Source organism: Neoarius graeffei, chromosome 4 (assembly GCF_027579695.1).
Source record: "Neoarius graeffei isolate fNeoGra1 chromosome 4, fNeoGra1.pri, whole genome shotgun sequence".
In the NCBI taxonomy this organism is placed as follows: domain Eukaryota; kingdom Metazoa; phylum Chordata; class Actinopteri; order Siluriformes; family Ariidae; genus Neoarius; species Neoarius graeffei.
The window spans coordinates 11693788-11765876 of NC_083572.1; the positions used below are offsets into that span (position 1 = coordinate 11693788).

At 44.3% G+C, this 72089-nt stretch overlaps 1 protein-coding gene across 2 annotated transcripts; it reads right to left on the bottom strand.

Moving 5' to 3' along the window:
* Positions 1 to 13625: 13625 nt before the first annotated feature.
* Positions 13626 to 43498, bottom strand: LOC132884836 (protein CutA homolog). 2 transcript variants are annotated; one of them, XM_060918820.1, is made up of 7 exons: positions 43419 to 43442; positions 33179 to 33244; positions 29318 to 29466; positions 16540 to 16599; positions 16312 to 16357; positions 16170 to 16219; positions 13626 to 13947 (listed from the first exon to the last, which is right to left on the bottom strand). In XM_060918820.1, the coding sequence occupies exons 2-7, from the start codon at positions 33239 to 33241 to the stop codon at positions 13848 to 13850; spliced, it is 468 nt and encodes a 155-aa protein (XP_060774803.1). In that variant the 5' UTR covers positions 33242 to 33244; positions 43419 to 43442; the 3' UTR covers positions 13626 to 13847. The 2 variants fall into 2 exon arrangements, with proteins under 2 accessions (XP_060774803.1, XP_060774804.1); XM_060918821.1 differs by lacking the exon at positions 33179 to 33244 and having other exon boundaries at positions 43419 to 43498.
* Positions 43499 to 72089: the final 28591 nt, after the last annotated feature.

The window sequence follows — 72089 nt, forward strand, 5'->3', positions numbered from 1 at the left end:
TCATGCCCAATGTAACACAACGGCTCCTTCAATAAGGTTCTGTAAATATGATGCTCATTGTCGTCGGCTGTTCATCGCTAGCAATGATGACTGCTTCATTAGGATGCACAGAAAAGCAGATGGGCTGCGAGGCCTTCTTTCTCCTTTCCTTATGAAGTGCCTTGCACAGTACGGATGTCGTGCCCCCATCGTGTTGTTTCTCTGGACCGCCAGACCTGATGTCAAGTGGTGCACAAAAGTGCCACAGATCTGACGGGTATGGAAGTTGCCCCACAGTGACAACTGACTTGCCAAGTGATGCCATCCATTGGCCATTTGAGTGGCTCTTCCGCATGCCAACTGGTGGTGTGCCATTGACCTTGTTGGGTTCATCTGCCACGCTGCACCGAAACGCACCCTGCTGCCAGCATCTCATTGGTGATGTACTATTTAACCCATAGCTGGAACCCAGGCAGGTGCTACCACTCTGGGTCAGAGCGGACCTGGGAGCAATGGTGATTAAGGGGTAACTCCACTTTCCCCAATACTCAAGTCCTCCCGGACCTAAGACTCACCACCGGTTGCAGTTTAAAGTCATAGCCAGGACTAAGAATGACAGTATAATGCATTATGGATAGAAATAGAGAATAGAATAGGATGCAAATGAGCCTTCGACACCCATGACCCTGTCGCCAGTTCACCAGGTTGTCCTTCCTTGGACCACTTTTGGTAGGCACTAACCACTGCATACCAGGAACACCTCACAAGATGTGCCATTTTGGAGATGCTCAGACCCAGTCATCTAGCAATCACAATTTGGCCCTTGTCAAAGTCACTCAGATCCTTACGCTTGCCTATTTTTCCTGCTTTCAACACATCAACTTCAAGAACTGATTGTTCCCGTCTTGCTGCATAATATATTCCACCCCTTGACAGGTGCGAATGTAATGAAATAATCAGTGTTATTCACTTCACCTGTCAGTGGCCATAATGTTATAGCTGATCAGTGTGTATAATTAACAGTTATTCCACAAAATCAAGTCGTACTTGAGCTGATAGCTGATGAAGCACGTTGCGCCGAGTTGGCTATAAGCCACGTACAAAGAAACTGAGTGAAATAACTGTTTTATTCTATCCACATTCCTGATCAAGTTCCATTACCCATTCTATTTCTTGATAAACTTCGGAACTAATCAGAACTAGAAATGAAATGAGAAAAACCTCGTTATAACTTCATAGTATCGGAAGATAATTGGCAGATAAAAAGACAAACAAAATTCACTTTGTGGTTCACCAAGGTTACTGATCCGATATCAAGTAAGTGGTGTTTATTTTCAGAAAATTTACCTTTGATTATCACAGCTTTTGTTCGGTTCTTCTGAAAGGTCAAATGAAAGGTTTTATAAGGCTGTTGGGTTTTTTTTTTAGCTTTTTGGCAGATATTTAGGCTAAGAATTCCAGCCATTCAACAAGAGTTGGAATGAGTACTTATGTTTTTCAATTAATAATTTTTTTAAATAAATTTCTGACATAGGGCAGCACAGTGGTGTAGTGGTTAGTGCTGTCGCCTCACAGCAAGAAGGTCCAGGTTCAAGCCCCATGGCCAGCGAGGGCCTTTCTGTGAAGAGTTTGCATGTTCTCCCCGTGTCCGCATGGGTTTCCTCCGGGCGCTCCGGTTTCCCCCACAGTCCAAAGACATGCAGGTTAGGTTAACTGGTGACTCTAAATTGACCGTAGGTGTGAATGTGAGTGTGAATGGTTGTCTGTGTCTATGTGTCAGCCCTGTGATGACCTGGCGACTTGTCCAGGGTGTACCCCGCCTTTTGCCCGTAGTCAGCTGGGATAGGCTCCAGCTTGCCTGCGACCCTGTAGAAGGATAAAGCGGCTAGAGATAATGAGATGAGATGAGAAATTTCTGACATAGGGCGGCACGGTGGTGTCATGGTTAGCACTGTCGCCTCACAGCAAGAAGGTCCGGGTTCGAGCCCCGTGGCCGGCGAGGGCCTTTCTGTGTGGAGTTTGCATGTTCTCCCCGTGTCCGCGTGGGTTTCCTCCGGGTGCTCCAGTTTCCCCCACAGTCCAAAGACATGCAGGTTAGGTTAACTGGTGACTCTAAATTGACCGTAGGTGTGAATGTGAGTGTGAATGGTTGTCTGTGTCTATGTGTCAGCCCTGTGATGACCTGGTGACTTGTCCAGGGTGTACCCTGCCTTTCGCCCGTAGTCAGCTGGGATAGGCTCCAGCTTGCCTGCGACCCTGTAGAACAGGATAAAGCGGCTAGAGATAATGAGATGAGATAAAGTTCACAGCACTGTATTTTGAACAAAACCCTGATGCTGCTCACAGCTTGATGATATGCTTGTAAGAGATGAGGTGAGTATAATTGATAACATGTATATATGCTATATTTACTGTATGGACATTGTATCAGAAAACAATTTTATTTATAAGCAGTAGCCACGTGTACCCATAGGGTACCTATTTTGTTTTTCTCTACTCAGGGTATATGAGCTGAGTAGCCAATCAGAGCGCACAAGTGCTCATATCCAGTGAATGTGGATAGAATATTTTAGATATAAAGTGTAACTGTCCTTTCAATAATTAAAAAAAGGAGTTGTTGGCAAATTATGAAAAAGCTGCCAAAAAGATAGAAAATCAGATTTGGCCCAGGACTGTGTTTTTCTGTCGATATCAACTCCATTTCAATTTTAAGAAACTACCACCCATGAATTTCACCAAATAGCATGGAAATGATTATATTCATTTGTAAAAGCCGATTATCGATGCTTTTCGCACAGTCAGTCTGCCTGAACACGTCCACAACCTTGTGACAGTGAATGTCTTTGATCAAGTTGCTGGGGAGCTACATATTTTCACAAAATGAACATTAGGCTGATTTATTCAGCTTGTAATCAGATACAGGCTGGCAAAATGTCAGTGATGCTCCTGTGCTGCAGGCAGAATGAAATCTTGAAATGCAGTTTTCCCCCTTTTCTTTTAGGCAGGTTTTAAAATGTGTATCTCGAGACGGTTTGTGTGCAGATGGCAAGTGAAACTAGCTGCCCTACATATTCAAATGCGCACTACACCAATATGAGGGTGAGCTGACTATTTTTGACCCTCTCTTGAAGCACATGACCGATATGCTGTCATTTGGCCCAGATGTATATCATTTGAATGGAATAGATTTCACCTCCCAATATGTCAATTCATTCCTGAAACATTTCATCTCATCTCATCTCATTATCTCTAGCCGCTTTATCCTGTTCTACAGGGTCGCAGGCAAGCTGGAGCCTATCCCAGCTGACTACGGGCGAAAGGCGGGGTACACCCTGGACAAGTCGCCAGGTCATCACAGGGCTGACACATAGACACAGACAACCATTCACACTCACATTCACACCTACGGTCAATTTAGAGTCACCAGTTAACCTAACCTGCATGTCTTTGGACTGTGAGGGAAACCAGAGCACCCGGAGGAAACCCACGCGGACACGGGGAGAACATGCAAACTCCGCACAGAAAGGCCCTCGCCGGCCACGGGGCTCGAACCCGGACCTTCTTGCTGTGAGGCGACAGCGCTAACCACTACACCACCGTGCCGCCCTCCTGTAACATCACGGGCGATTGCTCTAAGACAACGAGGGAGGCTCATCCTCCTCTAAAAATGACGAACATCGTGTAGGATGAATTGCGCTAGGCTTATGTTATAGCCGACCTTATAACATTGCTATTTCAGATCCAGAATCATAGAAATATATGTGCTCAACCCAACTACAGTGTGAAATCATTCCGTTATAACTTTCCCCAGTTCGCCTAATGTGTGCGTGAGTTTTTCCCCCTCGTGACAGCGCGATGCAGCGCAGCCTCAGTGGACTTCAATGGCATTTGGGAGCTATGCGCTTTTCAAGATCAAAATGCAAGACGATTATTGGACAAATACTGCGAAAACGCCCGCCCACCGGACTCCCAGCCTCAGTGGACTTCAATGGCATTTGGGAGCTATGCGCTTTTCAATATCAAAATGAAAGACTGTTATTGGACAAATACTGCGAAAACGCCCGCCCATGGACTCCGAGCCTCACAGTGGGAGGGACATGGCAGTTTCCGTGAGGAGACTGGTGATTGGTGAAAGCGGCCGGATATTTTTCTTTGATTGACAGCTCGTTTCAAATATAGGCAGGCAGCGGTGAATTTCAGTTCAGTCCCATGCGGATTCGCAAGTGCTGTGGTGTATTGTAAGAGATCAGCTTACATTTCGATTTCATTCATTACATACGGTTTCTACCAGCTTTTTTAGTTTGTATATATTTTCATTGTAAATAAAGTGTAAATATAGTGTTGTCAAGTTTGCTATCTTAGTTCCAGAAATTTCGTTTATTTGAGTGACTGAACTTGAACTTGAGGGGGCTAGTCAGCTAGCAAGAAAGCTGCGCACGGATGCCAAGCATTGCTGATTTAATTTTGGCGAAGCCATTTGCCAGTCTTCCTTTCGAGGAAAAAATTAAAATTAAAGAGCAGGGTAGACCAACGCCTCAAATTGACTTGGTGAAAAAGGTAGGGAATAATACTCGTTCCTTTCAGCTCTCCTGGTACGAGAAAGTGAATTGGCTAACAGCAAGTGACCCACATCAACAACAGTAAATAGGCTACTTTAGTAATATGTCATGGATGAACCAAAAATATAGAATCTATTTAAAAGGTTTATGCTGAGTATATTATATTGGAATATATATTTTTCTGGATATGAATTAAACACAGCTACAATTTGGAAAACATTTTTAAACAAAAACACAGCCGAGAACATTTCACACTACAGACCTGGATTAAAAGTGAAGGGTTATCAAAATTGTCAATAAAACATTCCTCAGTCAAAATAAGTAAAATATAAGGAAAGTGTCATTGAATGAAATGTGTGGCACCCAGCTCTATGTTTGGCTCCCCAAGGTCAGTGCTTGTGCCTATTCCAGAACACTCTGCTGTTACTGCTGAGGTTCCTGACAAAGAGCTGCTTTCAATAATGATCAATTTTTAAACAACATGCCACAATTTTAAAAAATAAAATGTTAAAATATACCTCTCCCCCCCAACACCACCATCATGTATATTGGACAGTAGGCTAATGGGCCAAAAGAACCTGTTATTTCACAGTTTGTGACGCTGCCAACAATCAGCCAGATCAGAGGCAAGAGTATGGGCAAAATTGATGTGTTTTTTCTTTTAAAATCTGAAAATATCGTAAACGACCAGCCTCCCCTGTTTGAAAGACTACCAGCCGCCTCTGTGTAAAATGTGTGACTTTTTTTTTTAAGAAAAAAGAGCGAATGTGAATAATGCAAAAGGACTAAAGATAAGATCTTCTGCTCGATGCATTATGACTTCTCACCACTGTTGGTTTCAGTCAAGGAGAGTGTGCATGCTGCTCTGTGCATGTTTGAGAAGAGAGTTTGAGTGAATGACTCTCTCTAGTGGCAGCACATGACATTAAAACTTCTCTGCTGTTTCGATGAGATGTAAAACATTTATGCAAACTGTTCCCTTTACACAAATAAAAAAAACATCTGCAGCAGAGCCTGGAGCTATTACACTCCGTCAGAAGCTCTAAAATATTCAAATATTAAATTATCCTGTATTCCTAGTGGACCAACAAGAAGTTATTCGATTCAAACTGTAATTATATGGAGGAAACATTCATTAGGAATGGATCTATTTTGAGATTAACCTCAGAGATTGAACATTGTTAGCAATTTTATGTCGCCGCTTTACCTGGTCAGAGTCACGGTGGAAATGGAGCTTGTTTTAATATGTTATTGGTTCTATACTAACACCTCACTCACAGGGACTTGTGTGCACAGAAAATGTATATTCTCCGGTGGACATTTCACTATATTACATGTAACTGTAAATGGATAAAAAAAAGTACAATGTATTGAAATTATACAGTTAGGTCCATAAATATTTGGACAGGGACAACATTTTTCTAATTTTGGTTCTGTACATTACCACAATGAATTTTGAACAAAACAATTCAGATGCAGTTGAAGTTCAGATTTTCAGCTTTAATTCAGTGGGTTGAACAAAATGATTGCATAAAAATGTGAGGAACTAAAGCATTTTTTAAACACAATCCCTTCATTTCAGGGGCTCAAAAGTAATTGGACAAATTAAATAATTGTAAATAAAATGTTCATTTCTAATACTTGGTTGAAAACCCTTTGTTGGCAATGACTGCCTGAAGTCTTGAACTCATGGACATCACCAGACGCTGTGTTTCCTCCTTTTTAATGCTCTGCCAGGCCTTTACTGCAGCGGTTTTCAGTTGCTGTTTGTTTGTGGGCCTTTCTGTCTGAAGTTTAGTCTTTAACAAGTGAAATGCATGCTCAATTGGGTTGAGATCAGGTGACTGACTTGGCCATTCAAGAATATTCCACTTCTTTGCTTTAATAAACTCCTGGGTTGCTTTGGCTTTATGTTTTGGGTCATTGTCCATCTGTATTATGAAACGCCAACCAATCAGTTTAGCTGCATTTGAGCACACAGTATGTCTCTGAATACCTCAGAATTCATCCGGCTGCTTCTGTCCTGTGTCACATCATCAATAAACACTAGTGACCCAGTGCCACTGGCAGCCATGCATGCCCGAGCCATCACACTGCCTCCGCCGTGTTTTACAGATGATGTGGTATGCTTTGGATCATGAGCTGTACCACGCCTTCGCCATACTTTTTTATTTCCATCATTCTGGTAGAGGTTGATCTTGGTTTCATCTGTCCAAAGAATGTTCTTCCAGAACTGTGCTGGCTTTTTTTAGATGTTTTTTAGCAAAGTCCAATCTAGCCTTTTTATTCTTGAGGCTTATGAGTGGCTTGCACCATGCAGTGAACCCTCTGTATTTACTTTCACACAGTCTTCTCTTTATGGTAGATTTGGATATTGATATGCCTACCTCCTGGAGAGTGTTGTTCACTTGGTTGGCTGTTGTGAAGGGGTTTCTCTTCACCATGAAAATTATTCTGTGATCATCCACCACTGTTGTCTTCTGTGGGCGTCCAGGTCTTTTTGCATTGATGAGTTCACCAGTGCCTTTCTTTCTTTCTTTCTCAGGATGTACCAAACTGTAGATTTTGCCACTCCTAATATTGTAGCAATTTCTCAGATGGGTTTTTTTCTGTTTTCGCAGCTTAAGGATGGCTTGTTTCACCTGCATGGAGAGCTCCTTTGACCGCATGTTTTCTTCACAGCAAAATCTTCCAAATGCAAGCACCACACCTCAAATCAACTCCAGGCCTTTTATCTGCTTAATTGAGAATGACATAACAAAGGAATTGCCCACACCTGCCCATGAAATAGCCTTTGAGTCAATTGTCCCTTTAAAAACAGGGTGGCACATGTTAAGGAGCTGAAACTCCTAAACCCTTCATCCAATTTTAATGTGGATACGCTCAAATGAAAGCTGAAAGTCTGGACTTTATGTCCATGTCCATTATATAACTATAACTTGAATATGTTTCAGTAAACAGGTAAAAAAACAAAACTTGTGTCAGTGTCCAAATATATATGGACCTAACTTTAATGCTGTACATTACATTACAGGCCTTTAGCAGACGCTCTTATCCAAAGCGACCTACAACATACCCAGAGCAGCCTGGGAAGCAGTTGGGGTTCAGCCATTCCTAAGAATCGAACCGGCAACCTTTTGGTCCCAAAGCTGCTTCAACCAAAAATGGCTTAAAAATAATGAAATGAAATGAATGAACATTTAAAAAATACAGTAAACAGCAGTAAGCCAGGCACGGTGGTGTAGTGGTTAGCGCTGTCGCCTCACAGCAAGAAGGTCTGGGTTCAAGCCCCGTGGCCGACGAGAGCCTTTCTGTGCGGAGTTTGCATGTTCTCCCCGTGTCCGCGTGGGTTTCCTCCGGGTGCTCCGGTTTCCCCCACAGTCCAAAGACATGCAGGTTAGGTTAACTGGTGACTCTAAATTGACCGTAGGTGTGAATATGAGTGTGAATGGTTGTCTGTGTCTATGTGTCAGCCCTGTGATGACCTGGCGACTTGTCCAGGGTGTACCCCGCCTTTCGCCCGTAGTCAGCTGGGATAGGCTCCAGCTTGCCTGCGACCCTGTAGAACAGGATAAAATGGCTAGAGATAATGAGATGAGATGAGCAGTAAGCCATAATAAATGAAACAAAGTCAATATTTGGTGTGAGACGATCCTTTGCTTTAAAAAAAATAAAAAAAAGTCGTCTCATGTACAACAAGTGTTGCCAGGTAAAACAAACCTCGCCTAGTAGCACTTATGATGAATATGAAGATATCGCAAAAAAAAAGGTACCCTATGGGTACATGTGGCTATTGCTTATAAATAAAATAGTTTTCTGATCCCATGTCCATACAGTAAATATAGCATATATATTTACTCTATGAAGCAGTAGCCACAAAAGTGAAGCATAATCCAAATGTGAACAATTTAAAAATCACAGAAGTAAAATATACCAAGTGTCTGTACTTTATATTATTCTACTCTTACCTCTTACAGTTTTCGAAACTGAAACCTCCGAACCGAGGCTGACATACACATGTTGTTGCCATGACCGAAACTCTTATTTCATGGAAATGGCCTGGCGCTAGAGCTCAGTGGAACGCACTTTCCCTCTGTAATAAGCATAAACATGTCTGAAAGCGATTTCTTTAGTCTAGTCCATTTATTTTGAATGGTGAACCAAATTGTATACACTCACCGGCCATTTTAAACAGAACACGTGTATGCATATGCACAGTGCACGATGATTACATTCTTACAGCACGATGACATAGTGGTTAGTGCCTCTATATGAGGCAGTAGACACAACAAAAATTATCTTGACCTTTTTGGTGACCTTGACCGGATGACCCTCAAAATGTTGGAGGTTCTATTTGAGATCAATGCCCATCTATCCTGAAAGTTTCATGAAGATTGAGCCAGATGTTTTCCTGTAATATCGTTAACAAAAAACAAAGAAACCCGACCAAAAACAATACCCCACCCCCTGGTGGACTCCGTCCCGGGCGAGATAATGAGCCGTAGGTTTTACTGAACATCTTGCAGAACCAGCCACAGTTCTTCTGGACACTTTGTCACACTTGCATCTTCGTTTTGCACCAAAACCCAGTGGCCTTCATTATGCTTTCTTTTTTAATCTGAAAAGCGCTCTCTTATGTAATATGCTGCTCAGAGACAAACATTCTTTTTTCTTTAACATTGGAATTTTGTGCTGGAAAACAAACGTTTGGAACTCTAAAATGTTTTTGCAATGACTCAATGTAGAAGTCGTAAAATAGAAATCTAGAAAAGTTTGTATGAAAAAAGGGGGCCTTTTGCACAGTACTCTGTGTGTACGGGTTAGGGTGACCAGACGTCCCAGTTTTACCGGGACAGTCCTGATTTGGGGTTGTGTGTCCCAAGTCCCGACAAAAGTCTGTTGGGACACGGATATGTCCCGGTTTTCGCCACTTGCGACGTTTGCGAATGAGCAGCGTGGGAATCATTAGCGGAGAAATGTCTGCATTTACTATTTTGATGAATTGACAGGAATCGCAAACTTTCCTGGTTACTGCCCCCTGGCCCTGTGGCATGGGTGTTTATTTAGCCACATTATTCCAGACAACAGAACGTGTTGCCATGCAACAATAAAATAAACATTAACTGGCGCGAATGTTCTTTGTCTAGCAGCTAGCAGCAGTAATGCCGCAGCAATTATGCCGAAAAGAAAATGTACCTTTTCCAAAGATTTACAGGGCACCTACCCCTTCCTCCGAGAGGTGCAGAACAATGCGCACGAAGCCTACTGCACACACTGTAAGTGTTTTGTTCTTGTACTGAGTTGGGTAGCCTATGCTGCAAATGCTGTGCGCTCCTGTGGGGGCTTTCCTCAGGCTGTCGCCCCTCTCCTCCTTTACTGCTGTTTTGTTTGAGTGTATATTCTCAAATCACTTGTCTCTTTTTTGTTTCTGTTTAACATACCATTCTGACAGTTTGGCCATATTGCTGTGTTGAACAGCTTGTTGCACCTTCCATTAAAGTGTTCACTTTTGTACACATCTTCTTGCTTTATTCATTCAGTTGTGGGGAATGGTTAGTAAGGTTGATTCTGACCTAGGCTATGTTGAGGTCACATATCTACTTTTTAAGTTCATGCTATAGTGCATACAATTTTAGAGATATAGCCTACATGTGCATATGCATTCTTCTTGGTGTTCTCACAAACAGGTGAAATAAATCAGTTTAAATTTGGCCTATGGACATAGCCTGGCCTATTCTCAGCCATTACAAAATCTGTTGTCTGACCATAATTTAACTGATCTGTATACCACTATGCTACTAGATAACGAAACGCCTGTTTGTTTTATTTCATGTGAGATGTTGATAAATGTGAGCTTCAACAAAATGATAAGAGCACCTCTCTGAGTGTCATGTTTACGTAAAAAAAAAAAAAAGGCGTGCGTGCACAAGCATGGTCGCACGCAAAAGTGTCCCAGTTTCAGACTAGGGAAATCTGGTCACCCTAGTATGGGTCATTCTAGAATTCGGGGTACATTTCGCATGTCCAACATAAACCTTTTGTTATTTTCCACAAAAGAAATCTTTATTGAACCAGTTTTGAACAATCATGCAAATTATGACAAACTTTCACCAATAGTGATGCTTGATGTACATTTTAGACCCAATTTATCCATAAACATTAAATGACTCCCACCCCTCCCCCCACATTATTGGCTGTCTTCGACTCCGGATTCATCCATTCAACTTCAATAAACATGAAGTGATTCAGTCTAACAATCTGTTTTTTGGGGGGTTATTTTATTAACTGTTATAAAATCAATTGCATTGGAAGTTTATTTTCTATATTATGTGAAATTTCAGTGGTAAATATATATATATATATATATATATATATATATATATATATATAAATTATCCATTCCAATGTTCTTTTACAATACACATGACACGTGCACCGAAAGATGTCACTTCCTCTGCCAGGAAACTTCAGAAAGGAAGTGAGGTATGTTATGTTTCTTTTCTCATTAATTTGAACAAAATGCTGTGGATACACCAACAGTCGATTAATTATTCATCAAATCTGTTATTGTCATATTGGAGTGAATCTCTCACTCATTTAAAAAAAAAAACAATAATACAGTTAAAATCCATAAAATTATGTTTTTATACACGCCGTGTGGCAGCTAATTTGAAGTTAGCATGTGGAGCTACAACACAAAATGGTGGAAAATATCAACTCTGTTATCAGATCCGTTAAAGCTAGACGGCCTTTCGATTTCATAAAATCGGTGAAATTAAGTTCCCTCTGAAATTTGGTCACTGTGATATATGCTTATTTCTGCAATGTCTAAAAAAATATATATCAGGCCATTCTGTGGCTGGGAAGTTATTTAATTTGAGGGGATTCCCAAGCAAATAATGTGCATGAAATCGCTCGTTTCGCACAATCAAGCAGACAGAGGAAGTCCGTGTGTGTGCGCATGCGCAGATTTACCTTTGAGCGTGCACTGACAGTTCCATCATTCTGTCGCTAAACGAATAGCTGATCACACCGAGGTGCTCGCTGACCGCCGATATTTATTAGTTTGGTCCTGCGTTTCCTTTCCTTCGCAACATACCGTCTTTTCTTCTCGTTACAGTAGTCGGTCTTTCACGTTTCATTCGCGTCCTCCATTTTCCTCTCCTGTTTTAAATTTGTATCCCACAATGCCTTGCGCGAACGGGGAAAGCCTACCACGTGATGCATGATGTAGTATCTTGAATTGCGTCAGGGTGAAACAGGAAAAAATAGTGGAGAATTTAAGGCCACATGGCTCTAAATTCATTAATTGTTCTTTTTTTTTTTAAACTAATAAAATTGGAAGTTTATGATTCGAATTCAGTAGCTTTCAGTCCACTAAACAAAAATAATTGGGTGTCGGGGAAAATTATTTTTATGACCTACGCTTGAAAAATCTGAAAAGCAGTCTACCTTTAATGGATTGCCCAGTTTAAGGATAACAGAGTTGACGATGAACAGAGTCAACACTTGAAATGTACCCGCAATTATAGAACGGACCATTATATTATACTCGCAGGTTACCTGGCGTTGCCAGGGTTTTGTAAAATTTGACTCCCATGTCAAATTTGGCAAGGATCCTTCGAGAAATGATGTTAACCCAAGACAAACAAAAAAACAAACATCCACCACCCAAGGGCCCAAATATGTAATTTTTAAATTCTGCCAAATTGTGGTGATCTCCTGCACCTTCATGCCAAGTTTTGTAAAGATCCGTTGAGAGTTTGTGTTGATAAATGTAACACAAAGGGCATTGAGGGAGCGGTGGGTGGATGTTGTGCCTCCCAGGGACCTCCCTAGGGCCCATACATGAATTTTGCTTATATCTCCAAAATTACAGTTCATCCCCAGACCTACTTGCCAAATTTGGTGAAAATCTGCCAAGAAATGGTGACATTAGCAAACAAACAAACTTTGCTGCTTATTATATAGGTAAGTTGGCAAATTCAATGATAAGATGAATAAAACACTTCCGGACATACGGTTCAAGGAAAATAATCAACTTTGGGGTGGCAACAGTAACAGCTTCACGTTGGGCTGCATCATTAAGCCAGTCACTGATTATTTTCCTGTCATTTCCTTTATACAGACAATATTTGACGTCACTATACCAGACACAAAATCTCATCTCATTATCTCTAGCCGCTTTATCCTGTTCTACAGGGTCGCAGGCAAGCTGGAGCCTATCCCTACGGGCGAAAGGCGGGGTACACCCTGGACAAGTCGCCAGGTCATCACAGGGCTGACACAGACAACCATTCACACTCACATTCACACCTACGGTCAATTTAGAGTCACCAGTTAACCTAACCTGCATGTCTTTGGACTGTGGGGGAAACCGGAGCACCCGGAGGAAACCCATGCGGACACGGGGAGAACATGCAAACTCCACACAGAAGGGCCCTCGCCGGCCACGGGGCTCGAACCCGGACCTTCTTGCTGTGAGGCGACAGCGGTAACCACTACACCACCGTGCCGCCGACACAAAATGCATTATTTTCAAAAAATTAGCATTACCTATTATAGTAACAGTTGCTTCGGGTATAGGCTGAATGCTTGCATCACTCTTTAGCACATCCAAATATTTTATTTCAAAACAAAACCTTTTCCACTCTAGTTTTTAATTTGCCAGTCCTGTCCTAAAATACATTTTACTTTTAAAAAATTGTTAATTTTACGTTTCCTGGTTAAGCGGGTGAATGTTGCTCATGCACTCTCAATATCTGGAACTTTAATTCATCGCTTGCAACATAGTTCATGTGTTTTTTCACTTGCAAGGCTTTCAATACAAATTCTTTGAAAATTATTACATCGACTGGATTGAATAATTTGTTTTTATCAACATTCGAGATGCACGATCGCTTCCTGTGTATCAAATTAGACTCATCAGCACTCAAGATTGTGCGGGAGCAGATTTGTGTTCTAACTTGCGAAAACCTTTTGGACATATCATAAATATGAGAGTTCATCTTTTGTATGTAAATTAAGTTGTTACAGAATATTGTATATATTATTCAACAGTAGTTGAGAAAAGCAATAACAGCAAGCGGCATCTTCGTCTTTTTTATTAAAGTGAAACTCAAGTTATTTCAAGTCAAAGCTGCACATTATTGGTGCTGCTGGTTGTTCTGCTCACATTTTTATATCAAAAAATAATAATAATAAAAATATGGAGATTGATTCTTCCTTCATGAACACACAGAAATAAGAAGCATTTTTTTCCAGGATCTTGTGGAGAATTTCTTTCATCCTGTCTGTGATTTTGCTCGTTTATTCAGGCACAATGTCTCCAATCCACTTCAGGTAGGGAGGGTTCCCCTGATCGATGGGCAAACTAATGACCTCGGCCACTTCGTACGGATGATTGGACCTGCAGCAGAAAATCATATGGGTGATCATCCGAGTCATTCATCGCATGTGATGCCTTACCTGTCCCTGAAGAAAACAATCCCATACGAACACTCAAGCATCGTTTCAGACTGTTTTCAGATGTTATTTCTGTTTACGTATTAAAACAAATAAATTGCTAATATAACTTTGTATCTGCATGTTTTTCTCTCTCCCATGACAATATATTTAAAAAGAAAATCAGCACTTTAGCCTGATCTAATTAAGACCTCTAACAGATTCAAAATATTCTGAATTTTTACTTTTTTTTTTTTTATTTTCATAACATACATTTTAATAGTTTTGATGATCAAATGTCCTCAGTGTCTGTTGATATCAGTAAAAAAAAAAAGGCGTGGCCTCTATAGACCCCTTTCACTGGCGTCACCCGAAACCGGAAGCAAACAGACCCTGCGCCATTTTGGAAGACCAACAAACTCGTGATTAGGGGAAAATAACAGCAGCGGTATGTGAACTCACGAGAATAAAGTGGAGTGGCAAACGACTTAAACAAACAAATCTGAGCTGTTTTATTTATGATTTATTGGCCCAACAGTAGACTTGAAAGAAACCTGTGTGAGACTTGGCAAAAAACTGTGGATATAATGGATAAGTCCGTGCATGATCTGTGAACACTTTGAGGTAAGCAAACGCAAGAAATTCAGATTTAAAACATGCTAAAGTGGCCCCAAGTTGATAACTGTATGAGGAGCAAGCCTCCCAGACTTCTCATCTCATCTCATTATCTCTAGCCGCTTTATCCTTCTACAGGGTCGCAGGCAAGCTGGAGCCTATCCCAGCTGACTACGGGCGAAAGGCGGGGTACACCCTGGACAAGTCGCCAGGTCATCACAGGGCTGACACATAGACACAGACAACCATTCACACTCACATTCACACCTACGCTCAATTTAGAGTCACCAGTTAACCTAACCTGCATGTCTTTGGACTGTGGGGGAAACCGGAGCACCCGGAGGAAACCCACGCGGACACGGGGAGAACATGCAAACTCCACACAGAAACCCAGACTTCTACAATTTAATAATAATAATATAGGATGGTTTGGGGCTTGCTCGCTGCTGCCAGGTTGGTTGTTGAGTAGCCTGACTTTTTTTTTTTTCTTGCGTGTGGTATCATTGTTGACGTGAGGTTGTTTTTTGAACATGCCAATGCGGACACGATTTCCCCTGATGAGTTATGACTTCAGACGCGATGCGTGTGTGGAGGTGTGGAGTCCGCGTGATATGTGCGCAAGATAGGCTTCTCATGTGTTTGGAGATCCGCGCTCCGAGACAAGCGCAAGCACCCCCCAAGGGAAAAAAAAGGGACCCCCCGAAAATATCAGCATAGTTCGAACACTGAGTGTAGGCACTGGGTGTAAACAACAAATAGTTTACAATGTCTGGGTAGCAAACAGATGGCAGAATTGGTGTCCGGTCCTCCTTATGTTTCCATTCTGCCTTGCTGCGAGTCTTATCATATGGGTCAAACCCATCAATCACAGCCAGTTTCTCCACATACCGTGCCCTTTCTGCAGCTGGTAATGTACTCACATAACCAGAATTATCATCCATCGTGTCACTTTACTCTCGCTCGTACTTTGTTTTATATTGTGAGTGCATGTACTTGGTCTTCCAATATGGCGCCTAACAAAATCTCGCGGCGCGGTGATGTCATGTGAAAGGGGCCTATACCTTTCAGTCCTGGTAAAAGAGGCGTGGCCTCTGCGTGTCAGTCAGTGTCCGTGAAGGAGGCGTGGCCTCTGTGTGTCAGAGAAGGAGTGGTCTCTGTGTGCCAGTCAAGGAGGTGTGGTCTCTGTGTGTCAGTAGACATCGAATTGGTCCTCGGTGCCCCCCAGAAAAAAATAAAATAAAATAAATAAATAAAAACCCACCCCAGACTGGGCCCCCTCCCCTTTTTTTTGCCCAGGAGTGAACAATGCCTCCTTCACTGACGCTGACTGACACACAGAGACCACGCCTCCTTCACTGACTGTGAAGGAAAAAAAGTTTAATTAATAATAATAATAATAATAATAATAACTGAATAATTTATGTGACATTATATTCAGAAAGTCTGAAATTTTTCTTACAATTGAAGACGCTCCTGGATGCAAAAACTGAAAACCACTGCACTGACTGTAATATCAAAACAGTAATATTTATCTTATTAAATCTACGTATGTGTTTGATGATTTTGGCTTACCGAACATATTCAGCGAGGGCAGAGATCTTTGTCGTCCTCGTCTTAATCATCTACCAAAGACATTTTGAAAAGTATACATCTATCAGACGACGGTGTGGCTTTCTTTTACCTGAAAATGGATTCGAGATTGAATTGAACTCACCAGCAGCACTTCACTGTCCTCTTCGATCTTTCCTTGCCATTCATATCTGTAGAGACAGAACACACGAGTCCATGAAACTCAGACGCAACCCAAAGCCCAGTGGGCAGAAGTGAGAAGTGTGTAGCGGTAGAAGTCTCTGTTCATTACACTCGATACAGAAGAGACACAGGAGGGTGGAGAAGCACTGATGTGTAAAAGTGGACTGTAATTTCGGGGACGGTTACTCACACTGATGTGATTTTGGGCACGATGTTCACGCAGGCTGCCAGTTTCTTCTCCACTATCCCTCTGCAACACGAATAAACAAGTATATATTTCACTGAAATTCGAGTTAAAGGACATGGGACATGAAACAAATGTACGCTATATCAGTTTCTTTCCATTAAAAATATGAAATAATTGCATCAACAAATACAAAATTATCTATTAAATTCAGCAAAATCGTTATATTCGTGATGATTATATGGCATTTCTGCTCGAGCTCCGATATGCATATTTTACAACCGGAAGAGCCGCTGTCACGTGATCATACGCCACAAAAACTTTCGGGTACAGCACAAGCGGGTAGATGAATATGGAGAAGTGTGAATCGTGATGATGACGAATGTGACAAAATAGTTTTTGTGTCTTGGATGACAAGAAAATTGTTTCGTTTTTAGAGTGTTTAACGTACATTGAACATCATGGTGTATTGCGACCTCCCAGTCAGTCAGACGCGCTGTCACTCCTGTTAGCAATGTAGCTAGGCTCAGCATGGCCAATGGTATTTTTTGGGGCTGTAGTTAGATGCGACCAAACTCTTCCACGTTTTTCCTGTTTACATAGGTTTATATGACCAGTGACTAGTGCTGTCAAAAATGTCGCGTTATTAACGCGTTAACTTGACTCAATTTTAACGGCGATAATTTTTTTTTATCGCGAGATTAACGCTCTGTGACATGATGCCACGCCCCGCACAGCCAGAGTCCTCTGCCCTCCCCCGAAGAGCCACGGTGCTCGGCTTAAGTTTCGTTTTCCCCATCGGCGGCTCCAGCCCCACTTTGCAGTGGCTGTGACAAGACGTGTTATGCTCTGTTATGTTATGTTATCATTTTGCCAATAGAGTGCTTCGAGATCAGTGCGAACCCGGCGGCGGCCATATTGGAAGTCAAACGTCGCTGTGTCAGTGCATTGTTGTTGCTCAGCGAAGCAAAATGCCGAATACGTGCGTCATTGTTGGCTGTAGTAGCCGGGGGGAAAAGGGTGGCAAAAGCTTCCACAGACTCCCTAAAGTCGTGACAAACCCGGGAATTGCAGCACAGGAGAAAAGCGAGCGGAGGAGACGACAGTGGCTGGCTGCCATTAACCGATCAAATTTAGGACTAGACTGTATCCGGATTTGTTCTGATCACTTTGTGACAGGTAGGTTAAATTGTCTTGAATTTCATAGTTACTAAAATAAATGTGATACAAACTATTATATTTTCTATGTACTTTCAGCAATGATTAATGGATATATTTGTCACATTAGGTAGCTTATGTCTACTGCAGTGCATTGTTGCATCAAATGGCATTTAAGATCTAGGCCTAGTAATGTTTATGTACACATGCTGTCAGTACAAGTTACATACTAGGCCTACATTTTATTCACTGACTAAAATAATTGATAATTATGCGGCAACAAGCTGGGGTCAGCTTTCCATTCCTTCTCACTAATGCCGCTTTTCCACTACAAACGCGGCTGAGTTGGGCTGAGCCGTGCCGTGCTGAGTCGAGCTGAGCGGGGCTGTTGGAGTTGCATTTCGACTACAACCGCGCTGAACCGTGCTGGCTGGAAGTGGGTGGACACATTGGGTGGAGTTAGCGAAAGTGGGTGGACGTCACGTGATGTCGTTAAGCAGCGCAAACAGTGACATCAGTGAGCTTTTAAGCGGTAGTCTCACGACCCGAATAGTAAACAATAAACATGGAGGACATGGAGTCGTTAGTGTTGCTGGTCTTGGTGCTGTGGCTTGTTGTCACCGACAACGCCAACAGATACTGGCAAGAGCGTATAGATGAGGCGAGGCGCATAAGGCTTCATAATTCTCGTAATTATTCTTCTTCCGGGTTTACGGTGTTTACAGATCCCAGCGTGCTCACGGGGCGTGTGGGCACGTGAGGACACTCCTCCTCACCAATCAGTGCACAGGGGAGTGTCTGCTCACGCCCCCAGCCTCACTCGGCTCGGTTTGGCTCGCTTCAGCCCCACTCCAAAACCGTGCGAGTTCTATTTCGTTTCTACTGACCGCCAGAGGCGGTGCTTTCAGCACATGGATATCCATCACACGAACGTGCAGGTCGAGTAATAGTAACAACAAAGTCACGTGTGACCTGGGTGACGTCACCCCGTGACCCCGGCATAAAAGACCGGTAAACCCAGGAAGTGACCTCTTACATCTTCTCGCGTTTGCAGGTTGCGAGTTGGGTTGAAATTTGGACAAAGCGCTGTGGTAGTTTCGTTACCCGTAGGGTTGGGGCTGTGCTTATGCACCCTCCAAGAAACTGCGCTAAGTCCACCAACTCTTGTCGTTATATTCGTATTGATTTATTACTCCGTAAGCTGAGCGCTCTCGCTCGGTGGAGTTAGCTGATTAGCCCCCCGGGGCGGTGTCCTCACCGCTGGAGGCCGGCTTGTTTTCGCTTCAGGTAAGCGGGTTTCATTTATTTAAATTAAAGCGGCGTTCCTCTCGCCGCTGTTTATCAGTTCTGCGGCGCTCGGCGCCTATCCTTGTTAATATTATTAACCACCTTGTTTCGTGTAGCCTCGCCACCGGCCTGTTCACAGGCCGGCTGTCTTGTGTGTTGTATTCGTATTGATTTATTACTCCGTTAAGCTGAGCGCTCTCGCTCGGTGGAGTTAGCTGATTAGTCCTCCGGGGCGGTGTCCTCACCGCTGGAGGCCGGCTTGTCTTCATTCAGGTAAGCGGTTTTCATTCATTTAATTTAAAGCGGTGTTTCTCGCCGCTGTTTATCAGTTCTGTGGCGCACTGCGCCTATCTTTGTTAATATTATTAACCGCCTTATTTTGTGTAGCCTTGTCTCCGGCCTGCTCACAGGCCGGCGGTCTTGTGTTGTATTGTTTGTTACTCCGTTAAGCTGAGCGCTCTCGCTCGGTGGAGTTAGCTGATTAGTCCTCCGGGGCGGTGTCCTCACCGCTGGAGGCCGGCTTGTCCTCATTCAGGTAAGCGGTTTTCATTTATTTAATTTAAAGCGGTGTTCCTCGCTGCTGTTTATCAGTTCTGTGGCGCACTGCGCCTATCTTTGTTAATATTATTAACCGCCTTATTTTGTGTAGCCTTGTCTCCGGCCTGCTCACAGGCCGGCGGTCTTGTGTGTTGTATTCGTATTGTTACTCCGTTAAGCTGAGCGCTCTCGCTCGGTGGAGTTAGCTGACTAGCCCTCCAGGGCGGTGTCCTCGCCGCTGGAGGCTGGCTTGTTGTCGCCCAGGTAAGCGGGTTTCATTCATCTAAATTAAAACGGTGTTTCTCGCCGCTGCTTATCAGTGCTGTGGCGCACGGCGCCTATCCTTGTTAATATTTCCGACCACGGGTGTGTTCGCCCGGTCGTTTTTCATTACCGCCTGATTGTTTATTTTGGGCTGCTTACTTGGGGTGTTCTCGCCCTATTTTTTAAGTTCCCTTCTGCCAGCCAGGCGTCATGGACCTCTTCTCTCGCTGCGCTGCATGTGCCTGAGCGTGGCTGCGCGGACCGCCAGGCTGGCTCGGCTGGATTCTCCGTCTGACATCCCCCGGGCCTCGGGGGGACAGGACACGGTGTCGGCTGCAGCAGCGGGGCCCAGCAAGCGCCGTGGGTTCCCCCACACGTCTTCGCTTTTAGGCGAAAAAGAAGCGCTCGGGCGATTTGGCTCAGAAGGTGGAGGCGATGTCCACCGAGCTGGAGGAGATGAAGGCCCTGCTGGCGAATCTTCAGCCTCCGCCACAGGGGGCAGTGTTCCCGCTGCAGGGCCCTGGCGGCAATGCAGGACACCCCTACCTATGGCCTCCTGCAGATGCCCAACATTGAGAAGCGGCTTTCATTCATTTAAATTAAAGCGGTGTTTCTCGCCGCTGTTTATCAGTTCTGTGGCGCACAGTGCCTATCCTTGTTAATATTATCAACCGCTTGTTTTGTGTAGCCTTGTCTCCGGCCTGCTCACGGGCCGGCTGTCTTGTGTGTTATATTCGTATTGTTTGTTACTCCGTTAAGCTGAGTGCTCTCGCTCGGTGGAGTTAACTGACTAGCCCTCCGAGGCGTGTCCTCGCTGCTGGAGGCCGGTTTGTTGTCGCTCAGGTAAGCGGTCTTCATTCATTTAAATTAAAGCGGTGTTTCTCGCCGCTGTTTATCAGTTCTGTAGCGCACGGCGCCATCCTTGTTAATATTCCCGACCACGGGTGTGTTCGCCCGGTCGTTTATTTTTTATTTCCGCCTGATAGTTTATTTTGGGCTACTTACTTGGAGCGTTCTCGCCCTATTTAAGTTCCCTTCTGCCAGCCAGGTGTCATGGACCCCCAGACGCTGGAGGGGACGAGCGCGGCATCACGGGAGCTGTGTGACGCGGCTCCAGGCCTTTGCCTACTCGTCGCGGGAACTGGGCCGGCTGATGTCGTATCTCACCCTCGGCCGCCAGCAGATATGGCGGGCACAGTCCCCTCTGGCCGAGCCTGACCGGCGTGTGCTGCACTCTCTCCCTGTTGTCCCCGGGGAGCTGTTTGGCGAAGCCACTCAGCAAGCCCTGGATCGGAGTGCCCAGGTCATCTAGGCGTAACAGCAGTTCGCTGGCCCCCGCCAGGCCCACCACCATGGCAATGCTGCCCAGTCCTTCAGGGGGCCCACACCGACTCTGTCTCGGCCACGCACCCGCCAGGAGACCAGACGGGTTGATGACTTTCGCCACCCCACCACCTCCCGGACCCGCGGTGCTGCCCCCTACACCCAGTCCACTCCTCGTCGCCCCCATGGTGACCGACGGGGGCGCTCTGGACGGCGCTGACATCAGCGCGCCGGCGGTCGGCCGCTTTTCCAGCGAACAGCTCCAAAGCTGGAGAGCGTTGACCCCTGGGTGCTGGTGACCCTCACCGAGGGTTACCGCATCCAGTTCTGCCGCCGTCCACCACGTTTCATGGGGTCAAACACCACCGTGAGCCATCCGGGGAAGTCCCTCGTCCCCCGGCAGGAAATCGCCACCCTCCTGGAGAAAGGAGCAGTCTCTCCCGTCGACAGGCAGAGACAGCAAGGTGGGTTCTACTCCAGGTATTTTCTGGTTCCGAAGGACGGCGGTATCCGCCCAATCCTCGACCTGAGGTCCCTCAATTCCCACTTGAGGACCATGAGATTCCGCATGCTGCGTACAGTGGATGTCTTACACCACATTCAGGCGGGCGACTGGTTTGTCACCTTCGACCTGAAAGACGCCTACTTCCATGCTCCCATTGTGCCACACCACAGGCAGTTCCTGCGGTTTGCCTTCGAGGGCCAGGCTTCGAGTTCAATGTTCTGCCCTTTGGGATATCGCTGGCACCCCGTGTGTTCACCGGATGTGCGGCAGCGGCATCGGCACTACTTCAGGCAAGGGGTTTACGTGTCCTGCCCTACCTGGACGACTGGCTTGTCTGTTCACGGTCAGCAGCTCAGGCCCGCACCAACATCGCGACTGTGCTCTCGCATGTCGTAGAGCTGGGGCTCAGGGTGAATTACAAGAAGAGCTCGCTGGTGCCCAGCCGGGAGACGACTTTCTTGGGCATGCACCTGGATTCGAGGTCGTTGATGGTAACTCCCTCCCAGACCAGAATCCACAACATCCGCCTACTGCTTGGCCGCTTCGGACGGGGTAGGTCACTCGCCCTGAAGACCTTTCAGCGCCTGCTGGGCATGCTTACGGCAGCCTCCTCTCTGGTCCCGCTGGGACTTCTGGACTTATGCCGCTTCAGAGGTGGTTCAACGGTCTCCACCTCCACCCGGTGCTGCACGGGCGCAGCACATCAACGTGCTGGAGCTACGGGCTGTGTTCCTCGGCCTACAGCACTTCCTCCTAGGCCTGACCGGCAGACACGTTCTGGTGCGGACGGACAACGCTACGGTAGTGTACTACATCAACCACCAGGGAGGCACAAAGTCCCTCCAGTGCTTGGAAGTGGCTGGCCAACTTCTGCGGTGGGCCCATCGACATCTCTTGAGCCTGTGTGCCATGTACTTGCCAGGCACTGCCAACAGGGCAGCAGATCTGCTGTCCCGCCAGGACCCCGATCCCGGGGAATAGAGACTCAACCCAGCGGTGGTTCTCGCCATCTGGGAACGTTTTGGCAGGGCAGAGGTGGACCTCTTTGCCTGCCAGGAGTCGACACACTGCCCTCTGTGGTTCAGCCTCCACGGCCCCAGTCCCCTGGGCCAGGATGCGCTGGCGCATGCTTGGCCGAGGCAACTGCTGTATGCCTCCCCCCCTCTGCTGCTGATCGTGCCAACCCTACACAGGGTTGCGATGGACCACCACGGGCTGCTGCTTGTCGCCCCCCCCGGTGGCCGGGCAGAGTGTGGTTCCCAAGTTGCTGCAACTTCTGAACGGCGACCCCTGGTGCCTGCCAGTGAGGACTGACCTGCTATCACAGCTGGGAGGGCAGATCTGGCACCCGGATCCAGCCCGTCTGCAGCTCTGGGTATGGCCGCTGAAGGGCCGGACCCCCTGCGAGGTCCTTGTGAGCCGGCAGTGGTCAATACCATTGCAAGCTCTCGGGCACCCCCCACCAATGCCCTCTATGCCAACAGATGGAGGCTTTTCTCCAACTGGTGCTTAACTCGGGGGGAGGAGCCTACATGCTGCCCCCTGCCGACCATTTGACTGTTCCGCCAGTCTCTGCTTTGATAAGGGTCTTACCCCTGCCACCATCAAGGTCTATGCAGCTACCATCTCTGCTCAGCATGCCAGATTTGGGGGAAGGGCCGTGGGGTCCCACGCCTTGGTGGCACGTTTCTTGAAGGGTGCTCTCCGGTTGAGACCCCCCCGACGGAGCCGGGTACCCACATGGGACCCTCATTGGTGCTGCAGGCTCTCTGCGACGCACCGTTCTGAGCCCCTGCTCACGGCAGACATTTCATGGCTCTTCCTGAAGACTGCTTTTCTTCTGGCCATTACATCGACGAGGCGCGTCGGGGAACTACACGCGCTGTCAGTCAGTGGGGAGTGCCTGCAGTGGCACTCCGGCGACGGTGGGGTCACCCTGTGGCCTAAACCCCTCTTTCCTCCCGAAGACCCTCTCTGCTACCTTCGTCAACCAGCCCCTTAGCCTTGCGGCGTTCGAGGCGGGCCATGGTGAGAGGTCGGAACTTTTGTGCCCAGTTCGCGCCCTCAGGGTGTACGTGTCGCGTACAGAGGGCTCCCGTAGGAGTGACGCCCTGTTTCTGTGCCACACAGGACCGCCGAGGGGTCTGGCGCTCTCTAAGCAGAGGCTATCCAAGTGGATAGTCGAGGCCATATTACATGCCTACAGGCACAGTGGCTTCCCGATTCCTCCGGCTGCCAGGGCGCACTCTGCACGGGGCGTGGTAGCCTCATGGGCATCACTGAAGGGCGTGCCCCTTTCAGACATATGCAGCGCAGCCTCCTGGGCTTCCAGCTGCACCTTCACCAGGTTTTACCGTCTTAATGTCGTCCCACATAATCCTGTGGCGACGGCTGTCATTCCAGGCCCGTCGCAGCAGCACTGGGTACGGGTAGGCACTCCTCATGACCTGGTTGGTATTAGTCATCCATGTGCTGAAAGCACCGCCTCTGGCGGTCAGTAGAAACGAAATAGAACGAGGGTTATGTATATAACCGCGGTTCTATGAGTTTCGGATGACCGCCAGAGCTTGGCAGTCACTCGGAGTGTACACGAGAAGATTTGCCAAGAGGTCACTTCCTGGGTTTACCGGTCTTTTATGCCGGGGTCACGGGGTGACGTCACCCAGGTCACACGTGACTTTGTTGTTACTATTACTCGACCTGCACGTTCGTGTGATGGATATCCATGTGCTGAAAGCACCGCCTCTGGCGGTCATCCGAAACTCATAGAACCGCGGTTATATACATAACCCTCGTTTTAGGGGCTAAGCAGGGCTGAAGCGAGCTGAGTCGTGCTGTTTTTTGGTAGTCGAAACGCGAGCCGTGTCGGGCTGAAGTGAGCTGAAAAAGGGTAGTGGAAAAGGGCCATAACAGTGTATGGATCTACATTCCCAATGAAACGTACCTTCTCAGCATAACGCTCCCGTGCCTGCTTATCCAAACTTTCACAGTAGTGCTCCATCACTTCAGATGTCTAAATTCTTAAAAAAATCAAAGCTTCTAAGCCCTCTAACGCGGAAACGAATCGGTGAATGTTTACTCTAGGACGTGTACTCTATGCGCGCTCTGGAGCGAGTGACTTCCAAGATGGCCGCGCCGACCGCATGGTTACTATTTTTAGCATCATCTCGGAGCACTCTATATTTTAGAGACCCCCCAACATTTCCCAAATCATGTTTTCAAGGGATCTCATGTCTGTTTCAGGGGATCTCGGATCCCCCGAGTACCCCCGTAGTTCGAACGGTGAGCAAGCCCATTCACTTTTTATGCTAAGAGAATTACAATGGTTTTTCATGTGACAAAAATGTGCGATTAAATTGCGATTAATCGCGAGTTAACTATGACAGTCGCGACATTAATCGCGATTAAATATTTTAATCGCTTGACAGCACTACCAGTGACATGAAACAAAGTTCAGTTACACAAATTGAAACGTGGCGATTTTCTATGCTATGGAAAGTCCGCACTATAATGACAGGCGTACTAACACCTTCTGCGCGCTTCGACAGCGCATTGATACCTTCACTCGGAGTTGTACCATTATTTTTTAGACAGGGCGGACGGACCAGGGCATTCGCTCGCCTGGCCGTGCCCGACGAGGAGCGCTCTCGGCCGGCTTGGGAGGCAGACGGCAGCCCCTCCTGGAAGTGTGGTTTTACCATGGGCCTCATGCGGTAAGGATTAGTATTATAATTTTGGGTGTATCAATTATTGATTATCATAATTCTGACTCGTTACGCCATTTTGAATGTTTTCATCTCGGACTCTGGAAGCATTGTATCTCAATCAATCAATCTCGAAAAATATCAGAAAAAAAAAAAAAAAAAAACTAGCTTGCAACGGACTTTAGCTAGATCTATGATGAACTTTCAATGTATGATACAAAAATAATACTTCTTTCAACAGATCGTTAGCCTTTGAGCAGAATTGTTTTTAACTTACCAGGAAGTGTTATCGAGCTGACCGCTTTCAGTTTCATGGGGACTGAATGAACTCTCACTCTCAGAATCATCTGACCCGTCAGAGTAAAGACAAGATCCATGTTCATGTGAATTTCCAGCTATCGGTTCGAATTGATAGGGTCTAACTTCACATCTCTGTGAAACATCGGGAATGTCACTGTCGATGGTGTCCATTTCGGTAACCTGTTTACATTAGATACCCAAGCGCTGGCTCCTTGGAAAGTTTTTGTGACGTCACGGGTCACGTGACCGCTTAGCTAATTAACGAATCATTGTTTTACGCTGATGTATAAAAAAGTTGAATAATGTGATTTTCACATTTTTGACGCCCTGCAGTGATTTAGATGGCATTTCTTATGTCCTTTATACATAATTATAGCCCATGTCCCATATCCTTTAAATATATCATTTACAGATACAGTGGGTACGGAAAGTATTCAGACCCCTTTAAATTTTTCACTCTTTCATTGCAGCCATTTGCTAAAATCAAAAAAGTTCATTTTATTTCTCATTAATGTACACTCAGCACCCCATCTTGACAGAAAAAAACAAATGTAGAAATTTTTGCAAATTTATTAAAAAAGAAAAACTGAAATAATCACATGGTCATAAGTATTCAGACCCTTTGCTCAGTATTGAGTAGAACCCTTTCGAGCTCGTACAGCCATGAGTCTTCTTGGGAATGATGCAACAAGTTTTTCACACCTGGATTTGGGGATCCTCTGCCATTCTTCCTTGCAGATCCTCTCCAGTTCCGTCAGGTTGGATGGTGAACGTTGGTGGACAGCCATTTTCAGGTCTCTCCAGAGATGCTCAATTGGGTTTAGGTCAGGGCTCTGGCTGGGCCAATCAAGAATGGTCACAGAGTTGTTCCGAAGCCACTCCTTTGTTATCTTAGCTGTGTACTTGGGGTCATTGTCTTGTTGGAAGGTCAACCTTCGGCCCAGTCTGAGGTCCTGAGCACTCTGGAAGAGGTTTTCTTCCAGGATATCTCTGTACTTGGCCGCATTCGTCTTTCCTTCAATTGCAACCAGTCGTCCTGTCCCTGCAGCTGAAAAACACCCCCATAGCATGATGCTGCCACCACCATGTTTCACTGTTGGGATTGTATTGGGCAGGTGATGAGCAGTGCCTGGTTTTCTCCACACATACCGCTTAGAATTAACGCCAAGAAGTTCAGTCTTCGTCTCATCAGACCAGAGAATCTTATTTCTCATAGTCTGGGAGTCCTTCATGTGTTTTTTGGCAAACTCTATGCGGGCTTTCATATGTCTTGCACTGAGGAGAGGCTTCCGTCGGGCCACTCTGCCATAAAGCCCCGACTGGTGGAGGGCTGCAGTGATCGTTGACTTTGTGGAACTTTCTCCCATCTCCCTACTGCATCTCTGGAGCTCAGCCACAGTGAGTTCTTCTTTACCACTCTCACCAAGGGTCTTCTCCCACGATTGCTCAGTTTGGCTGGACGGCCAGGTCTAGGAAGAGTTCTGGTCGTCCCAAACTTCTTCCATTTAAGGATTATGGAGGCCACTGTGCTCTTAGGAACCTTGAGTGCTGCAGAAATTCTTTTGTAACCTTGGCCAGATCTGTGCCTTGCCACAATTCTGTCTCTGAGCTCCTTGGGCAGTTCCTTCGACCTCATGATTCTCATTTGCTCTGACATGCACTATGAGCTGTAAGGTCTTAGACTACGTTCAGACTGCACCCTGAAACGACCCATATCCGATTTTTTTGCCCATATGCGACCTGTATCCGATTTGTTATTGACAATCTGAACGACACAGATCCGATTTTTTTCACATGCGACCCAGGCCGCTTGGATATGTGGTCCTAATTCTGATGCATATCCGTTATTTTCACATGCGACTGCAGTCTGACCGGACAGGTCGCATTCATGCGACCTACACGTCATCAACAAGAGGCAAACGTCACTATTCTGCGTTGGCTAATCCCGCCTCTTTGGTGGAAAACAACAACATTTGTACAGTTTTCAGAATTGAAATAGACTTTTATAGAATTGATCAAGCTAATGGTGGATTTGGTCGGGACCTGGGTGTTAAACCATCCTGTATTACAAGATAAGATTGTTCTGGAAATTTCCAGTAATTTAACACCTTTGGTCTCATTAGTCTGCTGCCCACATTAATCAGATTATTGTGCGAGTTCCGCCGCCGCCACAAAAACCACATCGCCAGGTCTCGCCTCATCTCCATGCTTTACTTGCAAACATGAGTGCGCTTTTTTTTTTTTTGTTTATGTATTACGTAGATGTGCTTATTACGTGTCAATTTGCGCATGCGGGACACTTTGGGGTCGTTTTCCGTTCATATTGGAGATCGCATAAAAGCAGGGCTTTGAACCGGTTCAAGGAACGAAAACAAAAACCAGGAACTTTTTCTATTTCACATGGAACAGAAACGAAACCAGAAACTTTATTTTTTATGTTCCGGAACAGAAACGCTTTTTAAAAATAATGGTAACCGGTTAATACCGGTTTTTATTTCGTTCCTCAAAGTTTCCGTAGCCTACAAATAAAGTCATTCTTCTCCTGCGCAAGTTTCTATGACCCGCTGGGGTTCACTTCCTGTGTGACGTTCGCTGACTGAATGGAGAGAGCGGGAGGGTGGACTACTATCACGTCTCCACGTCTTGAATAAGAGGTAAATATTGCAGTCTATCGTTATTCAAAAACGTCAATTTCAAACACGATATCAATATATTTGTCCACGTTAATGAGAGGCTCGCGAACATTAAATGACGTTAACCTCTGTTAGGGCCTGACTAGCCTTTGGTATGCATAGGGCCTGACTAGCCTTTGGTAACACACTAAACGAATTCTCTTTCATTTTTGGCACTTTTTCTGTTTGTGTAGATGGGAAGACATACTGAGAATCCAAATCGCCAACATTTGAAATAATAATTGTTTTGAATTATTTCTTGTCTTATTTAATGAAGGTTGTAATAGAATTAGCCTACATTTGGCTTAAGCTGGATGAGACAGAGACATAATTTTATAGCCATTTGTTAAACAGCTGACAGGGAGCGTAATTAACCGTTCCGGGAACGAAATTTTTTTGTTCTAACCGGTTCGGGAACGTCTATTTAATGGTGGAACCCAAAACCGGAAACGTTAAAATTCCGTTTCTGTTCGGAACGAACCAATAGGAAAAAAATTCTGGTTCAAAGCCCTGCATACAAGTCTCATACAATTGGTAATGTGAACGGCTTAACAAAAAAATCGGATTTCACAAATAATCAGATATGGGTCGTTTCAGGTTGCAGTCTGAACGTAGTGTTATATAGACAGGTGTGTGCCTTTCCTAATCAAGTCCAATCAGTTTAATTAAACACAGCTGGACTCCAATGAAGGAGTCGAACCATCTCAAGGAGGATCAGAAGAAATGGACAGCATGCGAGTTAAATATGAGTGTCACAGCAAAGGGCCTGAATACTTATGACCATGTGATTTCAGTTTTTCTTTTTTAATGAATTTGCAAAAATTTCTACATTTGTTTTTTTCTGTCAAGATGGGGTGCTGAGTGTACATTAATGAGAAATAAAATGAACTTTTTTGATTTTAGCAAATGGCTGCAATGAAACAGAGTGAAAAATTTAAAGGGGTCTGAATACTTTCCGTACCCACTGTATCACGTGCTCACCTTAAACCTCTAAAGCATGGATAATCGTGTACGTGTACTGGGGGTTGTTTTACCTGGCCAGGTCTTTGGCCACGGTGTCATTGGGGCAGGTGACGAAGGCTGCAGAGTGAGTCCCGGATGAATACGCTTCAGTCGCCATGGAGAACGCACGCAATCCCACAGTCCTCAGCAGCGGGAGCATCAACACACTCAGGAACGCTGTCTAAGGACACCACAACAATTCTGATTTTTCACAAGCTCCAATTAATGCTTCTTTCACACAATCTTGAAGAAAAACAGTTTAGTCTATCAGCGCTGAATTGCAAAAGGAGACTGTCATTTATTTTTTTTAAACCGTGGATTCTATTTCCTGTCTCGGCCCAAGTAGGTAATTAAATTTGTCGGTTAATAAAGTGCTGCATCAGCTCAATGGCACGGTACACACTGCAGAACCGAGTGCTTTTTGACAGATGGGGTGTGTCGAATGGCCTAGAACACGTAGCACCAAAGAAACCTAATCGACTTAACATTTTTTAAATAAAACAAAACAGTAAGCAAAAATAAAAAATCTGCAGGACCACACATCCCCAACTGATCTATCAGAATGTGCATTTCTGAGCTGATAAAGAAATGATGAGAAAGCCTTCCCAAGCTACTTCGAGTGCTCGTTAAAGTCATACGGTTCATCTTTTATGAAACTGAGCTCATGTTAGTGCAGCTGCCTTGGTTTCTGCCAAGACTTCAGTCACTCACACTGGCTCACTAGTTATAATCGTAGGACAACGAGCAAGCTTCGACATCAAAATGCCAGAAAAACATAAAAAAACCTCCCCACTGAAGGTCTCTTCGAACAGTTACACACCAAGGTGAAGCTTTGCTCCAGAACCATCAAGAGCTTCTGGTGTGCGTTGGAAAATACATACATAGATACATGTGTGCATGTTCAACACTGTCAATCACTGCATTGACTACGTCCTTATAATTATCTTCAAATAACTCCTGTAAAAAGGAGAGATACTGCAGTCAACTGAACCTAAAAATGAACAGTTCCCGAAAACCTGTCTGGTTTTAACATAAAATGTGTTTGGCTGCTTCTTTGTTTGCGAATTTGAATAGGTAGGCTGATAAAGAAAAAAAAAAAAAAAAAAGTGCTGCAGCCAGCCACTAGAGGGCATCAGAGACACAAACTCGTCCAATCATTGCTTTGACCGCATTTGATGGTCTGGAGCAGGGGTCACCAAACTTTTTTTCTCTGGGGGCCACATTTGCCCCTTTTCCACCAAATCAGTTCCAGGGCTGGTTCGGGGCCAGTGCTTAGTTTGGAACCGGGTTTTCTGTTTCCACTGACAAATAACTGGCTCTGGGGCCAGAAAAACCTAGTCTGGCTAACGCGACTGCAAAGCTCTCTGAGCTATTGGTCTGGCCAAGATATTAAGCCCAACCGTTTCCCAGAGCCCATGGTTGACCCGCCTCCCTGAAATGCCTCAGTTTGCTACTGGTCGAAGCCAGAAAAGGCTGTGATGAAGCTTAAACCAATCACATCACTCTTTCCTCTGACGTATGTGACGCGACGGGGCTAACTGGTAGATTAAACTCTTACCGAAGCCAGTCGGGAGCAAGGCGAAAACGTCCTTCCTTTCAATAAATACCTCCAGGGCTGCTCTTTGCTCCGTTTTCAATGAGAACCTGCTCCATGTTCGTAATGTTTCTAGTGAGTTTCTAGCTTCCGGCATAGATTCTGTAAACAATCTATGGCTTCCGGTCGCAGTTCTACTACGTCACTGCCTTGAACACGCCTCTACCCAGGGCCGTTGGAGATGCTCAAAGTTGATTGGTTCCCGATTTTTCGGGAGCTTGGAAGAGCTGTAGATAGCTTGCCTGGCCAGACAGGCCCTCATGTTGCGTCACGCTTAGGATGGGCAGGCCCAGGCTAAGAAAAACCGGTTCCAGGCTAGCACCAACTCTCTGCTGGGCCAGAGGAAAGAACCGCTTACATCGGGGGGGGGCGGAGTTGTTAAGACCAACAACAATAGCAAGACCGTGAAAGGTCGCCATTTTTAAGCGACAAGAAGCAGCAGCTGTACAAACGCGAAGTCATCCATTATTGTTGTTGTTGCTGCTTCTTCTCCGTGTTGTTGTTGCTTCGATGTTCGCGCCAAGGTTTATGCAAACGCAGCGACGTAACTGACGTATACAGCGACGTAACTGACGTGGCTCCCCTTAGCACCCCAAGCTATGGAACAGCAAACTGGTTCTCAGCTGGCTCACAAGTTGAACGAGTTGTGAACCAGCACCAGCCCCGAACCAGCCCTGGAACTGATTTGGTGGAAAAGGGGTAATTGTCGTTCCTGACTGTGATGGGGGGCCGGGGTCGGGTCAGCTATATAACATAGAATTGTATGACCCAGACAAATATGACCACCAGCAGGCCTCATTGTGTAGTAGAGATTACTAGCCTGGCACAGCCATCCCCACTACTATATCCCCCACTACTACATCAACACTTGATTCCTGGCACACATTTTGTTTATCTTTACTAGTGGTTTGCAAAAGTAGTAATCGAGTCTTCACACTTTGTTTTAATTTGAAATACCACAGATATTCCATTTATTTATTTTCTAATAAAAATAACATCAAAAGCTGTCAAGGTAAGAAACATCTGCCTAGTTGAGGTGATTGACACTGGCAAAGGTGAGTGGAAAATTATAAATTGTAGGTAGGCCTGTTGAGATTATAAATAATTGTATGCAGCACTTAATAAAGGTCAAGTAAATAGGCCTATAAAATAAATACATTTTAAAAAACAGTGAAATTATAATATGAGCAATAGAGCAATAGATCACAGCAGTTGTGCTGTGTCCTGCACGTCATTGCTCTCATCCATGGCCAAAGCAAAAAAATCCAATTCTGACGCTTTCTCATTCAGCTGGTCATACATGTTGTCCCTCAAATCTTCGGTTCGCCTGGTCATAGTAGGTGCGGAGAGACTCACCGCATTGAGCGCATCCTTCTTGTCGGGACACACCTCCTCGGCCACAGCAAGCATGCATACTTTAACAAAGTCCCCATCAGTAAACGGCTTTCCATGGGTAGCTAGTAGGTGAGCTACCTTATAGCGAGCTCAGACAGCAGCCTGGTTGATCTGGGTTTGGCGAAGGAATACATTCTGTTGTTCAGCCAGTCCGCATTTCATCCTCCGAATCCTGTCTTCTCTTGTTTGCCCTCGCAAACTAGCATACTCTTTGTGGCGGGTTTCGGAGTGACGATGCAGATTATATTCTTTGAAAACCGACACGCTTTCTTTACATGCAAGACAAACTGCACGGTCCTTACACTGAACGAAATAATCAGTGGTCCACTGTTCTTTAAAAACTCTGCACTCTCTGTCAGCTTTTCGCTGACCGCTAGCCATTTTGCTGTCCTGAACACTGACAGTTCTCTGCGCGTGCGCTGCCTGTCACTGCTTGATCGCGAGCATATGACGAAAATTCAGAAAATATGAATAGTTCATTTTATAACTAAATATCAATTTTAATTGATAAAAATCAACAAAATACAAGATGCAGACATGTTATTTGCCAAAAAGCAATTAAAAAAAAAAAAAAAAAAAAAAGGCCATGACCACTTTTGGGGATTGCCTCATAGGGCCGGTTCAAGTGGTGGGGGGCAGAGGGGCTGGGGGGCCGGTCAAAGAGGGGTGGCGGGCCGGAGTCAGCCCGCAGGCCGTAGTTTGATGACCCCTGGTCTGGACTATTTTAGGCTTCACTCATATGTCCCAGCTCTGCTAGAAACCATGGGTACTTGCATAGATGGGGATAAATAGCAAGAAAATGAACGAGTTCCAACACTGTACTGACATTTTAAACCATTTTGTCATTCTATTTTAATTGAGGCGATCATCTCCCTGTAGATTTATAACTGAAGAACACACTCACCACACAGAAAGCTCTTAAGAGTCTTCCTTGCACTGTCTCTGCAGATGGCAGTCCAAACTGCATTGCCTGTACGAGTAACATGCGGGTGTGAGCCAAACATGGACGATACACAACAGCCCTGTCTAATGATTCTCCACTGGCTGGAAGTAACGTGCTCGCTGCGAGAACTGCTTTTGATACAACCTGCAGTTGCAAACACATCAAGTGCTTCACGACTCGACTCCTCATACTTATTGAGGTATTTCACCTGACGTCACAGGGTCACGTGACGCCCCGGTGTCCGCCATTTTGAAGGTCAAGCTAGCTATTGTCAACAACATAGTAGCGAGCATGTTACTGTAGCGATGTTTACGTTCAGTCATTTGGATGACTGTTAAAACCTTTCAGTCTCAAGTTTTTCCTTTACTGTATTTACTAGTTTACTGTAATTATGATCCGGCAGCTATTTACACCGGATCCAGTGTAAATAGCTGCCGGAGCACGCTCCGGCTTGCTCCCCCTCAAATTAAGCAGCACGCTCCGGCTTGCTCCCCCTCAAATTAAGCAGCACGCTCCGGCTTGCTCCCCCTCAAATTAAGCAGCACGCTCCGGCTTGCTCCCCCTCAAATTAAGCAGCGCGCTCCGGCTTGCTCCCCCTCAAATTAAGCAGCGCGCTCCGGCTTGCTCCCCCTCAAATTAAGCAGCGCGCTCCGGCTTGCTCCCCCTCAAATTAAGCAGCGCGCTCCGGCTTGCTCCCCCTCAAATTAAGCAGCGCGCTCCGGCTTGCTCCCCCTCAAATTAAGCAGCGCGCTCCGGCTTGCTCCCCCTCAAATTAAGCAGCGCGCTCCGGCTTGCTCCCCCTCAAATTAAGCAGCGCGCTCCGGCTTGCTCCCCCTCAAATTAAGCAGCGCGCTCCGGCCGAGGTTCCGGAGCACGCTCCGGCTTGCTCCCCCTCAAATTAAGCAGCACGCTCCGGCTTGCTCCCGGAGTGCTCCGGCCGAGGTTCCGGAGCGCGATCCGGCTTGCTCCCCCTCAAATTAAGCAGCACGCTCCGGCTTGCTCCCGGAGTGCTCCGGCCGAGGTTCCGGAGTGCACTCCGGCTTGCTCCCCCTCAAATTAAGCAGCGCGCTCCAGGAGCAAGCCGGAGTGCGCTGCTTAATTTGAGGGGGAGCAAGCCGGAGTGCGCTGCTTAATTTGAGGGGGAGCAAGCCGGAGCGCGCTCCGGCAGCTATTTACACCGGATCCGGTGTAAATAGCTGCCGGATCATAATTACAGTAAACTAGTAAATACAGTAAAGGAAAAACTTGAGACTGAAAGGTTTTAACAGTCATCCAAATGACTGAACGTAAACATTGCTACAGTAACATACTAGCTACTATGTTGTTGACATTAGCTAGTGCTAACAGCTAGCTGCTAGTACACTGCTACAACACAGACACCAACCCTAATAATACAGTTCTTGGTCATTGCCTGGTAACAGCAAATTTATAATGGGCCATGGCTCAACAGACTAAGAAGTTATTTCAATGACATTTAATAACATTTTGTTTATCCTGAGGACCGAAAGTAAATGAAAATGTGAACAAACCTTAGCTGTAATAAGATGGCGACCACCGACCTCCAGGGACGACCCACTGGTGTAGGCATGTTACCCAGCCTGACACAAAATATTTGTAGGCATCCGAACTCTTATACGCTTTCAGATCAATACCTGTGTATGGCGATGGGTTTTTAACGACATAGGTATACAGATCATGTGGGCCGAAGTCAGGTAAAGACGAGGGCTTCGTGTACTTCCGTACGTCAGTGAACAATCCTGGTGGAAGCAGGTAAACGTCGTTCTCTAAGCCTGCTAACCTCAATTTTTGCAAATACCTCTCCCTCTGCTCGCCCTGTAAATGCCCTACGTCGCTGGATAGTGAAGGTGTTTTCTGCATCTCGCTCCTTTTTCTTTTATGTTTTTCGTTTGTCGCCTTCCTCGCATTCAAACTGATTCGAGCCGTGACATCCAAAACGGCAGCCTAACGATGCATCACATGACTTGGTCACGTGGGTGAAAAACCTCAATAGCTTTCAGCTGAATATATGAATAATAAAATGGTGTCTTAAAGGGTTGAGGATGGATGGAATGGGACACATCATATTCACACACTCATTCACACCGAGGACCACTCTCGAGTCATCAGTCCACCCACGTCTGGCATGTTTTTGAGAGGCTGGAGGAAACTAGAGAACCCAGAGGAAACCCACATGTTTTGAGTTTCATATTCAATAACATTATTATCTGATGTCTGAAAAATTGCACTAGCTTGTGATAAGAATTCAAGTGTTACACAACTTGTAAAACTTTGCAACTTTTAAAAATCAGTTCGTAACACAGCTGAAAGCAGGAATAAATAGATCCTTTAACACTTTATGCATTCTCTGTTATCTTGCTGATTTGTATACAGGAATATGTGGGAGTATTACACACATACAGGACAGTGGATTAATAACACAAGAAACAATCCTGGTGCAGAATAACTGATTACAGACTTTGCAATTATATATGGGTCTGTCTCAGAAACTGGGTACTGTGGGAGTACCCCACTAAATATACCAGGCTTTCGTCTAAACGGGGGAACAGGGGCGCTGCGCCCTCTTACTCTCGGCGTGCGCCCCCTTACCGACTCCGTGAAAACATCCCAGCAACACTACGTGACAATGTGTCTGATCATCAAATACGTTATAATTGCTCCAAAAATATTCCAATCATAGTAGATACACCGCCAGACGGTGCAAAAACAATCCGAATTGGCGGTTTCCAGACTGAGGCGCCATGTTGTTTAGTTGTTTACTTGTCGCGGCTGCTCTCGCGAGATTTGACATGGGTTACATACAAGGTCAGCTGACTTGTAGAGCGAGATTTCTCGAGACTGAATGACCTTTCACCCACCGGCACGGGAGCTTTTGACAGAAGTAGTTCGCGAGTTGTTTTTGTTGACACTTGGGCATTTAAAGATGTCATCCTGCGGCACGAAGCGGAAGAAAGCCAAAGACTGTCCGGGGCAGAAGAAGATTACTTCTTTCTTTTTCAATGTTGACAGACAATTTGTTACAATTTCCCTCTCAGATAGCCTCAGAATGTCCCATTGGAGCATTTTTCAAAGGCTTTGCACGGCGGCGGGGGGGGGGGGGGCAACCGGCACCATCTCTTCCCCCCCGCTTCGCTCCCTCGCCATGGTGAGCGCCCTCATACTAAATTTTCTAGAAAAAGCCCTGTATACTGACAGTCAATAAACTATACGGTTTTGAATGGTGATGTTGGTTTTAATTTGAAATAAAATGAGGAAAGAAATAATACAGATAAAACTAAATCTTTGATGTGAATATTCAGAATTTGGCAAAAATTCTGCAAATTTGTGGAAAAATGGCAGCTTGATCTGGGACATGATAAATGGTCGACTACATCACATTCCTTTAAAAAGGTTGTAGTCCACTGAAAAGTCTACAGTTATCACTAAATTGTATTTTAAGTTGTAACTTTATACACCTAAGGATTGGTGCGCTCACAGAATAATCATAACCGTAATAAAACACCATGCAAAATATTTGATCACCGCTGTAACTCCATTTTCCGCAAAACCAATACGATCGTGTGATTTGATCTAAACGGAAAGCTTCAGGGTCAAGGTCACTACCTCACCAAAAGTAGTAACTTAAAATCGCTACCCCATATAAAAATTTAGTTATAAATCTGCGATTTTGTTTTTTAAAACGAAAGCTGAAAGTTAGGTATAGAATATGTTTCTTATAGAATATGTTACGATGGTAGCTGGTCTTGTATGAATTTCTGAGCTATAAAATGAGTTGTGGTCTATTTTTTACCGTAGCGTGTTATGTGTGCGGGGAAGGACACACATTAACAATGTGCATGTGTAGAATGGAATTTTCCACTCCAACAGTTAGAAGTTGATCGTGCTTCCGTTTGCGGTCTTTCTGTTACGCGGGTGATCTGTTCGGACGTTATCGCTGAAAAGGTGAGTTTTGACAGTTTTATTTTGTTTTAGTCTTGCAGTATAAGGCAATAGAATGTTTATTTTTCATCTTGCTTTCATGTTTCATAGTGTTTGCGTATTTTTGGCCAGTATTTTGCGACCATGGTCAATTTAGATCGAACTTTTGATAGAATCTACGGCCAGTCATTTTGCCACGCCCCCACCCGGTGCGGTAGTGATGTCCCGTTACTCGCGCGCCGCAGCAGAGACCCGCGCGACCTTCAGCCGGTACAGTCGCTGTTCTTTTACCACCGCAGTTATTCTCATCTTTCCAGTGTGTTCATTTTTCCATTGCGTCCTATTTTGCCATATCAAATACCCAAAATGTATCATATTATTCATATCATCTCCAGCTGCTTTATCCTGTTCTACAGGGTCGCTGGAGCCTATCCCAGCTGACTACGGGCGAAAGGCGGGGTACACCCTGGACAAGTCGCCAGGTCATCACAGGGCTGACACATAGGTGGGGTTTACATTAGACCGTATCAGCGGATCATCAGATTAACGTTTTTAAAACGATTAGCGTGCACACAGCAACGCCAATACACGGATACGCTCGGCTCCGCAGGCATCCTGCGCTCCAAATCACTCCGCCCTGAACAGCGAGTGCCCTCTGGAGGGTGCGCACTCCGGCCCTGCGCAGCTCACAGAGTGCGCGAGTGAAGTGCACGAGCAGTGATTTGGGACTGAGCCGCTGTGTGTGTGATCTCAGTGCATGTCGGGCATGCGCGTCACTTACCACTTGCAAGTGGAAGGATGGCAAGCCTAAAGACAATCATAACTACACAATGGGCAGTATTTGCATCAGTATTTGCAGTATTTTCATACTTTTATACTCTAATGAAAGGTGATACAAGGCGGAAGTCCGCGCCGTTTTTCAGCAGTCGCGTCACATGACCAACGCCAGCGAATCAGGAAGGTGGATGTCACAGTGACGTTGTCCAATGACGACGCCAGCTAGAGCTCAGCACAGCGTATCCGAGTATTCTCAATGTTTACACAGCACCGGACCAGACACGATCTGGATTGAATACGTGGACCCTGGCGGATTCCCATTTCCCGGCGTTTTAATGTCAACGGACAGTGCATCCGCGAAGAAAACGAGACAGATACGGTCTAATGTAAACTTGGACATAGACAACCATTCACATTCACACCTACGGTCAATTTAGAGTCACCAGTTAACCTAACCTGCATGTCTTTGGACTGTGGGGGAAACCGGAGCACCCAGAGGAAACCCACGCGGACACGGGGAGAACATGCAAACTCCACACAGAAAGGCCCTCGCCGGCCACGGGGCTCGAACCCGGACCTTCTTGCTGTGAGGCCACAGCGCCAACCACTACACCACCTTGCCGCCCCCATATTATTCATATTTAAGTGAATAATCCATTCAGTCATCATAACTTGGCATTTTTAACCCAAGCAATCAAAAAGAGGAAATTTATTCAATATGTTCACCCATCTGTGAAAATTCAAGTTGGCTTTAATTCTTCATGATGTAGTTATTTTATATGTAAATCAATTTTACAAAAGCATTTGAACTGTAATCAAAAAAAACATTTCCACAGTGGAGGCCAGATAAAGCAAGATGACAAAAGAAACATTGAGTGTTAGGTAAATGCAAAAAAAAAAAAAAAAAGAAAAAAAGTAAAATTAGAAAATTTATTTTTTGACCATTATGTCCCAAATGAGAGACCAGTTTCTGAGATGGACCCATGATCAAAGAGCACAACTGAGATGGAATAAAAAATGGAAGTTTATTTTTAAAGACTTCTCAATTCTCAACATGTTTTCCCAATATAGACAGGGTTTTCATTAGTATGTGAAATAACAGATGAAACGTGAAAAGTAAGAGATTAGGCCGGGGCTCATGGGGGCCTAATCTAAAACGAATTTCGCAATTTCTAAAAGCCAATCGTTAGCTCTCCATGGCCCATCTGAAATAGAAATTCAACAGTCATTCCTGGGTCTCATTAGTCTGGTTAACACCAGACCATATCACAAGTGAAATATGGTCTGGAATCCGCCTATTGAATTTCTCGTAGGGGAGGTGTGGTTTACGATTGTCAATGGCCGTTTATTGGACGTTGCGAATGTCTATCATTTGGCGTATACGTAGCCCATGGCCAATCATGGCAGTTGTACCCGGTGACGTAGTTAGAGCGACGAAGAGAAGGAAAGAGAAAGAGAAGGCAAAACAAAAATAGGAAAACAATGGCACCGAACGATTACTGCCGTTTGTGCAAGACAAAGCTTGATCGAAAGTTTGGTTCGTATCGCTCGCCGCCATGTTAAATGTGATCCGTAAACAGTCCCAAATAAACTACAAGCTTCCGTTTGTCGAGTAGTACACGTCACCGTCTTTCCACCCCTCCCCACTCTCTGATTGGCTCCCTAACTCAGGCGAGCCTTTAGACCATAGTTTCCATGCTGTCTTTTCAGATCGGAACGATTGTGCAAAGCAGCATGGGATTTCCCAGGCTAGGGTCTCATGGCAATTACAGTTCGCATGCCACAAAGCCCAATCAAGATTTGGGTAATCGGAACACAACACCAACGCTTGCAGAACGAAGAAATTGAATGTATAACGACAAACGTGCAAGATAGCAATAACTTTTAAAATGTAAACCGGGAGAGGTTCTCCATCCATCCACCCATTATCTGTCGCCGCTTATCCTGTCCTACAGAGTCGCAGGCAATTGCAGCCTGTCCCAGCTGACTATGGGCGTACACCCTGGACAAGTCGCCAGGTTATCGCAGGGCTGACACATTCACACCTACGGTCAATTTAGAGCCGCCAATTAACCGAACCTGCATGTCTTTGGACTGTGGGGGAAACTGGAGCACCCGGAGGAAACATGCAAACTCCACACAGAAGGGCCCTCGCCGGACTCGAACCCGCAACCTTCTTGCTGTGAGGTGATAGCGCTAACCACTACGCCACCATGCCGCAGGTGGCGGCTCGTCCCCCTGAAGCTGACAGACTTTGGGCTTTTTTGACAGTGAAACTGGCCAGGAAATGCTAAATCATTGTTAATCATTTTACAAAAACATGAACACGTTCTTACTGTACATATATCATTTTTATCGTCAGACTTATTCAGGGGTGTAGTGGGCGTGGTACGCGGGGGTACGCCGTCCACCCACTTCTCCCGAGGTGAGATTCAAAAAAAAAAACCTGTCATTCAATGGCCTGAGTTTATACGCTCTACAGTAAGTGACACGTGCCTTTGTGCTCATCATCAATGCCCCCAATCGAACGTTACGTAAAACGTAGCGACGCAAAGTAGAATACATTCTAAACGCAGCCGTTATACGGATTTTATTTTTTCACTTTCGAGGCAGCACGATCTGTCGGTTTAATGCTTTATGATCTTTGAAGTTCTAATGCGATTTTTGCTCAGTATAGGCCTATGATTTTGAATAGCCTAATAATAACAGTAGGGTCTCTCTCTCTCTGTGTGCGATTTCCGGGCGTTCATGGTAGCAGCACCGAGAGGGCAACAGAACTGATATAATCGCCTGCCTGGTCATCCTTACACGGATAATTTCACCACATACTGTATTATATATATATGATTTGAAATTCATAATCTTTGTGGCCGTCCTGTTTAGTGTTTTGTTGTACATCCAAAAATATGAAATGACAATAAATTTAAAGAAATACTCAAGTCTTTAAGAAGGAGTGCATGGTAGGGCTTAACCCAATGGCTGCATGTCATGTATTTTGTATACGCAGGTGCCTCAATCGCGCCAGACTAAATGCTTGACTTATTCGATTGGTGCCTTTTATAATAAATTTCAGCCCATTGCTGGTTTGTATGCGATGTGAGTGAGTGACGTGACTTTTTTTGAACTTCTGGACACATGCTGTAGCTGTTGCCACGGCAGTAAGTAGGCTAGTAAAAATATCGAATTCCGAATGCAGCTCGGCTCAAATGAACATGAATCGAACATGAACAAAGGTGTTTGTGTATCATAATTTCCAATATTTTGGCTTCACGCCTGATAGTCCATGTTAAACCTATGCAAGGTTTATGTTGAGTTCCAACAGCAGAGTGGTGCTGTCTACGACCATGCATTCGGAAGGAGAAGGAGAATTTGTTCCTCTTTAGCTATTTCAGCATATTTATTGGAGACAAAATAAACCGCGGCTTTTCGCCATAACAGTTGGGCTGTACTGACAAACACGAATGAAAATTGCACACAAAAATGTCTGAAAAAAAAAGTGTCTTCTTGTGCCCTCTTGTGTTGTTAAAAGAACGTAACATTTATACAAATCATTCAGACCAAACAAAGGCTACCGCTTCTGACATATCAAATCGATGACGTCACGAATCGCGTACCCCCACTTTAAAAAAATCTCCACTACACCACTGGATTTATTTGACATCAGTTCAAACTGATGCGCAGCCCTGAATTAATTATTTCTGTGTGTGAAAAATAAATGAACTTCCATGCATAAACAAAATACCCAATTCGAATAAATGCATACATTTTTTACAATAATTAAATGTTAATTGGGTGAAACCACTCCAATCCATGCACGTGCTGGTGCGCGTGCCCGAGACTGGCACGACAAATGCCGCTTTTCCACTACAAACGCGGCTGAGTCGGGCTGAGCCGTGCCGTGCTGAGTCGGGCTGAGCGGGGCTGTTGGAGTTGCATTTCAACTACAACCGCGCTGAACCGTGCTGGCTGGAAGTGGGTGGACACACTGGGTGGAGTTAGCGAAAGTGGGTGGATGTCAGGTGATGTTGTTAAGCAGCGCAAACAGTGACATCAGTGAGCTTTTAAGCGGTAGTCTCACGACCCGAATAGTAAACAATAAACATGGAGGACATGGAGTCGTTAGTGTTGCTGGTCTTGGTGCTGTGGCTTGTTGTCACCGACAACGCCAACAGATACTGGCAAGAGCGTATAGATGAGGCGAGGCGCATAAGGCTTCAGAAATTCTCGTAATTCTTCTTCTTCCGAGTTTACAGTGTTTACAGATCCCAGCGTGCTCGCAGGGCGTGTGTGGGCATGTGAGGACACTCCTCCTCACCAATCAGTGCACAGGGGAGTGTCTGCTCACGCCCCCAGCCTCACTCGGCATGGCTTGGCTCGCTTCAGCCCCACTCCAAAACGGTGCGAGTTTTAGGGGCTAAGCAGGGCTGAAGCGAGCTGAGTCGTGCTGGTTTTTGGTAGTCGAAATGCGAGCCGTGTCGGGCTGAAGTGAGCTGAAGCGAGCTGAAAAAGGGTAGTGGAAAAGGGCCAAAAGCCACCTTGGCCCCCGTAGCTCGGGCCCTTTGACCCCGGAACCCCTGCAGTAAACGAACACTGAAGCAGCGGGAACATGCAGTTCTCACCTGCACAAATCACAGATACGTAAAATAAAAGACCTGAACTTCACTTGTGTGTGCTGTTAGATGATTACTGTCACTGTGTGGTCAGAAAAGACGACAGATAAGCGTAACCGTTGCACAATAACCTGCGTGTGCACAACAAAGTGATTTAGCTGCTGGCTAGTGATTTTGGCCATTTCAGGAAGCAGTACGCATTTGTTTAATGGTCTTCTGTGTGTTAAATAGTTACAGAATTATAATAAAGCGAATACTTTACGATATTTTTTTTTTAGTGTATACTGATTAAATTACTTTTTTTTTTTTTTTTTTTGGCCAAGTGAAGGTTGTCGGGCCACTTTAGCGCCCATGAAGAACACTGCTGGGCATTTTCCGCGAGACTTAACAGTTTTTTCTGCGAAACCGAACTCGAACAGCGTTCACTTTCGTTTTCTCGCGGTCGCCATCACGCAATACCATACAGGATATGGTCGCCATCTTACCATGTGAGAACCACGTGATATGCTATAATTTAAAACGCGCTAAATGATTGGACGATATAAGAAGGATTAGCCAATCACACGGACCCAGCTTCAGCAACCAAACGGCGCGTAAATAACGGTGTTCCTTACCAAATGAGTTCGAATTACCTGAAAATTGCATTTGGCCGAAAAACAACCGATTCAGACATCATTACAACCGATTATTTCGATCAGCAATCGGTTACTAATGAAAACCCGATAGATAACAAAATACCACTAATAAAGATAAACATGTGTTCTATTAGGCTTTTCGACTATATTTTAATCCTTTACTCAAAGTTTCCGAATAATTTTGAGCATAACTGTATAAATTTTCTGTCTAACATCATGGGCATACAAACTGCTTCCTCTTACCTCTTCCAACGGGCTCGTTGTGCCTTACTTCTTCCTCTTTAGGGTTTTATGGCGGTTGGCAACCAACTTAAAGGAGCATTACTGCCACCAACTGGGCTGGAGTGTATGGAATCAATTTTGTGCCAAAATGTTCATAGAATACTTTTGAAATATCAAATAAAAATACAAAATAAGAAAAAAAGTAAAATGTTCATACAATACTTTTGAAATATCAAACAAAAACGACAAATCAAAATACAAAAAAGAAAAAAAGTCAATTTTTTTAGACTGGCAAACAAGTTTAGTTTAGTTTAGTTTAGTTTAGTTTAGTTTAGTTTATTTGGCCATAAACGTACAATAAAAAAACGGTACAGGTGTGGCAGGGATGACACAAAAAAGCATAAAAACTTGTTTCCATTGTGGTCCCTTATCACAGACAAAAAAATAGCTACACACAATTAAAAAATAACAAAATAAAAATAATTTGACAATACTGTATAACTGAATATCATGGGGAAGCATAGCAAAAATGTAAAAACTAATACCATAACAAATAATACTGAACAATATTGATAATGTTAATAATAATAGAAAAACAAAAAAAGCAAGAGAAAAAACACATAATAATAATAATAATAATAATAATAATAATAATAATAATAATAATAATAATAAAATTAAAGAATAAAGAAACTAAAAATACACATAATCTGCTGCTTCCTCATCAAATAGAATGTTAAAAAAGTGCTGTTTTACCTTCTTCTTGAACAGGGGAACATTTTCTACTGATTTTATTTCTGAAGGTAGTTCATTCCAAATTTTGGTTGCAGTGTACAGAAAAGAAGTTTTTCCAAAAGGACCACACAGGGGGAGCTGAAGAGAAGAGTGACTGGATCTTGTACTATAGTTATGGATAACATTTTGAATTGCAGAAGACAAGTATTGAGGCGCTGAGGAATTTTGAATTTTGAACATCATATGGGCTTTGAGTTGTTTGGATCTAAAATCAACTGGCAACATACCGACCCGTCTAAATTCATCAGCTCCTATGTGTGTTCTGAACGGTGCATTCAAAATAAACCTGATGATTTTATTCTGTGCACACTGGAGCCGTGACTTGCTCCTTTTAGTTGTGCCAGAATACCATGCTGTGCTGGCGTAGTCGTAGTGACTTTGTAGTAGGCCTGAAGTAAGAAGTGTCTGGACTCAGGTTGCCAGCCTGTCTATACAGAAACTTTAGTTTGGCATTAGATCTGCTGACTATTTTGTCCACAATGCCATCTCCATTTAGGGATTGGTCTAAAGTTAGACCTAAGTACTTCATTTCAGAAGCACTGGATAAAATATTGCCAGCACATTGCACCTGAATGGTTTTAATATTGCATAGCCTCTTTTTTGAAGCAAAGAGGATGGACACTGTCTTGCAACAAATTATTCATGTAATCGTGCAAAATATCAGTCTATTACTCTTCAGAAACCTTTTATTTTTGTTCCGCGTCTTTCTCAGTTTTGTTTGACGTAATTTATTTTGGTTGCGATTCCAGCTTTCTCGTTTGCGCTCCCTGACTTTTTGCTTGCAGTTTTGGCACAAAATTCACGTGTGGGCGGGCTGTCCAGGAATGCATTCCCATTGGCTAACTTGTGTTTGACTGACAGCTACGCTCAGCCATTCCCTACTCGGATTCTGGCGGACTGTTTGACAAGTGACCGATCCACTTTTGAATCTCATCTCATCTCATCTCATCTCATTATCTGTAGCCGCTTTATCCTTCTACAGGGTCGCAGGCTGACTACGGGTGAAAGGCGGGGTACACCCTGGACAAGTCACCAGGTCATCACAGGGCTGACACATAGACACAGACAACCATTCACACTCACATTCACACCTACGGTCAATTTAGAGTCACCAGTTAACCTAACCTGCATGACTTTGGACTGTGGGGGAAACCGGCGCACCCGGAGGAAACCCACGCGGACACGGGGAGAACATGCAAACTCCGCACAGAAAGGCCCTCGCCGGCCACAGGGCTCGAACCCAGGACCTTCTTGCTGTGAGGCGACAGCGCTAACCACTACACCACCGTGCCGCCCCACTTTTGAATCGGTTAATTAATTCAATATCATAGTCGCCACTGAAGTCCACTCGATCCTTGTTTACCGTCAATGGATCGGTCACTCGTCAAACAGTCCGCCAAAATCCGAGTAGGGAATGGCTGAGCGTAGCTGTCAGTCAAACACAAGTTAGCCAATGGGAATGCATTCCTGGACAGCCCACCCACACGTGAAGTTTGTGCCAAAACTGCAAGCAAAAAGTCAGGGAGCGCAAACGAGAAAGCTGGAATCGCAACCAAAATAAATTACGTCAAACAAAACTGAGAAAGACGCGGAACAAAAATAAAAGGTTTCTGAAGAGTAATAGACTGATATTTTTGCACGATTACACGAATAATTTGTTTGCCAGTCTAAAAAAACTGACTTTTTTTTTCTAGCCAAGTTTATTTGAGAAACCTGAGAACAAAATGATATACAGGTCCTTCTCAAAAAATTAGCATATTGTGATAAAGTTCATTATTTTCCATAATGTAATGATAAAAATTAAACTTTCATATATTTTAGATTCATTGCACACCAACTGAAATATTTCAGGTCTTTTATTGTTTTAATACTGATTATTTTGGCATACAGCTCATGAAAACCCAAAATTCCTATCTCAAAAAATTAGCATATCATGAAAAGGTACTCTAAACGAGCTATTAACCTAATCATCTGAATCAACGACTTAACTCTAAACACCTGCAAAAGATTCCTGAGGCTTTTAAAAACTCCCAGTCTGGTTCATTACTCAAAACCACAATCATGGGTAAGACTGCCGACCTGACTGCTGTCCAGAAGGTCATCATTGACACCCTCAAGCAAGAGGGTAAGACACAAAGAAATCTCTGAGCGAATAGGCTGTTCCCAGAGTGCTGTATCAAGACACCTCAGTGGGACGTCTGTGGGAAGGAAGAAGTGTGGCAGAAAACGCTGCACAACCAGAAGAGGTGACCGGACCCTGAGGAAGATTGTGGAGAATGGCCGATTCCAGACCTTGGGGGACCTGTGGAAGCAGTGGACTGAGTCTGGAGTAGAAACATCCAGAGCCACCGTGCACAGGCGTGTGCAGGAAATGGGCTACAGGTGCCGCATTCCCCAGGTCAAGCCACTTTTGAACCAGAAACAGCGGCAGAAGCGCCTGACCTGGGCTACAGAGAAGCAGCACTGGACTGTTGCTTAGTGGTCCAAAGTACTTTTTTCGGATGAAAGCAAATTTTGCATGTCATTCGGAAATCAAGGTGCCAGAGGCTGGAGGAAGACTGGGGAGAAGGAAATGCCAAAATGCCTGAAGTCCAATGTCAAGTACCCACAGTCAGTGATGGTCTGGGGTGCCATGTCAGCTGCTGGTGTTGGTCCACTGTGTTTTATCAAAGGCAGGGTCAATGCAGCTAGCTATCAGGAGATTTTGGAGCACTTCATGCTTCCATCTGCTGAAAAGCTTTATGGAGATGAAGATTTCATTTTTCAGCACGACCTGGCACCTGCTCACAGTGCCAAAACCACTGGTAAATGGTTTACTGACCATGGTATTACTGTGCTCAATTGGCCTGCCAACTCTCCTGACCTCAACCCCATAGAGAATCTGTGGGGTATTGTGAAGAGGAAGTTGAGAGACACCAGACCCAACACTGTGGATGAGCTTAAGGCCGCTATCGAAGCATCCTGGGCCTCCATAACACCTCAGCAGTGCCACAGGCTGATCGCCTCCATGCCACGTCGCATTGAAGCAGTCATTTCTGCCAAAGGATTCCCGACCAAGTATTGAGTGCATAACTGAACATAATTATTTGAAGGTTGACTTTTTTTGTATTAAAAACACTTTTTTTTTATTGGTCAGATGAAATATGCTAATTTTTTGAGATAGGGATTTTTGGTTTTCCTTTACTTTTTTGCCAAAATCATCAATATTAAAACAATAAAAGGCTTGAACTACTTCAGTTGTGTGTAATGAATCTAAAATATATTAAAGTCTAATGTTTTATGAGTACATTACAGAAAATAATGAACTTTATCACAATATGCTAATTTTTTGAGAAGGACCTGTACATGGCTAGATGCCTTACCCAAGATGCCAGGTAGATTAAAACTGCTGTGTCTCACTGTGCTTAATGACTGACAAAGGTTTCTTCTTTCTTCCTCATACTGTTTGCAGTGAAATAAAACATGCTCAACTGTTTCCAGCCAGGGGCGGATCTAGAAAAATATTTATGGAGTGGCAAGAGGGGGGCAGGAATTTTTGAGGGGTGGCAACGTATTACAGACATGTATATATACTGAATTTAATCACAGTTATCACAGTTTGATGACAAATAGTATGTAAACACTACAAAAGGGCACAGGCTGCCATTTACAAACTCATACAGACAAACTTAATCTCATGCTTTTATTGTTCACGAAGAACACACATTCTCAGATGAGGTCTATACCATTTCTGGACAGTTTTATACTGTATATGCAAAAGAACAGACACTAAAAAACAACAACAATAACAACACTGCTTCAAGTTCAGCATGATTTAACCCATTTACACCAGTGTCACATTTTATAGTTTTTTTTTTCTCACGCTTTGTAAAGGCTCATCAGTGAGCATAACATGAACTTGTCATGCCTACAACAGCTGAATGCGGCGATTTCCATGTTGCTCAGCAAAACGCTTCACATTACATGTATAGTTAGCTAAATAACGTTCTCCAACCTTATTTTTATCCTCTCAAAATCAGCATCGCAACTATGCTAGCACTGTTCTCATCTCATCTCATTATCTCTAGCCGCTTTATCCTTCTACAGGGTCGCAGGCAAGCTGGAGCCTATCCCAGCTGACTACGGGCGAAAGGCGGGGTACACCCTGGACAAGTCGCCAGGTCATCACAGGGCTGACACATAGACACAGACAACCATTCACACTCACATTCACACCTACGGTCAATTTAGAGTCACCAGTTAACCTAACCTGCATGTCTTTGGACTGTGGGGGAAACCGGAGCACCCGGAGGAAACCCACGCGGACACGGGGAGAACATGCAAACTCCACACAGAAAGGCCCTCGCCGGCCCCGGGGCTCGAACCCAGGACCTTCTTGCTGTGAGGCAACAGCGCTAACCACTACACCACCGTGCCGCCCGCTAGCACTGTTCATCTCATCTCATCTCATTATCTCTAGCCGCTTTATCCTTCTACAGGGTCGCAGGCAAGCTGGAGCCTATCCCAGCTGACTACGGGCGAAAGGCGGGGTACACCCTGGACAAGTCGCCAGGTCATCACAGGGCTGACACATAGACACAGACAACCATTCACACTCACATTCACACCTACGGTCAATTTAGAGTCACCAGTTAACCTAACCTGCATGTCTTTGGACTGTGGGGGAAACCGGAGCACCCGGAGGAAACCCACGCGGACATGGGGAGAACATGCAAACTCCGCACAGAAAGGCCCTCGCCGGCCCCGGGGCTCGAACCCAGGACCTTCTTGCTGTGAGGCAACAGCGCTAACCACTACACCACCGTGCCGCCCGCTAGCACTGTTCATTCATTATAATTTCATTTCTTGATAGATAGTTAATCAGCTTTTACCCCTTTCCTCCTGTGTCTCCTTTCCTCGCGACTCCTGGCTCCCTCGCTTCGCGCCTCTCAATTTTCCAAAACAACCAATCTCTGGCATTATCTCGTGCTGCATTCGCCGCAGTCGGACATTGGAAATTCGCGCACGTAAATGTCAAATTGGCCGTAATTTTTCTTTGAATTCGTCGCTGCCAACTGGGGTGGCAGCTGGGGTGGCAAGGCTTTTTTTTAGGGTGGCATTTGCCACCCTATGCCACCCTGGTAGATCCACCCATGTTTCCAGCTGGCTACAGTAATCACAGTTTCCTGTGTGATGTTTACCCATTATTTTTAGTGTACTGTTAAGCCCTGTGTGACCAATTCTTAAACGGGTTATCATGCTCTCATCTTTCCTACTTCTGCCTTCCATCCTTCCTTTGTCCACCAGTTTTTGGATGTTGTACAGATGTCTGCCCTTTCCATTATCATCCCAGTATTCCTGCCAGATTGATTTGGCATGATTCTTTATAAGGACCTTAGCCTCCGCCTTACTCACAGGGATTAGTAAATCTACCTCTTCATGCTTGAGTGTTTGTTTGGCTAACTTGTCCACCTGCTCATTACCCTCAACACCAGCATGTGCCGGTACCCAAAGAAAATGAATTACTATTCCTACTGCTTCTAGATGGAATAATGTACTGTATACTTCATTGATGAGGTCGCCCCTGAATGATCTACCTGACTGTATGCTTTGTAGAGCTGAATAACTATCTGAGATGATGACAGTATTGTGAATTTTGTTTTCTTTTATCCATTCCAGGGCCAACCAGATCACTACGAACTCTGTAGTGTAAACAGATAAGTTGCCATCTATTCTTTTCAAAATGCTCACATCATTTGCTGGAATGTGTACTGCTGAACCAGCACACTCTCTTTCTGGATCTTTTGATCCATCTGTGAATATGAATGTATGGCATGGAAAATGTAACTCTACATAATTCTGCACTATGGCTTCTACTGTCACCTCTTTTGGTTTCTTTTGAATTTCTAAGTGAATGGCCAGGTCTACAGAAGGTAATGGGAAAAACCATGGCTGAATAGAGGATAAAGGTACAACAGGACTGTACTGCAACTGATGTAGCCCTAAACTCTCTCCTTTAGCATCACCTATCCACCCAAAGCTTCTAAAGTTGGACTTGTTATGCTCCCAACAGTCATTTAAAATATTTTTGGCTGGATGATCAGCATATTGCCCTCTAAGGTTAACCCAGTATGTCAACATCAGTTGTATTCTTCTAATCCTTAGCGGCATCTCACCCATTTCCACCTGCATTGCAGGTATAGGGGATGTTTTAAAGGATCCACTACAGATCCTCAAAGCCTGAGCTTGCAGTACATCTAAGACCTTTATGTTAGATTCAGCTGAAGACATATATGCTATGCAGCCATAATCAAAGACAGACCTCATAAGTGCCCAGTATACGTTAAGCAAAGCTGCTCCGCTGGCTCCCCAGGACTGTCCTGATAAACAGCGAAGGATGTTAATAACCTTTTTACACTTGTTTCCTACCTTACTCGTGTGTACTTTCCATGTTAACTTTTCGTCAAACCATACCCCAAGAAATCGGATAGCTTTGTCTTGCTCAAGAGGATGTTCATAAAGTTTTAAAGAAAAAGGAGTGATTTTGCACCTTCTTGAAAAACATATTACTTGAGTCTTTGACACTGATAGCCTAAAACCCCATTCATTTGCCCACTTTTCCACTTTCTTTATTGCTGCTTGCATTTTTGTTTTGACATGTGAAATATTACGTCCTCTGACCCATAATGCTCCATCATCTGCATATAAGGACTTGCCTATACCTTGCTCTATGTTTAAAAAGATGTCATTAATCATGCTATTAAACAATAATGGGCTAAACACACTACCTTGCGGTGTACCATTCTCCACTGTATATATTTCAGAATACTCTGTACCTACTTTTACCTGTATCTTCCTGTCAAATAGAAAGTCCAAAATCCAGTTGTACACTCTAAAAAATAAATGAACTTATTTACGCAAAAAAATTGTGGCAACAATTTCCACGTAATTTTCTTATGTAAATCTTACGTTTGTTTTCCAAATATCCTTTACTATAATATTTTATGTAAAGCTTACGAATGTTTTTTACATACATTTTTCTAGCTTTCTGAATGTTAATGAATCCTTTAAAATTATGTTTTTTCTACTAATCTTTCCCTGTTCTCAAACCTAACATGCTTCAAATATTTTCAACATGAATTTATAATAACAATACAGTAATGTAATAACATGACACGATGATTCGGTGACAGCTCTTGCTCTTTGGCTTCAATTCTCTCGATTCAGTCAGAGAACTTGAGTGCTGGGCCTAACGTTAGCTCATGCCAAATGCGCATGTCTACTCATCTCATCTCATTATCTCTAGCCGCTTTATCCTTCTACAGGGTCGCAGGCAAGCTGGAGCCTATCCCAGCTGACTACGGGCGAAAGGCGGGGTACACCCTGGACAAGTCGCCAGGTCATCACAGGGCTGACACATAGACACAGACAACCATTCACACTCACATTCACACCTACGGTCAATTTAGAGTCACCAGTTAACCTAACCTGCATGTCTTTAGACTGTGGGGAAAACCGGAGCACCCGGAGGAAACCCACGCGGACACGGGGAGAACATGCAAACTCCACACAGAAAGGCCCTCGCCGGCCCCGGGGCTCGAACCCAGGACCTTCTTGCTGTGAGGCGACAGCGCTAACCACTACACCACCGTGCCGCCCCGCATGTCTACTGATTACATATAAATTTAGGATACATTTCACCGGATACTTAACATTCTGCATATAACTTGCAAGGAATTTAACGATAAATAACGTGTGTCATTCCAAGTATGTTTTACATAATAAAATTAGGCAACTGAGTGTAGTTTATGTAATATTATAGTGAAGCTGACAGAATGTTGTAATTTTATGTATACTATACACATTTAACTATAGCTTATTTACAACACCCCAAAGTCATTTTTTACAGTGTATACCTTACCACCTATTCCCATGGACTCTAACTTAATTAGCAGACCCTCCTTCCAGAGCATGTCATAGGCTTTTTCTATGTCAAAGAATACTGCTATTACTATCTCCTTATTGGTCTGAGCCTTCCTAATGTCAGACTCTAAACACAGGACTGAATCCATTGTGTTACGGCCTTTACGGAAACCACTCTGATAGGGAGAGAAGAGTCCTTTACTTTCCATATGGTAGGTTATTCTTTGTGACTATCCTCTCCATAACTTTGCCCAGTTGCCCAGAGAGGGAAGAGTAAGCAGGGTCGTAACTACCATTGAGGACACCGAGGTCATGTCCTCGGCATTTTTTTCCCACGGTATTTTTTTTTCACTCAGAAATGTGAAATTAATATATGATGAAAATCGTTCTGACTTTGATCGGTGGAAAATTCTAAATTCAGCTTGCATCCCCCTGTTCTCATTTGTTTGTCTAAAAATAAAGTCCACATAATCATTTTTAAACGAAGCTGAAATATCCGACATTGGAAACATTTCATATTAGGCAGCCTCGCGATAGTCAGCTAAGCACCACGGGATATACAAGAGTTGAGAAGTGTTCTCATCAAGGTCCGACTCCGCAGCCAGTCAGTTTGTCAATTCGTCGTGGAATCTGAAAATTGACATAAGATGAAGAATTCTACTACACTAAAACAAACCAAACTCAGCTTTGGAAAGTCAACAAGTGAGAGAAAAAGAAAGAGGGAAGAAGGGGAGTTAATTTTGCCAGTCACTGACAGTTATGTGCCGGAATGCTTATGATCATTAACAGTGCAATTTTAATTAGCATTTCGAGCAACAACACTCGAAGCCGCTTAGCTAGATAGGATTTTCGTTTTCCAGGCGGCACAAACTCTTTTATTCTCTCTCTCGATGTGATTTGGTGCGTTTCAGATCAGAAAAGGCTGGACAGTCGTGACCTGTTGTTTATGAAGTTATTGGTGCTGACGAGACTTGAGCTATTTTGCTAACTTACCAGACTATAGGCTAACGTGAACCCAAGACACTATTGTTTTGATCATTGGTTGTATTTTCGAACGGAAATGAAAACGGGTAGCAAACTTATTATGTTCACATTTTATTTACAACATGATGTACCACCTCAGACTGCTTTCTGTCAATCATGAGCAGCCCAGCCGCGTTCACAGCTCCTCCTCCAATCACCAGCTGGAGATGAGCCTCCTCTCGGGAAGTCTTGTCCCGCCCCTCTTATTGACTCCCATCTCCCGTGAGGCTCAGGCCAAGTTTACATTAGACCGTATCTGTCTCATTTTCTTTGCGGATGCACTGTCCGTTTACATTAAAACGCCTGGAAACGCCGGGAAACGGGAATCCGCCAGGGTCCACGTATTCAATCCAGATCGTGTCTGGTCCGGTGCTGTGTAAACATTGAGAATACGCGGATACGCTGTGCTGAGCTCTAGCTGGCGTCGTCATTGGACAACGTCACTGTGACATCCACCTTCCTGATTCACTGGCGTTGGTCATGTGACGAGACTGCTGAAAAACGGCGCGGACTTCCGCCTTGTATCACCTTTCATTAAAGAGTATAAAAGTATGAAAATACTGCAAATACTGATGCAAATACTGCCCATTGTGTAGTTATGATTGTCTTTAGGCTTGCCATCCTTCCACTTGCAAGTGGTAAGTGACGCGCATGTCCGACATGCACTGAGATCACACACACAGCGGCTCAGTCCCGAATCACTGCTCGTGCACTCCACTCGCGCGCTCTGTGAGCTGCGCAGGGCCGGAGTGCGCACCCTCCAGAGGGCACTCGCTGTTCAGGGCGGAGTGATTTGGAGCGCAGGATGCCTGCGGAGCCGAGCGTATCCGTGTATTGGCGTTGCTGTGTGCACGCGAATCGTGTATTGGCGTTGCTGTGTGCACGCTAATCGTTTTAAAAACGTTAATCTGATGATCCGCTGATACGGTCTAATGTAAACCCCACCTCAGTCTCCGAATGTGGCGTAGTCAGTTTTGTCCAATAACCGTCTAGTATTTTGCTATTGAAAAGGGCATATATTTTTTAAAAAGCAATTGAAGTCCATTCAGGCTCGGCTAGATTGCGTTGTCACTCTCACTCACTCACTCACTCACTCACTCACTCACTCAAACTCTCACTCACTCACTCTCACATACTCTCACTCCCACACACTCTCTCTCTCTCACTCACTCACTCACTCACCCACACTCACTCACTCACGCGCACGCACACACACACACACACAAAATACTTTTGTGATCGTGCAGTTTTGAAATTGTTCAAATAAACATGTTCACCTACATGTTCATCTTGTTGGGCTTGTGATTTTGACTCGTTTCCAAAATGTATGTAAAGTCACCATATTAGGACATTTTTTTTGGCAAATAAGATGTATCGCAATGTTTGACCTCGGTATTTGAAAAATCCTGGTTACGGCCCTGAGAGTAAGTGCCCATTTTCAGTGAAAAATATACATTTATGTTCATGCTGGCCAAACAAATTTGAAGTCAGTATAATTTTAACTGTTACAAGTGATAATATTTGAAGTTATTTTGAACATATATCATACCATTAATTTATAGGATTTTTTCAAAGTCCGATGTCCATTGCAATGGACATCAGGAGTTGGCCGAGTTTAGCCAACACTCACATGTTTAGTGTCAGTATATAAAGAAACAAAACACCTGTAAGCTTTTCATAGGTAAATTAGGGTGTCACAGTTTATTTATTCATGATTATAAAATTTTAAATATCTATATATATATTTTGTACAGGCGGCACGGTGGTGTAGTGGTTAGCGCTGTCGCCTCACAGCAAGAAGGTCCTGGGTTCGAGCCCCGGGGCCGGCGAGGGCCTTTCTGTGTGGAGTTTGCATGTTCTCCCCGTGTCCGCGTGGGTTTCCTCCGGGTGCTCCGGTTTCCCCCACAGTCCAAAGACATGCAGGTTAGGTTAACTGGTGACTCTAAATTGACCGTAGGTGTGAATGTGAGTGTGAATGGTTGTCTGTGTCTATGTGTCAGCCCTGTGATGACCTGGCGACTTGTCCAGGGTGTACCCCGCCTTTCGCCCGTAGTCAGCTGGGATAGGCTCCAGTTTGCCTGCGACCCTGTAGAAGGATAAAGCGGCTAGAGATAATGAGATGAGATGAGATATTTTGTACATAATGTTCTTGTAGAGTATAAAGTCGAAGACTTCCTTGAATGTCTTGTGAATGGAGAGTTATCTGAACTTGACTCCTTGAATTCAGGAAATGAGGAGGATGAAACCAGGATTGAAATAGGTGGTAAGTTTAGAAATTAGAAAATTTTAATTCTTAGTATGTGGGGTTTTTTTTAAATCAATTTAATGTCTGATACGCAAGATATAAATGGAGTGCGGAGTGAGAATACATAAAATGAGTTAAAATGTGATTGTTTTGTTATTAGATTTAGAGAGGGACAGTGGAGAGGTTACATGCATGCCAGAAGAACTTGATGTGGCAGATGAGATTGAGATTGAGGAGACAGGCAGTGTAGTAACAGAGAAGGACAGGAGGAAGACAGAGGAGGACAGGAGGAGATGACAGTAACCGGGAAGGAAGAAATCAAGTGGCGTCACAGGCCGTGCACTACAGTCATGGACACTTCCTTTGAGAGTCCTCCAATTCATGAGGATCATCCCATGAGACCCTATGAATACTTCAAACAGTATATACCAGATGAGATCTTCAATTTGATGGCTGACAACACAAATGTTTATGCCATGCAAAATGGCACACTAAGTTTCAAACCGACAAGTTCAGGAGAGATCAGAACCCTAATTTTGACCTAAGAAATTCGGTCAAAAAAGTGGACCCTGAGAATGATTACACATGCTTTTGACATGGTTGTGGTCAGTAGTTGGCTGGAGTACAGGCTGGATGCCAAGAGGGCCAATATCCAGACCAAAGACATCCAGGATCTCCTCCACTTCAAGATGAATGTGGCCCAGTGTCTGGTGAGAGTCCATAAAACAGTGGCAGCAAAACGTGGAAGACCCAGTATGTCTCCAGAACCGTGTGTCCCCCACAGACCAGTTCAGAGACCAGTTCAGGATGTAAGGCCTATACCTGAAGTGCAGTATGACATGGTTGACCACATGCCAAATTATGATGAGAAGAAAGAGGCTACCAGATGCAAGATGCCATACTGTACAGGAAAAACACACGTCTTCTGTGACAAGTGCAACATCCACTTGTGCTTTGTGCCACACCGAAACTGCTTCAAGGCTGCTCATCGAAAATGAAGATACATGAAAACATCCACAAGCTAATGTCGTCTTAAGTTCAAGTTCCAGTTCCATTCCAAGTAAATGTGTTATCAGTTCATTAGCCTACTGTATGGTTATGTGTTGGAAGTACTGAAGGAAAGGATTTTTTCAGGTAATCTTAACTACAGTCATACATCTATTGTGTTCATGTGCATGGTCAGATTGCCTCATTTCTTCCTCTTCTTGCAGGCTCCTGTTCCCTATCCACACTGTGATACACCTATCAAATTCATGTACATGTTCAGTACACAGACTGTACACATACTCAAAGCCATGCAAACATCAAGTTCCAGATGTTTAGGTCATACCTGATTTGATGCCCGGGGTGTTTTGTTGATATGGTGCGAGGCTAGACCCACTCGTAGGCAAAAATATTTTTGGCCGCTAGGCGGGTGGGTCTAGTTTACTAGGCTACACCTCCACTTGTTTTTTACACCTTTATCGATGGCAGACACATCAGTGCCTTCTTTCATGTAAAGCGCATCCATGCTGCCGAAACCGAAAGCAGAATGACATGCTCCTTTTTGCTCGACGTCAATATAGAAAAAAGTTTGGATCTTCGCTTAAATTAAAATTAAAATTTGACCTTACTTTGTGTTGAATACGACTTCAAAAACAATTCAAGATTTTATTAAGAGAAATATTGTGGCCAACACGAGTGTTAAGTTACCTAAAAGATCGCGTGAAGTTGGCTGCTATCTACTTTGCGTTCGTTCTCATTTTCCTCCATCATTCCATCGGCCAGAAACAGATGTTTTGACGTAATTTAACTTAGTAGGCTATGATTATTATTTAACCGTAGTCTTCTAGACATTTTGACTGTTTGGGGCATTGAACGCTGGTGTATGATTTTCAGGGAATAAAGTTTAGCGCATGTCGGAACATCATTGCGCTCGCAGCCTCCAACTCCTCAAACGTCCTTTAAATTGTGATATAACGTTGGCTATAAGTAGGGTGACCAGATTTCCCTAGTCTGAAACCGGGACACTTTTGCGCGCGACCATGCTCGTGCACGCACACCTTTTTTTTTTTTTACGTAAACGTGACACTCCGAGAGGTGCTCTTATCATTTTGTTGAAGCTCACATTTATCAACATCTCACATGAAATAAAACAAACAGGCATTTTGTTATCTAGTAGCATAGTGGTATACAGATCAGTTAAATTATGGTCAGACAACAGATTTTGTAATGGCTGAGAATAGGCCAGGCTATGTCCATAGGCCAAATTTAAACTGATTTATTTCACCTGTTTGTGAGAACACCAAGAAGAATGCATATGCACATGTAGGCTATATCTCTAAAATTGTATGCACTATAGCATGAACTTAAAAAGTAGATATGTGACCTCAACATAGCCTAGGTCAGAATCAACCTTACTAACCATTCCCCACAACTGAATGAATAAAGCAAGAAGATGTGTACAAAAGTGAACACTTTAATGGAAGGTGCAACAAGCTGTTCAACACAGCAATATGGCCAAACTGTCAGAATGGTATGTTAAACAGAATCCTTTTTTTTATTCACCTTGTTATCCCGAGATAACGACATAATTAATTCAGGATCTCGAGAAAACAACACAACTAATTCGAGATCTCGAGAAAACAAAACCGTTATTCCGAGATCTCGAGAAAACAAAACAATTATTTCATGATCTCGAGTAAACAGCTGAGAAATGGTTCATTCAGGTGCACCAAGAGACTTGTGATATGCTGACTTTGGGGCTATTTCTCATTCTGTATAGACGCAACTTTGGTCATTAGAATGTCTGGAATAATCGATCACCTAATAAGGCAATATTTTGATCAGGGGTTGACACAGGGAGAGATTGCATTAAGTCTTGTAATAAGGGATAATTTCAAAATTAGTCCGCGGCACCTCCGCAGAAGACTGGCCCGGCTTCGTCTCTACCGACGGAGATACAGTGATCCAGCTGAGATCATGAAATAATTGTTTTGTTTTCTCGAGATCTCGAATTAGTTGTGTTGTTTTCTCGAGATCCTGAATTAATTATGTCGTTATCTCGGGATAACAAGGTGAATAAAAAAAGATTATATGAAGGGCCTCTCGCGGCTTCCGTAAATATACACTCAAACAAAACAGCAGTAAAGGAGGAGAGGGGCGACAGCCCGAGGAAAGCCCCCACAGGAGCACACAGCATTTGCAGCATAGGCTACCCGACTCAGTACAAGAACAAAACACTTACAGTGTGTGCAGTAGGCTTCGTGCGCATTGTTCTGCACCTCTCGGAGGAAGGGGTAGGTGCCCTGTAAATCTTTGGAAAAGGTACATTTTCTTTTCGGCATAATTGCTGCGGCATTACTGCTGCTAGCTGCTAGACAAAGAACATTCGCTCCAGTTAATGTTTATTTTATTGTTGCATGGCAACCCGTTCTGTTGTCTGGAATAATGTGTCTAAATAAACACCCATGCCACAGGGCCAGGGGGCAGTAACCAGGAAAGTTTGCGATTCCTGTCAATTCATCAAAATAGTAAATGCAGACATTTCTCCGCTAATGATTCCCACGCTGCTCAGTCGCAAACGTCGCGAGTGGCGAAAACCAGGACATATCCGTGTCCCGACAGACTTTTGTCGGGACTCGGGACACACAACCCCAAATCGGGACTGTCCCGGTAAAACCGGGACGTCTGGTCACTCTAGCTATAAGGCACGGTTCTAACATACCTTACACATTGGCCTAACGAAAATAATAATTGTCTGCTGATTTGTTAGCTATAAATTTAGGTCTAATTACTTCTGACAGTCTGCAAGCATTGCACCGTCGGGTCTTCAAGTCTGGCTGAAGCAGAGGAGCGGGCTTTCCGGGGTTTATTTTTTCAGTTTTTTTTTAACATGCTCCATTTCTATATGTCCAGGTTTGAACTAAGTCATTTTGGCAAGATTTAATTTAATACAAAACAGAAATGGTCAGACACAAGCACACCAAGCACATGGGAATGTATTTTGCCAATTTTGACAGCGCATGTTTTTTTAATGCCGCACCGTAGACAGCGAACGTTTAAACATGATCAAACATAGGAAATGAACGACACAAAGCATGGCTCAAAAACAAAAAAGTTAAATAAACCCTGCTGATAGTTGATGGTGTTGCAACACATCAGTGTTATAACCCAATCTCTACCCAACCACCCGTCATTTTAATTCTTTTTGTAGAGGCTCGTTCGTAGTGAGACCTTGAGGAAAGTGCTATTGAGGTATTTCACCTGACGTCACAGGGTCACGTGACGCCCCGGTGTCCGCCATTTTGGACGGCAAGCTAGCTAATGTCAACATCATAGTACCTAGTATGTTGCTGTAGCAACGTTTACATTCAGTCATTTGGATGACTGTTAAAACCTTTCAGTCTCAAGTTTTTCCTTTACTGTATTTACTAGTTTACTGAGCCAGCCAGCCCCGGAGCGCTAGCTAGCGCCGGCCAGCCCCGGAGCGCTAGCTAGCGCCGGCCAGCCCCGGAGCGCTAGCTAGCCCCGGCCAGCCCCGGAGCGCTAGCTAGCGCCGGCCAGCCCCGGAGCGCTAGCTAGCGCCGGCCAGCCCCGGAGCGCTAGCTAGCCCCGGCCAGCCCCGGAGCGCTAGCTAGCCCCGGCCAGCCCCGGAGCGCTAGCCAGCCCCGGCCAGCCCCGGAGTGCTAGCCAGCGCTAGCCAGCTCCAGAGCGCTAGCTAGCCCCGGCCAGCCCAGGAGCGCTAGCTAGCCCCGGCCAGCCCCGGAGTGCTAGCCAGCCCCGGAGCGCTAGCCAGCGCTAGCCAGCTCCGGAGCGCTAGCTAGCCTCGGCCAGCCCCGGAGCGCTAGCTAGCCCCGGCCAGCCCCGGAGCGCTAGCTAGCTAGCCCGCCCTGGCCAGCCCCGGAGCGTGCTCAGTAAACTAGTAAATACAGTAAAGGAAAAACTTATAACGGGCCATGTCTCAACAGACTAAGAAGTTATTTCAATGACATTTAATAACATTTTGTTTATCCTGAGGACCGAAAGTAAATGAAAATGTGAACAAATCTTAGCTGTCAGTGAACAATCCTGGTGGAAGCAGGTAAACGTCGTTCTCTAAGCCTGCTAACCTCAATTTTTGCAAATACCTCTCCCTCTGCTCACCCTGTAAATGCCCTACGTTGCTGGATAGTGAAGGTGTTTTCTGCATCTCGCTCCTTTTTCTTTTATGTTTTTCGTTTGTCGCCTTCCTCGCATTCAAACTGATTCGAGCCGTGCCGTCCAAAATGGCAGCATCACATGACTTGGTCACGTGAGTGAAATACCTCAATAGAGTCTCTGACCCAAAGTAACTGTTTCCACTCTCAATGTCCATGTGCCTTGTAATAAATCCACTTGAAACGTCTTGAAAGTTGAACTTTAATCCTCGTTTTAACAATTACAAAGGTTCTAAGATGCAGAGAGTCAGGTAAGAAAAACTGTTCGCTTCCACGGCTTCTCGAGATCTACCCTGAGAAGCGCGAGACCGTTCTTATGTCGCTGAATGAATTCTAATTCTAATTCTTGAGAAGCGTGAGACAGTTCTAATTCTTCACATATGAATTCTAATTCTAATTCTAATGCTTCTAATTCTAATTCTAATTCTTCTAACCTTGCCACATGTTATTCATCATTTTAATCATGAAATAAATTACTTATATGAAATTACACACTCAAATGAAATTATTTATACCTTTTAACATAAATTGTAATTCATGTCTATATGAATTCAACTTTGGCTGCTACACTTTTTTTTTTAAGATATTTTTTGGGCTTTTTTCACCTATTATTATTGGATAGGACAGTGTAGAGACAGGAAATGAGCGGGAGAGAGAGACGGGGAGGCAAGGGAGTAACTTTGATTTTGACATTGGTGGGGACACAAAAGTGATCCAAGGCAGTTACCAATATTCGTCTATAGGTGGCAGTAAAGGACCATGGATTTGTTGTATCTAGCCTAGCCTAGTAGTAGTAGAAAGAGGTCTCTGTAAAACGGTGAACGCAGCAGACTCAGCAGCTGTCACGCTGTTGATTCTGAAATGCAAGTCGCACATCTGCATGGCCATGCAGTAGCCTACATCTGACTGCTTACATTCTGTAAAACCATTAGGTCTATAAATTTAACATTCATTCATCGAGGATATTATCTAACACCAAGTTACATTGCTCCAGCGTTCCTTTTCTCTGCAGCTATGCAGTAGCCTAGCTCTGATGCATCCTGTCACGTTGCTAAACCTGCCTAAGGAGCCGCAGCAATACTTTTATGAAGGGTTTCCATACATCAAAAGGATTTTGTTGAGTTTTTAATGCTCGACGGAAACCCTGCACTTACATTCTTGACTTTGAAGAAGAATGAACGAATGTCTCGTTTCTTGGGAGGGGGGCCGTCATCCATGATACTCAAGTCAGCATGCGAGTCGTAGGGCAAGCATGCATGGACATCGAAGTCCAGCTCAATTTGTAGGCTGACGGAGAGTGGGGGGTGCGTGGGGTAGGTCAGGTGTGTACGTGTGAGATACGGGGGGTTGATGGGCGGGTAGTCACAGCTGCTGTGGGAAGTGTGCTGCTTTTACATCAGATGGAGTGACAGCTGGGATAGCCAACCATGTAAGTTAGCGAGAAACAGGTAGCTAATCAGAGAATGATATCTACATTAGAGGGGGGATTATTAGCAGTGTCATACATTTAACCCTTTGTGTGCCATATAATCATTGCTCAGGTTAGGACATCGGTTTTATTGATCGTGATTACACAGTAGCGGCTGAATATTGGTAGGGACACGTCCCTACCGTCCCTACCCAAAATTACACCCTAGCGGGGAGGGATCGGGAAATGACCTCGGGCCGGAATCAAACCCAGGCCCCCGGATTTATGGTATGGCGCCTTATCCACCTGAGCCACAACGCCCCCCCCCATTTTAATTCTCCTCGGATCAGCACCGACCTCACATTTGGCCTTGGGAGAGTTCAGTTGATGGAAATCCGTCACACGACGGAAAACTTTAATCCATGGTACTGGCTTCAAAATGTTTTCCAGGATATTTTCATCTAGCTTCCCACAGGGATTGTAATAATTCACTATATTCACTGGGCCTCTTTTAGTCCATACCTTAGTCACAATTGACTCATGATTCTTGTTGACCCCAAGAACTTTATAGCTGATTCCATTTTGGAAAGAAGTTGCAACTCCTCCTCCTCTACCATTTCCTCTATCCCTTCTAATTGCAGTATATCCCTTAATGATAACATCTAATTCAGGCTTCAACCAAGTTTCCTGCACACAACTTATGTTAGGTTTTTCCTTTATCAATGTACTTCTTGAATTCTTGACCATTAGCAATCAAGCTTCTGGCATTCCACTGTAATATTATTAACAGCATTAAACTAATCATAGCTTGACATAACTTGAGAAGACTGACTATCCGTGTTTAGATTATCTCTGACTGTCTCCCAGAGTAATCCTTTGATACCCAGATACTTTTCAGCCGACCTCACAATTATCTTTATCCTTTCCGTTCGACTCTGAGTCTGAGCTGAACAATTAACAATCTCTGCCATAAAGAGCACAAAGTCGCTCTTATTGATAGCTAGACCATCCCGTTCCAACTTATTACATCCCTCACAGTTATTAGTGGACTTGTCATTATTGACTTCTCATCTCATCTCATTATCTCTAGCTGCTTTATCCTGTTCTACAGGGTCGCAGGCAAGCTGGAGCCTATCCCAGCTGACTACGGGCGAAAGGCGGGGTACACCCTGGATAAGTCACCAGGTCGTCACAGGGCCGACACATAGACACAGACAACCATTCACACTCACATTCACACCTACGGTCAATTTAGAGTCACCAGTTAACCTAACCTGCATGTCTTCGGACTGTGGGGGAAACCGGAGCACCCGGAGGAAACCCATGTGGACACGGGAAGAACATGCAAACTCCGCACAGAAAGACCCTCGCCGGCCACGGGGCTTGAACCCGGACCTTCTTGCTGTGAGGCGACAGTGCTAACCACTACACCACCGTGCCACCCCATTATTGACTTCTCTACGTTCATTTTGTTTTAGTAATGGTGAGATTCTAGGGACTTTCTTTACGGCTTCTGAATAGCTAATACCTTGGGAAGCTTTAACTTTCTGCACCTCTTTAGCTCGCTTGCTAAACTCTCAACCTTGATAGGCTGCACTGTGTTCACCACTGCAGTTACAGCATCGTTTGTAATCTTTGTCACAGTTCTCGTACTTGTGTTCTCCACCACATTTGCTACATCTCATCTTGCCCTTGCATACAGCTGCTAAATGCCCAAATCTTTGGCATTTATAACACCGGAGTGGTGGTGGGATGCATGGGAGCCGCCAGGGGGGAAAGGTTAGAACAATTCTAGGGGCCCAGCACTGCCATAGGGCCCTTTAAAGGTCCCATGGCATGAAATTTTCACTTTCTGAGGTTTTTTAACATTAAAATGAGTTCCTCTGACCTTCTTAAGTCACCCCAGTGGCTAGAAATGTCATAATGTGTAAACCAAACTATGCCCACCCTTTGTCAACATTTGAGAATGGCGCGTCAAAATGGCGCGTTGATAGGCTCTTCCCTTTACTACGTCAGCAAGGGAGATGATCCCCACGCCCCCCGGATTCCCACCCACTGTATGGATTGCCCGCCCAGCTCAAAAGTTGCCACCATAGATACGTCACTTCAATTTTGTAGTGAGGAGACCATAGAGGACACAACAACATGGCACCACCTAAGCGAGCGACACATGGAAATTGCGCTGTACATGGATGTGACAACACAGAAAGGAGTCTGTTTTTACTGCCGACGGGAGAGCCCCTGAAGACACAGTGGCTTAATTTTATTTACTCCAATAATACGCCGTCGAGTCTACCTAAGACGGTGTATGTTTGTCGGAAGCATTTTCCTGATGAATGTTTCCACAACTTGGGACAGTACAGGGCAGGTTTTGCACATCAACTGTCACTGAAGCCTGGGTCCGTACCAAGCATCCCTGCCGCATCAGCAACAAACACTGAACAAGTAAGTGTATAACTGTTAAGTCGTTTTGCCGTGTTTTAAAATCGGTGCGTTAGCCTTGCAATGGCTACATTAGCTGTGCAGCTAACCGCTTCCTGCAGTTAGCCAGGTAATCTGCGCTACAAAACCAAAAAGCATGTTAAACTGAGTTTAGTCTGGAAATTGACTGTAACTTATGAGCTTATGTTTGACTATTGCTCCGCAATGCATGTCTTCTGTTGGATAAGCGATATGTTGCTGTAGTTGCTGCTTCTATCCTCTTTGGTTATGGAGTGCTTGTTCAAGCCTAGGGTATTATATGTTCGTAAACTACCACTCCGAATACTCTCACTCTCTGTTCTCTGTGTCACGTTGAGTTTACGAAAGGAGTCCGAGGGGTCAAAAGCGAAAGCTTGGACTGTTGCTTGACCTGCCATTGCTACTGTTCATACACAGGTAGCATGCCCGCAGCTTGGTCAAGCCCCTCCCCCTCCCCCCATGGCCCGCCCCCACTCTCTACCCTTCCCCGCCTCCATGCTTCTCATTAGCAAAACGACGCACTGGGAAAAGCGCTGAAATGGGGCTTTCTCCCAGGAGGCTATATCCACGTGCCGAGGGTTCTTTTCAAGAAAGGCTGCGGATATAACATCCGGAAACCTCCACGAGCCCGTTTAAAGCATCAACAAACCACCATGCCATGGGTCCTTTAAGGGGCTGATAATATGCTTTTAATGATTTTAATAAGACTTTTGAAATAACAACAATGCAATATTCCATCTGGTAAAATGAGCTAATTGAACAAGGTTGTCTATTTCTTGAGTTCTTCAGCGGTCTCAAAAGTAGCCGGTCACCGGCGGCAAATCGCCGGCTATGGCTTGTTATGCCGCCGGCTATTGTCAGTCGAGTCACAAAATTTAATATTAAATATTTCTGACAGCAAAAAAAGTTGTGAACGTAAATTACATCCACTATGTCATGTATGTCCGTTGCCGCATCAACTGTGTTTACATCCTCGACACGAGTGCAGCCATTACTGCCGCCTGCGTTGCCAGATTGCGTGTGTTCCCGCTCAATTTGGGCGGTTTTAAGTGCATTTTGGTGGGTTTTGAACATATTTTGGGATGTAAAACATCAGCAGTATCTGGCAACATATTTTTTTTTACTTAATACAAGAAATTAATGGATGCCAACGTTTTTGCCAAAATGGTATTTTATTTTCCATTGTTTAGGCAGCTTCAGCATCATACTGTGAGATTCTGTTCAAATTGTTTTTTTCTTCTATGAAGCCTGAACCGGGGCGGCACGGTGGTGTAGTGGTTAGCGCTATCGCCTCACAGCAAGAAGGTCCGGGTTCGAGCCCCGTGGCCGGCGAGGGCCTTTCTGTGTGGAGTTTGCATGTTCTCCCCGTGTCCGCGTGGGTTTCCTCCGGGTGCTCCGGTTTCCCCCACAGTCCAAAGACATGCAGGTTAGGTTAACTGGTGACTCTAAATTGACTGTAGGTGTGAATGTGAGTGTGAATGGTTGTCTGTGTCTATGTGTCAGCCCTGTGATGACCTGGCGACTTGTCCAGGGTGTACCCCGCCTTTCGCCCGTAGTCAGCTGGGATAGGCTCCAGCTTGCCTGCGACCCTGTAGAAGGATAAAGCGGCTAGAGATAATGAGATGAGATGAGATGAAGCCTGAACCATTTATTTTATTAGTTTATAATTATTGTTTAATTTAGTCTTCAGGAGAGACTGCCTGCACACAGTACTAGTATTAATAGTTTTTTTTTTCTTCCATGAAAGCTGAGGCATTTATATTATATTTTAAGGTAACTTCATGTTGTGCTGTGAGGTTCTCTGCACTTTAACTTTTGAACCAACAGGAGCATTTGGATAAGTAAAGCCTATTTTTCTGCATTTTTGTAGTCCTGGTAATCTTTTATATTGGTAAAGTTGTTTATAGGACCATTTCTCAGTGTCTGTTTTTTAATCAATAGTTTTTCAGTAATAACTTAATATTTAACATATCACTCATATATCACTTTTAAACAACCCCCGCGCCTCCCCCATAGTCTCCAAAATTTCTGTGGGAAACACTGGCGTGCGTAACAACGCTAATCAAGCTTAAGCTAGACGACCCACCTCAAATACCCGTCCCGGGTAAATGTTATCCCAATTTTAGATGGCCTGTTCCAAACCATCCCGCCCCATGAAAAATTCGTACTTGCATATCTCTCTCTATATCTATCTATCCATCCATCCATCCATCTATCCATATATATATATATATATATATATATATATATATATATATATATATATATATATATATATATATCCCTGCACGCTTTGCGTGCATTATGTCTGCCTCTGGCAGACATTTTACCATTTTGCACCCTGCTGTAAATTATTTGTACCCTGCTATTCTCCCAAACTTTGAAGCCCCTGGTTCTTCAACATATTGTCATTTAACCCTCCCCCTTTTGCGAAATGGTATGGTCCAATTCTGGTAGAAGCGCGATGCGTTAAATTTGTGTGCTGATCAGTGCAACGCTACTTGCTGCTGTGTCGCGGTGCAGCAGCCAGCCAGCCAGCAGTGGAGTGCGTACAGTCTATGATCGCTAAATATGAAGAGTGGCTGTCAAAAACGTAAAGAAAGGCAGCTGAAAGCTGAGAGGGACCGGAGAGGCAGGCAACTAGTCACTCAGTTTTTCCCAAAGAAAGGTAGCTATCGCTCACATGTGTGTTCAAAATATTAGCGAATGGTAAACAGGGATGAGAGTGGGTGGTCACCAAAAAAGCAGAAAACAAGATGGCGCCTGAAGCCGGGTGTCTGGGAGGGATACCCCCCAGGAAAATTTTTAAAAATAAGGCCTTACAAACCACTTTTCCTGCAATCTGAGCTGTAGTAGATGATAAATCTGTTGTCTTTTTTATATATTTACATGAAAATATGTTTCAAATCAATAGGAGTACTGTTTGAATTCAAAATAAAATCACATTCTACATTCAAGGGTATGGTTATAATTTATGGTCAACAAAAATGACAAACTAAATTCACATTAAACGTAAGTGTTATTAATTATCAAAATGTTCAGATATTAAATAAAATTTCTTGGGGAGAAAAGGTCAGTCACCCTATGTCCTCATTAGTTGCATATGATTTCAAACTCTTTTGAAATATTTAAGTTTTCAAAACTGTCAGCATTAATTCAGATTTACTGACCATCATATACATGTTCAGTGTATTAAATCAAATGAATGCTAAGTTTATGGGATAATGTCTATGTACACTTTATACAGTTATTTATAGTTCACAGTCACTTCTCATTTTCATTTAATCATTTCGACTTCTTCTTCAGCCTTTTGGCCAAAGACAAAAGCTTTTCAGTCCTCTCTCTGTTTTTTATACCAGCATCGATTTCACGTACCTTCGCTTCGTCTCGCTTGTCAATTGTATTCGGCATTTTGAGTAAAAAAGCCGATACGAAAGAGAAACGTATTTTTGAAGCGCAGCGACGATGAACATGTGCAAGTTTCGATAAAATAGAACGATGCGGGTACTTTTGTAAGAACTGTTATGATTGACTTTTGTTCTCTCCCACACTCTTGTAAGAACTGTTATGATTGGCTATCATGCTCTCGCCAGCGATGTTTTGGCCAATTACATTGTAGATAAGACGTATTCTACCGCGAGACTTAGCGAGACTAAAGATGGCGAAAATGTAAACATGTAACATCGTCGTACGCTTGAGTATCACGAAGGAACATACCCCAACCCCCCTCAATGAAAGAAAAAATCTCAACGGATTTGGCATAATATCGATTTTTGCTCAGAAAAAGCGGAAATCCGCCGAAAAGCGGAAAACTCTCATCCCTGGGTAAATGAACAGTATTGAACGTGGTTGGATTAGCCTATCAAGAGAACACTTTTACAGTTTGTACAGTGACATTTTTTCCATTTTAATAACTGAACTGACGTGTGATAAACAAGATGAAATATTACGTTATGCTGGTGCTAATAACTAGTGCGAATAACCAGTTTCATAACTAATGGGGTGCCCTAAATATGCACACATTCAGCCTCAGGGGGACCTCCGCCCTACCAAACCACTGAACCCCCCTTTGGAAAAGGAGGTAAGCAGCAATACAACCCATAAATGCTTTCGGATTGAAGTTTTTAATGAGCGAGCGCCATATACAGTTTGCTAGATTAAAGTGTTGCTAATAACGGACACCAGTCAAGTGTTTGGCATGGTTACGTGTGTGGAATGTTCACACGTTCTAAACCATTGGTTTCAAATTGAGGAGCTGGAGAAAGCGCAGCACACATAAAAGAGGGATAGAGGTTACAACATATGAAGAAATACGTACGTAATTGATCAAATTGAAATGTCACCCCGTGTCACTTTGAAATAAATTTATAATAAGATGTTTCCTGGGGCGGCACGGTGGTGTAGTGGTTAGCGCTGTCGCCTCACAGCAAGAAGGTCCTGGGTTCGAGCCCCGTGGCCAGCGAGGGCCTTTCTGTGCGGAGTTTGCATGTTCTCCCCGTGTCCACGTGGGTTTCCTCCGGGTGCTCCGGTTTCCCCCACAGTCCAAAGACATGCAGGTTAGGTTAACTGGCGACTCTAAATTGACCGTAGGTGTGAATGTGAGTGTGAATGGTTGTCTGTGTCTGTGTGTCAGCCCTGTGATGACCTGGCGACTTGTCCAGGGTGTACCCCGCCTTTCGCCCGTAGTCAGCTGGGATAGGCTCCAGCTTGCCTGCGACCCTGTAGAAGGATAAAGCGGCTACAGATAATGAGAATGAGATGAGAAGATGTTTCCTGTCTTTTATGGGTAACATTTGTAAGGCTACTGAGTATGGAGTTCATTTAAATGCATCAAACTTTTTCATGCATTAACTATCTTGCATGCATTGCTGATGATAGAGCCAGGCCCCTCATCAGGCCATGATGCAGCAGCCAGGGAGGCCACCAGAAGTGTTGAAGTACAGGAAGAGAACAGGGGGAGTACCAGCAGCACAGGTGGTGAGGAAGAAGCAGCAGAGAGTAAGTGTTAGGTTTTTTTTCCATCTCTGGCCCTCACCATCTCGAGATCAGTCCCCTCGTGTCACCCAGACGTCTGGGGGTGAGTCGCAGAAAAAAGAAAGGAACCCCACAATCTTTAGTTCGCAATCTTTATTCGCAAGTCCCCCCTGAGACGAGAGTATACATGGGTTTTATACGTGTGTATGTGAGTGAAACCGTGGATCAATCATGACAATTTTAAACAAAGACTATGTTTAGTCTAACAAAGAAGTGTCTTCTCCACTGGACGAAGGTCAGGTTACACAGGAATAGTTTAAAATCACTGTTATAGTATATGTAAGCTCTAAAATATTAAAATCATAAAGTCTTAACACCTTGTGCAGCAATAAGGCTAATATAAATCTATAAAACGATAAAACTAACATGAATCACTTAATGCAGCTTTAAATCTAACATTCAATCATTTCAATTTCAAATTCAACACTGAAGAGACTGGTTAAATCTAACAATCCTAAATCACGTGTAGCTATAAAACTAACTTAAATCATGGCTTTAAATCTAACTTTTAATCCCAAATACACGTTGGATATGCAGCTGTGGGTGTGTGTGGGTGTGTCTGACATCATTGCAGACCTTGGCGCTGTTCAGACACAATAATCTGATCAATAATACACATTTCATATCAAAATAAGCAGAATGTTCTGATGATATGATAGCAATGTTTAGACAGAATGGAATTTTTTAAACAATGTCTAGCTGAGACAGAAGGTCATTTTAACTGAACAGAATAAATCCTTACAATTTTGTCACAAAATAAATTACTGCCTTCTTGGTCAAGAATAAATACTTACAATTATTTATCCTTACAAAGGAATAACACCTTACAGTAAGGAAGAAACTGAGAAGGCATGTGGCAAAATCTTGAATTTTCATTTGTGATTGTACAGTAAATGCACCAGAATTAGTCACTGACCAGTTTTCATCTAGTCCCTGGTAGGTTAATACATAAAATGTAATAACAAAGTCACAAACTCAAGGTCCATGGGCTATCAAAAGTCAAATAATGACAATAGTGCAATTGTGACGAGGGTGGGCAAAGTTGGGGGGCCCAAAATTCTAATCTTTCATGGGGCCCAAAATTTCTGGTGGCGCCCCTGGTGGGATGTATAGTTTAACATCGTAACACATGAATCCAACAAACACTTTATCCGGTAGTTCCTTCTCTTCAAATGTAATCATTACAGAAAGGCTATCACAGATTCCACCATTTCTCTTGGTCTTAAGACGCTTAATTGCATTCACTTTAACTTTCTTGATGTTTTCTTTCAGCATTTCTGCAGTTATATTAGTTGGAATTCCTGTAATGACACCTCTGGTGAGCTTTTGATCATTAGCCCTTGAACACTGTACAGACTTTCCATTGATCTTTTGTACCTTTAAAGCTTTCTCATATTGCTCGGCATTATTACACAATACTAACAATTGTCCACTCTGCAAAACCTTTGCGCTCCTTATCTCTCCTATTTCCTTGTTTAAACTAGGGTGACCAGACGTCCCGGTTTTACCGGGACAGTCCCGATTTGGGGTTGTGTGTCCCGAGTCCCGACAAAAGTCTGTCGGGACACAGATATGTCCTGGTTTTCGCCACTCGTGACGTTTGCGACTGAGCAGCGTGGGAATCATTAGCGGAGAAATGTCTGCATTTACTATTTTGATGAATTGACAGGAATCGCAAACTTTCCTGGTTACTGCCCCCTGGCCCTGTGGCATGGGTGTTTATTTAGCCACATTATTCCAGACAACAGAACGGGTTGCCATGCAACAATAAAATAAACATTAACTGGCGTGAATGTTCTTTGTCTAGCAGCTAATGCTGTGCACTCCTGTGGGGGCTTTCCTCGGGCTGTCGCCCCTCTCCTCCTTTATTGCTGTTTTGTTTGAGTGTATATTTACAGAAGCCGCGAGAGGCCCTTCATATAATCTTTTTTTATTCACCTTGTTATCCCGAGATAACGACATAATTAATTCAGGATCTCGAGAAAACAAAACAATTATTTCATGATCTCAGCTGGATCACTGTATCTCCGTCGGTAGAGACGAAGCCGGGCCAGTCTTCTGCGGAGGTGCCGCGGACTAATTTTGAAATTATCCCTTATTACAAGACTTAATGCAATCTCTCCCTGTGTCAACCCCTGATCAAAATATTGCCTTATTAGGTGATCGATTATTCCAGACATTCTAATGACCAAAGTTGCATCTATACAGAATGAGAAATAGCCCCAAAGTCAGCATATCACAAGTCTCTTGGCGCACCTGAATGAACCATTTCTCAGCTGTTTACTCGAGATCATAAAATAATTGTTTTGTTTTCTCGAGATCTCGGAATAATGGTTTTGTTTTCTCGAGATCTCGAATTAGTTGTGTTGTTTTCTCGAGATCCTGAATTAATTATGTCGTTATCTCGGGATAACAAGGTGAATAAAAAAAAGGATTCCGTTTAACATACCATTCTGACAGTTTGGCCGTATTGCTGTGTTGAACAGCTTGTTGCACCTTCCATTAAAGTGTTCACTTTTGTACACATCTTCTTGCTTTATTCATTCAGTTGTGGGGAATGGTTAGTAAGGTTGATTCTGACCTAGACTATGTTGAGGTCACATATCTACTTTTTAAGTTCATGCTACAGTGGTGCTTGAAAGTTTGTG

What these genes read in the sequence shown, in the direction of transcription:
- LOC132884836 (XM_060918820.1), bottom strand. Translation starts at nt 33,241, where the DNA reads ATGCAGTTTGGACTGCCATCTGCAGAGACAGTGCAAGGAAGACTCTTA. An exon ending in GTGCCCAAAATCACATCAGT is followed by an intron (nt 16,358 to 16,539) that starts GTGAGTAACCGT and finishes CTGTCTCTACAG; the next exon opens with ATATGAATGGCAAGGAAAGA. An exon ending in GCCCTCGCTGAATATGTTCG is followed by an intron (nt 13,948 to 16,169) that starts GTAAGCCAAAAT and finishes TTTCTGCTGCAG; the next exon opens with GTCCAATCATCCGTACGAAG.